General features: G+C 52.9%; 1 protein-coding gene across 1 annotated transcript; it reads left to right on the forward strand.

Moving 5' to 3' along the window:
- Positions 1–1,232: 1,232 nt before the first annotated feature.
- GTF2IRD1 (GTF2I repeat domain containing 1) lies at positions 1,233–46,441 on the forward strand (the record flags this gene model as incomplete). Its single annotated transcript, XM_082008514.1, has 27 exons — positions 1,233–1,355; positions 3,319–3,460; positions 6,388–6,534; positions 10,283–10,466; positions 11,534–11,844; positions 12,289–12,378; positions 13,312–13,395; positions 14,377–14,560; positions 15,829–15,854; positions 18,324–18,444; positions 22,840–22,877; positions 23,975–24,055; positions 25,772–25,861; positions 26,422–26,481; positions 26,943–27,008; positions 28,235–28,418; positions 29,592–29,650; positions 29,834–29,899; positions 30,709–30,792; positions 31,798–31,981; positions 32,701–32,729; positions 38,253–38,300; positions 41,619–41,696; positions 43,633–43,825; positions 44,324–44,361; positions 45,263–45,399; positions 46,186–46,441. The coding sequence occupies 27 exons, from the start codon at positions 1,233–1,235 to the stop codon at positions 46,258–46,260; spliced, it is 2,922 nt and encodes a 973-aa protein (XP_081864640.1). The 3' UTR covers positions 46,261–46,441.
- Between the last annotated feature and the right edge of the window lie 8,578 nt (positions 46,442–55,019).

The following is a 55,019-nucleotide window of genomic DNA, read 5'->3' on the forward strand; positions in this document are numbered from 1 at the left end:
CCGAGCGGCGGCGGTTATCAGCTGAGCCGCAAATCGAGTTATGCGCAGGCAGCTTCATTCATATGCCCCGGCTCCTGCCCGTCTTGCCTCGTTAGAAATTCTCCGGCCTCTTTTATCCGCTTGCGGCTTCGAGCACATGATTTACGATCCGGTTTGAGTGGCTCCCAAGCATTGCCGGCTAATTTGCCACCCTTTATTCACAGGATTAAAGCTGGGCAATGTGACGCTGCGGATGGAGGGGCGATAGTTGGGAGGGACCGTGCTGGGTGCTGGAGGGGTGATGCTGTATTGGGTGTGGGTGCCCCACTGTGGGAGTGGGGTGACATATGGAGGGCCAGCCCCTGCCTCAGTTCCCCCCGCAGCATCGGCATTGCCATGGGTCATGGCGAGACGGGTGCCTTGGGGCGCAGAGACCCGGCGCAGCTGCTGCACGTGGGGCCAGGCCCCAGCATTTTTACCCCTCTTCCCCTCTTTTGGAGCTCCCGGGGCAGAGCCCCTTCTTGGCCGTGGGGTCCCAGCGTGCCACCCAGTCCTGCTCCTGCCGGCACGGTCCCCCAGGCGCTGCAGGGTGGGATGGTTGGATGACTGAGACCCTCGCCCTGAGCTGCCTCCCTTCCTGAGGGTGAAGGCAGAGCACCCCATGGCTTTGGCTGGTCTTGAGGACACCTTTGGGTGCCAGGCCCTCCTCTTGCCCAGGGTATAGGGAATGAGGCTGGGGACAGTTGGCACGATGTCCTGGCAGGGACGCGTGCGTCACCCCCTGCTCACTGCTGCCCGCAGACCTCGGGCACAGAACCGCTCCGCATCTGCTTCAGCGCCGCGTCCTCTGGCTCGGCATGGCCGCAGCCTGCTCGTCCGGGGTGTCCCACCACGCGGTCAGCCCGGCGTGCCCCGTGCGGTGCTGGCGTCTCCCCCAGGGGAGTCCCGAGGGCGGAGGTTACCTGGCTGCTGTTGGGACGCACAGCATCGGCCCCGGGGTTTGGTTATGGCTCAGCAGCATCTGCAATTATCTGCTTTTAGCAGGGGAGACATGGGGAACACGGGGCTCAGGCTGTCCCTGGCCTCTCCCTGTGCCTCGGTTTGCCCTGTGTATCCACGCCGGCGTTGCGCCGTAGCCCATGGCACACGCTGGTGTGTGTGGGATGCTCATGGCTGTGCTGGGATGCCCAGCGCTGGCTCTCCGTCAGTAGCAGCAATGCATATACCATTTTCTTTTCTGTTTCCAGGTGAATATGGCCCTGGCAGGGAAGCCTTTAGATGTGACACTCAGCACCTCCAGAGCTGACCAGTGGAATATGGTTTTTCCCAAGAAAGATGAAATCATCACCAGCTTAGTGTCTGCCTTAGACTCCATGGTAAGAGACCGGTGGTGTCCCCGTCCCCTTCCCTCGTTTCACCTCCCTTTAACGGGGCTGGTGGGGAGCAGGGCTAAAGCAAGAGGGCTGTCGAGCTCGTCCCGCTCCTCTCCGCTGCCGGAAAGCCCAGGGAGCTGCGGGAGCTGGGAAATAAAAATCCTTTCCCGCCCTGACAGCCGTAAGGATCATAAAGTCAGCCCAAGTTAATCTCAGATGTGTGTTGTTTTCCCATTAATATTTATGTTGGTATCAACTGAATGTAGGGTGGTTGGGGTTTTTTTTTCTTGATGTTTTACCAATGTTACCGTGAGCTTTTACACAACAGGAGAACAATGGCTTTTATCTCCAAGAACAAAGAAAATAACTTTCATATCTTTTGACGTAGAATTCCTGGTGGAAACCTTGCCTAAGTCATCCGTGCTTACATAAACAAGATAACTGTCTGGATTAAGTCTCGTGGACCAGAGCTAATCTTATTTTTAACTGTGAATGTGATCAAGAAGGGAAAGCGGGTGTGTGTAGTAACAAATGTCTAATGCAATGCGACGTGCTAAATAGCCCTCCCTTCTTAAAACCAAGTTGTATTTAATGTATTTACCTTGGATGCGTCTTCTTCCCTACTCAGGTAGGGTTTTTTTTTTCAGTAATAATAATTTCCTTCTCTTTGACCATCACCACCCCACTAAGGAGCAGGTTCCCCAGAGCTGACGCACCCCAAGCAGCTTTGATGATTTATATACGTGCCATCCCGTACAGCAAAGCGTTATCACAGTTTGGCTTCTTAATGAATATACATTATTCTGCAATCCTCATTAGGCTCTTACACCAGGGCCAGGGGGCCAGGCTGCTCCTGAAATTCAGCCTTTATCCCAGCGCTTCACCAGTGCCAGGCTCTGCGCCCACCGAAGCCTGGCTGCCTGCAAATAAACCACGGGGCCACGTGCACGTTGCCAAGTGGGCTTCGGGTTTGGATTTGCTCTGCCTCCAAATCTCACTTCCATTTGCTACTGGGTTTTTGAAAGGAGGTTTCTTAAAAATATCTATTTTGGGGGATGTGATTCAATACTTCTTTCCTGAAGAAGGTGAGCAGGAGGTAAAATGACCCAATACAGAGACTGGTTTAAGCCCACACAAATCAAGCTGGCTGTAAATGCATGCAGGGAGCTGAAGGTAGCTCCCGGGGGTTTGGTCCACGGGCAGCTTCTGTCCTGCTCCCTCCCTGGCTGCCAGCATCCTCTGCAGTGCTGGGGACAGGCGACGTGTCTAACCGGGGCAGCTGATGGGAAAATCCCCCGTTTTACCCATTTAAACCGTAACCTGGGGATAACGTCTTCATAGCGTCGGTGCTGTAGCTATGGGAATGTGACTCAGGTTGCCGGCACAACTATTATAATATAAAAAATAATAATAAAAACGCATATACATATGTATTATGTAGAGCAGGAAGCGCACGTTACATAAAATGGATTAATGGAGGAAGTCTTTTCCATCTCTTTAATGTTTTGCATAACTGTACAAGAAGAATCGTTCGACTAATCCAGACTTTGACCATATTAGTGTTCTGCAGCTGAAATAAGATTCCCGTGCTCCTTATTTCATTAGAGCTGGTGGAAAAATACAAATTGTTGGTGGTGTGGTTTTGGTTGTTTTTACAAGAATGTTTTCTTTTAAAGAAATACTGTAAAATGTTTACTTTTAGGATAGGAAAAAGTGAAATGAAATGATGGGTAAATAGTTCTTGTTTTCCAGCAAAGCATAGCTCAGCCAGGTACCTTTCTGGAGCTGTAAAGTCACCAAAGTGTTCAGGGTATGTCATTAAACCCATGAAATTCTGACCCAAACCAGAACATTGCTTTTGGTGGGAGACTCTTTTGATGGGAACTAAAAAATCCCACTGGAAAATGGCAGGAGGTGCTGAGCGGGGATGCTCCTGCAGCCGCTCTGACCCGGTGCCTCCCCGCAGTGCTCGGCGCTCTCCAAGCTGAACGCGGAGGTGGCCTGCATCGCCGTCCACGAGGAGAGTGCCTTCGTGGTGGGCACCGAGAAGGGACGGGTCTTCCTCAGCGCCCGCAAGGAGCTGCAAGCTGACTTCCAGAAGTTTTGCAGTGAGTATCCCTGCCGGCACGGTCTTCCCCTGCGCCGAGCTTGGTTGTGCCAGCTGGGACCCTCACTGCGCACGGAGGGGCTGTGATTTGGAGGGCACTGCCGTGTGGTCCGCCCGTGGGACTGAGCGGTGTTTAAAGCCATGGAGAAAGCCGGTAGGAACTGTGGCTGGGTGCAGCCAGAGCCTCTCCTTTCCCGTGGAGGGCACCGCGCACCCCAGCTCTCCTCTCCGAAAGCATCCCTGGGGTGGCGTGGGGCTCTGCTCCCTGGCGCTGTCAGCCTGTGGCAACAGTGCCAGTGTGCTGGATTGGCTTTTGAGGACTTAGCAGAAGTAGTTTGTGCTTGTGATCCCCCAGGGGCAGCGAGGATTTCCTGGGCCAAGGCTTTTTTCCTGATTTTGGAAAAACGGGTAGATTTGGGAGCTGCAGTGTTGGTTGTGGAGTTGCTTATTTTTTTGCGGGGTTAACAGTGGTGAAAAGATGCCTTGAGCAGGAGCTGTGGTCCCTCCGGTCTCAGATCAGAGTTACCAGGTATCACAGGGATGTGTGTCACCGGCGGCAGCCCTGCATGCAGTGAGGCCAGCACCCAGCCCTCCACACCAGCTCTGTGCCCCTGCCAGCTCCCCAAAAACAGCCTGGGAGCTGAGGAGAAGGCGGGAGCCGTGCTGTGAATGGGGACCCGTGTTTCTTGGGTGGCCTCACCCCCGGCACGCCAACCGCTGCTTTCCCCACTCTGTGCTCGAGCTGGGACAGGATCTGGCTTTGGTGGTACTGGGGACCTCAGACGTGGGGGGACCCCAGACCCAGATCTGCTCGCACACGCTGCGCAAGGCAGGGTGTCGGTGGAGGAAATGACCCGGCTGTGTGTGCACACACACGGTGCTGACAGAAACCATGTTGGTGCTTAATCCGTTGGAGAGATTGCTCCGGAAGGGTTCACCCTAGTGAAAACATCGGCACTGTAAAGCTGCCAGGGTCGCTGTCTGCTCGGGTTGTTCGCTGCACGTGTGCGGGGTGAGCCGGCACGGCTTTGCAGGAGCCGCTCCCTGCCAAGGCTCTGCTCTGCCCCTCCGTCCTGCCTGCTGTGGGCAGCTGCCTGTGCCCTCCGCAACGCCACTCGCACCCAGGAGAGCCGCCGTTACTTATCCTCCGCTTTGGCGCGTTGCGTTCTGCAGGAGGCATTTTGGGGACGTCTCGTGTGTTCACGGGTGACTGCCTTACCTTCCCGTCACCCATGAGAGGCCGGGAGGCACCGAGCGGTGAACGGCAGCGGGGTGGCCAACGGGAGGGAGCTCCCTGTTATATATTAAGCCAGCTGTGTCCCTCTAGAGCTCACAGTATTGATGAGCACCTGCAAATCCCACTTTTAGAAATATATCTACATATATCCTGGCCAGTGACCTGCTGCTGTTGCCTGACATGAGATCCTGATTCCCCTCTCCTTTGGTTTCACTTACACCTTTGTGAAAAGGAAATGGTCATGTCTGGTAGAAAAGCACAAGATTTTGATGATGAGGTTCGGGTGTAGCGGCTGATGCTGGAGACAGGGTGAAACGTGATAACTCTATCTTGAATTATAAATGGCCCAGGCTCAACTCTGCTCCATAAAGCTCTTACAAGTGGCACACAGTAGAAAGCATCCCTGGAAGTGCCTCTGATTTATGGTCTAGCTGCTCCCTTAGAAAGGATCTGAAATAATCTAAAGCAGACATCGCTGGGAGATGTAAGAAGCCTCTTATCTCTCTGGGCGCGCAGACCTCACTTGGAGGCCTTCCTTTATCTGAACCTCTGGCTCAGCCTTTCCTGGCGCATGGGGAGACTTGACAGTGATCAGGATTGATGTCAACGGAGGAGAGTTAGCGCCCGGCTGGTCGGGAGAGTCAGTCATAGGAGGGTGTGGATGTGGGTGCATTTCGCCATCTTGGTAAAACACCCCAAAAAAGTTTTCCAGGGCCGGTTTCCCCTCACCGTGGGAGGGATGCGGAGCTTGCCGGGGGTTGCGCCGTGTTGGGTGGCTGTCCCCTTTCTTATGTCTCATTCTGTGGGTACCCCGGGTGGCTCTTGCTCCCATCCCGATGGTGTCCCAGCCACGGGCTGTTTCCATGAGAGGGATCCATGAGCTCCTCCTTGAGTGCCCAGGCAGCATCCAGGGCTGATCACCAGCAGGAGCCTGTCGAGGATGATGAAGGAATTAGTCCTTTGCCACCGAAAATCCCTTGCGAATGGCTTTGGGTAGAGCAGCAATAATGTACTTGTAGTGTTTAATTTTCTGTGCATTTAGAGATGCGAGGAAGTCGTTGCCGAAGATATGCTTTATTTGAGGTTTAATGGGGAAATTAGCAGGAAATAGCTGGTATTACTGAGCTACGTGACGCTGAAGGGTAAAAAAGCCTCCAAGAAAGGAGGATTTTCTTTTCCTGTGAGATTGAAGGCTAAGCAGATTGAAACCAGAGAAAAGAAATGCGCTGCCCAATTAATCACAACAGTTTCAGTGCAGCTGAGTGGGTAAAACCAGGGAAGGGGGGGGCACGCACAGGATGAGCATGTCCCTGGCTGGCGGGGACCGACCCTGCTCCCGGCAGCACTGCTGGCACCGCTGCCCGTGCCGGCACCTTCCCCTGCACGCTGGTGGCTGCTAGGCGCCGTGGCCCCATCTGAGCCGGGGTCTGGGGTGGGTCGGAGATGCGGGGCACCCGCCCACCCAACTAGAGGACCTTGCTGATGCCGTGGGGGTGGCGAGGAGCCTGGCGCCCACAGGACCCCATCTTGCATGGGGTTTGGTGGGCAGGATGCGTTCAGCCCTGGCTGAAGTTGGTGTAACCTGGCTGGCGGGTTCGATCGCGTTGCAGCCACTCAAAAGCGCACGTGGCATTGCCTGTGAACCCTCTTCTCACCACAGCGTCTCCTGTTTTCTCCTCTCCACCCGCCAGGAGTACAGCAGAGGAAGGAGCAGGACGCAGAGGTGCAGAAGAAGACAAAGGAGTGCGGGCGAAGCGTGCTCAGGGTCTCCCCGGACCAGGGATCAGACGTGTACCTCCTCAGGAAGATGGTAGAGGAAGTGTTTGATGTGCTTTATAGTAAGAACCTTCACGCTTCCATTTGGGGATTTGGATTGCCCCCGGGGCTCGCTGAGCTGCCCGGCGCCACTGCCAGGTGCAGCTTTCAGCCCCAACCTGCCCCTCCGGCAAAGGAGCAGAGGCCTGGCAGGGGCGGTGTGGCGAGACGTGCTCCTGCGTAGCGTTAGTGTTGCATTGAGATGGGGTCTTCTTCTGCTGCTTCTTCACTGTCCAGTGCCCCAGACTGGGCAAAAAACCCCCCATGCTGGAGGGAGCATCTTCTGCCCCCCCAGCCAGGGGAAGCCTTTGCCTTGTCCTGAGTATGATTTTTCAAGTGCACCTTTCTCCCTGGTGCCGTGTCTCCACCACCTCTATTGCAAGCTCTCTGTCGGGGCTCTGCAGCGACTCCCTCACTCCTTTCCCTAGCAAGTCTATTTAAAAGGAAAAAAGATGATTTTTCTAGCAGGCGGCCCTGCAGCTCCGGCTCCGAGAGACGAGCTGGTGCCGTTCCAGCACATGCATCATCCCCGGCAATAAAGCTTCTGCAATTAAAATGTAGATGACCATATGGCTGTTGATACGTAACCCAGTGGGGTGCAGAGCTCCCTCTGGGCCCAATCTGCAGAGGCTCGAGCGGTGGCAGCGCCTGCTTCTCGCTCGGGAGCCCCCACGCAGCAGCTGGAGGTGGCAGCCGTGCTCCCGGCTCGTCCTCCGGCAGCACCTCCGGGGCCATGCTTGCCTGGGTAGGAAAATCGAGGTTGGGCTGGGAAAACAGGGTGGTGAGCCCCAGTATTCCCCTGTGCTGCTCAGCGGGTTGCATTAGCCCAACCTGATGCTTTGGAGGAGTTCAGGCCGTGTGGCTGGACCAGCTGCAGAACCGGGTGGTTTTGCTTTCCTGGGTGCAGCTCCTGGTCGCCATTTGGGATTTGCGGTGTGCTACCGAGCCCTGCCAGGGCCGTGCGGGTCTCCCTGAGCCTGGAGCACAGGCATTGTCCCTGTTCATGTGCTGGGTTTGGGAACAGGCTCTCCCACGACAGCGGGAGGGGGATAACGGGTGCTCCCACCTACTGCCCTGGGCTCATGCGCAGGATTTACTACTGCCAGCTGTCATGCGGTGCTTGCCTCGCCAGCGCCTGCCGCAGGCTTCACAGGCAGAAAGGGGAGATGGCAGCCCTTCCCCTGGGGATGGAGAGTTGCTGAGGTTTTCTGAAACCACTTAAAGGACTTGGAGGCAATATTCCCATTAACGGGGGTAATCAAATCCTCTTGCTGCCTCCAGAAGGCTCAGCCCAAGCAGGAAGGAAGGGGCAATGCAGAAGAGGTGAGGGAGCCGGGTGGGGAGGGCGTTTCGGTGCTTGTTGGGTTCCTGCTCTGAGCTGCAGGGCTTGTTGCTCTGCTTCTGGGAGTGTGCCAGGCTTTACAGACCTGTTGGGAATATGGGAATTATTCATATATGACATACCATATATACATAATTGCATAAAAAAGCATGACCAGCGTGCGTTTGCATAGGGTGTACGGACCAGGTGGCCCAACCGTCGGGATGAGTTTGTGATGCTCTTTGCCTTGTCAAGGTGCGTGGACGTGCGCGGGGACAGGCTGGCCAGGACCCCAGCCCGGGGTGGTCAGCATTGTCGTGGCAGGAGGTGGTTGGGCATCCCTGGGCCGGTGGTTTTGGCCCTGGCTTTGGGTGTAGTTCTGGCAGTGGGTGTAATTCTGCCTTGCTGCTGATTCAGTAGGATCAGCTGTTTCCATCCTTGAGCCGCTCTGTGGCAAAACCCGCCGGCTGGACGCTCCCCTCCCGGCATGCCCACTGGAAGAGCCTCTCCTGGTTGAGTGGGGAGAAGTACCGCAGGAGATAGTAGGTGCCCCAGGGTGATTCTGTTTCCAACACCTGTCAGAAATTAACAGTTATCTTTCTTATAGGTATTTTTTTTTTAATCCTTTCAGTTGCCTCCTATCAACAGGGATTGGAAACAAAAAAATCTTAGAAAATGTTCAGTCAAAAAAGATCGCGTATTCCCTCCAGAGCTGGGTAATCTCCACACCAACAGGATGACTGATTACTGCCAGCTTCTATTAAATAGGCATTAATGATGATTATTGTCTCTCTTTAACTAAACAGTGAACCTCTGCACGGCAGCGCAAGGCTTGGTGAAGGTCACTTTGACAGTAACGCGTTCCCCATAAAAATATGTTCGGGGAGTTGTTGAGTGTCGGGTTGATAAGGAGCCACCATGGGCATCGGGAGCTTCTCCCCATCACAAAGAGAGATGATGGAGGGAGGTGGAAAGCTGCTAGAGCTGGTGCATCAGGGCAGGGAAGCCATCAGTACCCTCTGGGCTTGCAGAAAGTGTACTCATGGTGTTGTGGTGCAGAGGTTTGGTTTAAAAACTTCTGTTATTGGCTTAATGAAAACATTATCCATCCAGACTATAAGGAACCTTGATGGCTCATGCAAGTTGCGCATCGTTAGTTATTACGCATTGCTTCAAAGAACATGTTGAAGAAATCACTTTTAATAAGGACTTGCTGACAGCCCCACAAGATTTCCAGGGTTTCTGTAAGATCTTTTGGTGTGTTTTTTTCAAGGAAGAGAAAAAAAGAAAAGTTTTTAAAGAAAATCAACAATATAAAATTCCACCACAACTATTTAAAGGTCCCATAATCTCCTCTGCCTGCCTCTCAGCCTGGAGATGAAGGTGCAGACACCTTGCCATGCAGCCAGATGTTCTGCATCTGGACACTGCTTTGCCAGACAGGTCGCATTCCTGCACGGCTGTTTCTTCTGGTTCGTGCTTTCAGCGCCAGGTTTATTGGTCGTAGTGACTTGCATTGGTTTCCAAAATAATTTTTCCACAGAGAGCGGCTCAAGGGTTTGGTCATTCCTCGAAACCCTTCAGAAGGAGCATTTTCCAATGGTATCTTGCCTGGAGAGCACTGTCAGCATCCACGGTTTGGGCATGTGGGCTCTTTAGGTGGTTTAGAAAATGTCTGTATAGCTGCGTTGCTCCGCTGGTCATCTTGTTCCGCTGGGGAAGGGAAAGCAGTTTGCTCCCAAGTCCTCAGGGAGATTTTGGTTTCAGAGGTACAGTGGAGCCAGCCCTGTGTGGTGAGGGCATGGGGGGACTCTGTGCCCATCCTCAGGGGGAGCGGGTGAGATTTCTGGGTCGCTGGAGGCAATGGTGCAGTCAAATGTATCGATGTCCGTGCTGCCTGCGAATGGTGGGATGGGGGGAGACTGTTGGGGTTGTTTTTTTTTCTTGTCTTTCAAAGTACATCGAGGCTGCCTGACAGCACCAGCAATCAAAGTACTTTCCATTCTTCCAGGAGGTAAAATAAGAAAACTGACTGAAAATAAGGTTCCCAGAATATCTCAGTAAACATGAGATAAAAATCAACGTGAGCCCTTCAGCCTCCTTTGTCAGCTCTTGGCTCCCTCCCGGCTTGCCGGTGGCCTCATCCCTTGATGGCATGCGTCCAGGCACTCCTTGGGGGTGGGCTTGTGCCAAGTGACCCCAACCGAGGATTTTACTGTGCAAACCGAAAGATGAGACATCTGCTTATTGGCTTTTGTGAGCTTTTTATTAATTAGCACTTAGAAAAAGCTTGCAGGTCCTTGTGTGCTAAGTGTGCAGGTAGGAAGCGGTTTTCTTCTCATAACGTTTCCATCGGGATGTCTTGCTCTTGCATCTGCTCCTCCAGCCTGGCTCGGCTGCGGGCAGGGGCATGGGGTGGCCGTCGGTGTGTAACTCTGCCCCCTCCCCAGGTGAAGCCGTGGGGAAGAGCAGCGTGGTCCCTTTGCCGTACGAGAGGTTCCTGAAAGAGCCAGGCTCGCTGGCGGTGGCCGGCTTGCCTGAGGGGATCAGCTTTAAGAAACCCATGGAGTATGACGTGAAGTCCCTGATGGCCATCTTAGAGCACAGCCACAGCATCCGCTTCAGGCTAAAAAGGTAATCTGGGGGATCCTGAAGGGATGGGAGGGCAGTCAGCCCTCAGGATGGTGGCTCCTGTAATGCCGGTGGATGACGGAGATTTTGCACAGAGCAGGCAGGGGGGTCCCTCCCGTGTCCCAGCTTCTCCCCCAGACCCAGAAACCTGGGTCCAGCCATGCCAAACCCAGCCTTGCCTGGAGGTTCATCTGTATGGGGAGGCTTGAGACTGTTTCAGACTCGTTCCTGTAATAAGTGCGTGTAAACGTGCACATTAACTGCATCGCTTTACATGTCTCTGCCAAAATTTCCGCTGCAGTTAGCTAAGTGCTTTTCTGTCTCCAGAGGGATTTCCAGTGTAAATGCCACAAGCTTGAGGTTTTTTAATGCCAGACGAGGAGAGAGGCGGGGGACTGTAGCGGGGCAAACTCCCCATTTTGGCCATGTTTTCACAAGGGGCTTAGCGGTTTTGGGTGCATTTCTTCTGTGTGTGCCTGGCTGGCAGCACCTTGGATCCATTCAGAGAAATGCTGAACGCTACCAAATACCTCCTGTGAAGGCTCGGCACTTCTGGAAAATCAGGCTGAGATAGCTAAAAGTAGGGCAAGCAGAATTTGAGCTGTCTGTGAGCTCACGACCGTCTGTCTCATGTGAAGCACGGGGGCTTCCTCAGTCTGAAGCCCATCGTTGGGCTGACTGAGGTCCCCGATGAATGTGACACGGGTCCTGCGGGCTGGGACAGGCAGTGGCGTCCAGACACACAAGTTGTTTTACTCCTTAAACATGCTGGGCCACGGAGCTGAGTGGCTTTGCCCTAGCTAATATAAACTCTGTGAACTACCATGAGAGCAACCTGCTCCACTTAAAGAAGACAAAAATGGTCCAAGTGCCTGAAGAAGCTGGAAGAGGTTGGGTGGTGGCTGTAAACTTTCTGAGAGGAAGAGCCCGGCAGCCGGCCGTGCAGCGTGTCCCACCCTCCTGGGCATCACTCTCCTTCCCTCTCCACATCCTTGCTTGCCCCGGCTCAGCAGTGCCACAGACCCAAAGGAACCTGGTTTTTCCTCCTCTTCTCCCTTCCTTCCCCTCAGGCCGGCGGATGAGCCCAGCCGAGAGCCAAACCCCAGTGTCGAGTTGACTTGTACCTCCCTCGCCTCCAAGGGTGGCCGAGACTCTGGTGCCAACGGCCCCATGGCCAAACCCGCCGGCCAGGACGCCGCCTCCGCCGTCGCCGTCACCAACTTCTTGTACGGCGTCTCGCTGCCGACCCAGATCACCGTTGACCTAAAGCAAGAGGTGTCCTCCGGCCTGCCCGGGCCGAACGCGGCCGGCGAGGCGCTGCTGCCCAGGCCCGCGGGAGAGCTGAAGGTGCCTTCCTCACAGGAGTACAGCGACTGCTGTGGTAATAGCCTGGAGTTTGCTCTCAGACGAGGGCCTGGTGCGAAGCCCACCCCCCCGGCGCTGACAGGGGACAGGCCCGGGTGTTTTGGTGGTCCTTGGATGAAAATCGGTGCAAAGCGTGGCCTCTACAGAGATGAGCGGACCACCCCCCGCCATGTTGCGTCGCCCCGGCCCTTCCCTGGGTGTCTCCAAGGTGCCGACAGGGCGCACCTCCATTTTTGCCCTGAAACGCCGGGTGCTGTGCCGTGAGGCTGGAGGGGCAGCCGCGGGGCCTCGGTCTGGCCAGGACCCCGCTGGGTTGTCACAGGCCGGGGTGCACGGAGGAGAGCCGGTGGGGTCGGGTCAGCGTCACCGGCGCGGGACAGCACCCGGGGGCCTGTTCAGGTGCCCGGAGCATCGGTCAGGCTCTCATCAGCCCTTTCTCCTTGTCTCCCCTCTTGTCCAGGACAGAAATCGTCGGTCTCCGGAGGTCCCCTCATCCAGAATGTGCACTCATCCAAGCGCATCCTCTTCTCCATTGTCCATGACAAGACAGGTCCGTGTCCCACTCTGCCATCGGAGGCGACCGGCAGCCACCTCTTAGGGAAAGGTTTCCGCTAGCCCCGTCTCTCCTCGGTGCTCTCCCAGCCATCTCCATGCTCCGCAGGGACCCAGCAGCGCTGGAGATGCTGCAGTGGGGGATTTTTTCCTTTTACTTGCTGGAACGTCTCAGCATCACAGCCAAGACCTTCATCCCCACCTGGGTCTGTCCCTGCCATCTCCACGGTGCTTGGTCCTCAGGTGCTGCCGGCCAGCTGGGAAATCCCATCCCCGCTCCGTGCCCAGGGAACCAAGGCACGGCTTTGGGTGAGGCTGTTTGCCCGAGCTGCAAACAGCAAATACCTGCCGAAAGCTTGGCGTTGTTTCAGACTAACTGAAACCCACTAACCCCGGCGTGATTCTGCAGCAGTGCCCGGGGGGATCAGCAATGGGGAGGAGACTTTGCCATTTCCCCACCTCCACCCAAGGGAAACGCAGCCTAAAAATGCTGATGTGTTTACATCAAAACCCTCGCCTGTGTGCGTTAAAAAAAAGGATAAAAACATGGGTGGGAAAGTTAGAAAAGAGAAGGAAATGAAAAGGCTCCTCTGTGAAATGGCTGTGCCTTTCAAAGGTTCGTTTCAGGTTGAGTTTGCTCTGTCCCGGAGGGCCTTTCATTTCAGGGTTGAGAAGTTTTATGGGGTCATTTCTTAGGAATCTGCTTTGCACATGCACGGCTGCAGAGGAGGTTGCTTGGGGCTGGGGCTGGGGCTGGGGAAGCCCAGACCTTATCTGCCAGCATGGCAGAATCTGCTCAGGAAGAGGGAAATCATTATTTTTAAAGAAGCAAAATCTTGTTCCTGCTTCCCAGCGCTTTGCACGAGAAAAGTGCATCTGCTGTGTATGAACCATATGGAAGTTCCTTATTTCTTATATTTTGTTTTGATAGATAAGTGGGACAGTTTTATAAAAGAAACTGAAGATATCAACACCCTTAGGGAGTGCGTGCAAATTCTGTTTAACAGCAGATATGGTGAGTAGGAGTTAATATCCCATTATGCATCTGCAGCGCTTGTGGTTTGCATATCATTATATAGCAATCATTTTTGTTCCCTAACACAGCAGCAGAAGCCATATGCTAGAGCTCCTTTCTCTTCCTAACACATTTAGCCCAGCAGCTCCCAGACTCTGGGTGTCTGCTGAAGGTTATGTCAATATTTCCATTTGGAGTCCCCCCCGTCACCGTCGAGGAATTTAGAACGGGGCTGTAAAACGTCCCCGGTTTGAAGCGTGGCACGCTGGGTCAGAGGGCCTGGGCACCACCGGCGCTTGCGGGAGAGGGGGAGCTATGACGTGTGGCCGTTTTAAATTAATGGGGCAGGGGGAAAAAAGAAGTTTGTCCTTATTGCAGCTGCTTTTTTCCACCTGCACAGCTTGTGGGCGTCGTTGGCGCTTCCCTTGCCATGGGCAGTGCTTTTGGGTTAGTTCCTGGCTGTTTGGGCAGCTGTAAGCTCAGGAATTTACTCGGGAATGGGCTGATGGGCTGGAGATTGTCGCCTGTACCATCCTCATCAGGCTGTGTAATTCATGAGTTATAGATGGGCTAGAAATATGTGCTATATAAAGCGTGAGTTATATATGGGCTATAGATGAGCTCTCTAACTTATAAACTGTATATGTGCTATGCAACTCGTGAGTTATATAGCTCAGCAACCTGCTGCGGTCTCGGGGAGGTTGGGGACGGCACATGGGCCCGTTTGAGCCTGGTTTGAGAACACCGGGTGCGTTTGAGGGTTTTGGAGGACACTGTTAGCTGTGTTTGCTGCTGCATTGTCTCCCCGTTGTCCCATCTCCCATGGGCAAGCTGCTCCCGGGGCTCACCTTCTGGGACAAGCAAAGGAGAAGAGGGCAGGAGGCACTGGCTCTGCTTGAGTTCAAGCCTTTACACCTTCATTTTATCATCTGCAAATGGAAAAGCGTGTGTTTAAATGGAAACCATGCATTCACCTTTCAGCCGAAGCCTTGGGGTTAGACCACATGGTCCCCGTCCCGTACCGGAAGATTGCCTGTGACCCCGAGGCGGTGGAAATCATCGGCATTCCAGACAAAATACCCTTCAAAAGACCTTGCACCTATGGCGTCCCCAAACTCAAGCGGATACTGGAGGAGAGGCACAACATCCATTTTGTCATCAAAAGGTGGGTGGTGAGGAAGGCAAGGGAGAGTGCATGGACTCGATGGGGCTCGGGATTATAGGCTGTGTTCCCTCCGTGCTCACGGGGTTTATTTTGACACACAAAAGTCATTTTGCCCTTTTTTATGGAAAAGGGCTAAACAGCTCTTTTTTTCCCCAAAAACCTCTGTTTTCCATCACTCCCTTTTTGCGAGGATGTGGCAGGGCTGGCCATACCACGGTCACCCCCGAGCCCCGTCACCCTGTTGTACGTCCGTGCGGGCATGGCCAGTACCACCTTAAGCATTTTGGGCGGTAGTGGGACCCTTTGATCGATTGCAGCACGACTCTCTCCAATGGCATTTGGCAGATGCAAGCGGTGCCTCTGGGTGGGAGGAGGAACATCCATATTCATGCCACGTGGGGATTCCCCTCCACCTTGTTTTTCGGTGATCACTTATGGACATCCTATATATACGATGATGAGGACGCATTGCCTATGGGCAGGGCGTTGTGCCTTGGTGTCTGCGTTTACAGTGGAGTAGGAGGAGTGGATGCTTTCCCGGTTATCTCTGCGCTGTGCAACCCCTCTTTGCTTCTCTGTCAGGAAAATCTCCTTTATGATGTATTTATTTATTCAGTCCCTGCCTGTGCAGCACTTGTGTTGTTCCCCTGCTAAAGGTGTGAAACTACGGCGCAGAAAAACCCCAGCTAAGGGTCCCAAGGGGGCTAAAATCACTGACATCAACAGGACTCAGGCATCCTAAAAGGAGTTAGCTTTCCAGATGTCAACCAGTGGAGGAGCTGCTTTGTCCTGCATTGCTTGGGCTGCGCCGGGCTGGATCAGGCCCCAGGCCATGCCCCTGCACACACTTTGCTCCCATGAGCAAAGCTGTGGGTGGCACCAAAAGATGATATTCAGGAGGCAGGTGACATCTGGTCGATGGTCAACACTGTGAAGTGAAGATCCAGCAACAGTTACTTCAGTCCCATCATCCCTTTTGGTAAAGCCAGCCTGTAGCAGCCTCATTTAATAAGTTAATTAAATGAAGAGAATGACTTATAAGCAGATTTAAAGGTGCTTTAGTTAAAAAGCATATGCTGTAAGATTGCTTGGTTGCACAACAGGCTAAAAGGCTTTTTTTTTTTAGATGAAAAATTCATTCCCTTTTTTTAGGGAATGAATAAAATTACTATTTTGACTTGGTTTAAAGCTCTTCATTAATAAAACCTAAAACTCAGTCATTAGAAGCACCTATTTCTAATCCCTTTTTTCCTTTCCTTTCCTCCTAGGATGTTTGATGAGAGAATTTTTACAGGTACGTTCTCCACGTCTTTTGACCTATTACCCACAAAACTGAAAGATTATTCAGAGAAGCAAAATTGAAATAATGTCACTTGTAAGCAGCAAAAGTGCCGAACACGTGCAATTATGCTTAGTGAGGAGCAGCCTTGTCTGTGCTGAGATTGCCTTTGCCTGGGATCGGTGCAAGCACTGTGTGCCCCTTAAATAGTGTTTTGAAGGTTTAAGCAACAAATCCCCGGTGCGTGAGGCTGGTCTGGCTCCCTGTGCTGGGCTGAGCTGCAGCTACAGGCAGCACACGACATGTTTCTGTGCTTTCAGGAGGAAGAAAAATCACTGCTGGGTTCCTCAGTGGTAAATTATTCTTTTCTTGGCTGGGAAGTGCTAGCATCATCCAGCTGCTGACTGTTTTAAAAAGTAAAACAACAAAAATGCATTTTTTCAGTGACAAAACCCTGAGAGGGGCTTTCTTTGGCTTTCTTTGCCTCATGTTTTTACTCCTTTTTGTTTGAGCTGGAGAAGCCAGGCTAAATGCTTTTTGGCAAACAAAAGGAGATAGGTATTGGGGCGGCCTGACCCAACCCTCACTCCAGCACCTGCCCCATCCCACCGCCCAAACTATGGCACTGCACCCCAATTTATCACCACCCAGCCCTGCTCCCGGATCGCCTGGGCTTGGCTCACAAGTAAAGACCTGTTGTTTTTTTTTTTTCCCCAAGCTGCCAACGCCACATGCTGGCAGTTTTCCAGACACCTCCTGCGACATCTCCACCGGCCAAATTAACACCTGTGACCCCGTGACAGCCCCGGCCCCAAGGGTGCTCCCTGGGGACAAAGACACCCAAAGGGGACCTCCAGCAGAGCCCAGAGGGGGTCCCACCTCAATGCGGGAGGGGGGCGGGTTCCTTTGTCTCCAGCCCTATAAATGACTTTTTTTCTCAAGAAAAGGGTTTTTAAAGCTCTAATCCACCCCAAGGGATGGAGCACTGATCTATGTCCTGGGATGCAAAATCCATCACGGTTGTGTGGTATCTGGGGGGAGGCATCGCATATATCTGCACGTCAGCTCAAGAGCTGCTGCTGGAAAGCACCGTGCTACGAGCTCAGGGGTTACACGGCAGGGAGGTACAAGTGGAAATTAGGAGATGAGGAAGCAAACCCAGCAGGACTGGAGCGCATGGCAGTTCCCCCTCCCCTGCCTGGTCCCTCCAGGCCTACCAGAAGCAAAACACATTAAACCTGGCTTTTTGTGATTCATGTCAGCACATCTGACTGTGCAAAAAAAAAAGCATCTGCTGAGTCAGGAGGTGCCATTTTTGCTAAGACACTATTTTCTGAGCAGAGCTGTATTTTAAATTGCCGACTGCAAAATATCCCAAAGCTTCCCTGTACAGTTTTGCTCACCCTTTAATTAAAATACCCACCACTGCTAGGAAACCTATTTTTGCTACTCCCCTGGGTAGCAGCTTCAGGCAGGCTTTGCTGCTGCAAGAACAAGATTTGGTCCATAGAAAGCACAAATCAAAAGGAGCCTTTTGGACTGTTGGCAGATAAATAGTGTCTTTAAGGCCCTATATTGCTGCTGGTCCCATTGCCAGTGCCCTGCCCTTCCCTGCAGGCCGGAGCCGAAAGGAAAAAGGCTTCATGTTCCCACGGATGGGATGTGTTTTGGAGGGTGGGGATGTCGCGATGGTGCTTTGAGACCAGCGCAGTGCCTTTGGCACCTATTTAACGAGACACCTCTGTGGTTTCTGCAGCCTCGTGGTGTAATTTCATTCCCTCCTTCGGCTGTTCACTCACCTTCCCTGCCCGATTTTCATTTCCTACCCTGCCTTCAGATCACTCTTTTCATCTTCAAGGTCATTGCTGAGGCTTCGTTTCAGCTCCTTTCAGGTTGCTGAGGAACAGGGAAGGGAGAGAGGAGGTTTTTCATAGTGACAGGATGCTTTTGTCCCTCTCCGTGTTGCTGCAGCAGAGATTTCTCCTGCTGCATGTGGGGCTTGGAGCTGCAGGTCGGGGCTGCCAGTGTCACCGCTGCTCTGGGCTTTGCCAAGCTCCTGTCCAGCGCAGCACATCCCCTCCCTTGGGATGGGGCTCTCCCCACTTTGGGGCTTGCTCCTGCAGCACTGGTCCATGGCCCTGGCCCTGCCTGGGTTTCCCGACCCCAGTCCCCACCTCTTGGCACCCTGTCCCGGCAGCCAGCACCTTTCCGGAGGTGCTCCATCCCCAGCAGGGCTCCCCAGGACACAGTTACACAGAGGTTTAAGTAAGTGTCTTGCTATTATTTTCACATGTAAACCCAATTAAATCTGCACCCTTCTCTTTGTAAGCAGTTGACTCTTGAAAATCTGTCCCCCACCCTGACCTCTGCTCTGGGACTAGGAGGGGAACAAGTGGAGGTGGAAAAGCTGCATCGTTGGCATCTCTGGTTGCTAATTCTAGTTCTGCTTTTCCTTCCGAAATCACCCTGCGCACCCGGCACCAGGAAGCAAATTTACCAAAGATCCAACCAAGCTGGAGCCCTCCAGCCCCCCCGGGGAGATCTCCCCCGAGCCGCACCGCGGGGCCGTGCTGGACCTGGCAGGGGCCTCTCAGGCCAACAGCAGGTAAATGGCACTCCCGTCCCTCGGCCACCGCCAAGTGACATCCCTCGGAGAGTAATTTCGGGGGCGTTTATGTGCACAGCAGGTTATTGCTGTGCTGCCGGCTTGCGCGCCAGCCGGGAGGGTGCGACGGGCGCGATTCAGTAAGCTGCAGTGCTGGGGAGGTGGGGTGGGTAACGTGGTTGGAAGGCGAGTGGTTGTAAGGGCTTTGCTTTCCCGCTTCCCTAAAAACCCACTGCGATCGCACAGCTAGCCGGCACGGGACGAGGCCGAGCACCCCTGTCCTTCTGTGAGCCAAAATAACGAAGTTATTAACGAAGTTTGGGATCATTGGTTTTGTACAAAACTGATGAAATCGGGGCTGTGCCCGGACAGGCCGGGATTATCTGTAGGAGCGATCTCTGGTGGTAAAGCATGGCCTAAGGATTCACCCTCAGCCGGCACCGTAACACAACATCCTGCTAATTAAGAGTTACTTGTTTATAAAACTCGCAGGGAGACTAATAGCGGATTAACAGATATTTTAATAAAGGTGGGTTACAGAGTTCAGCAGGGCAGGAAGGTTTTTATGAGAGTACCTGTTTCTGGTACAACCATGCCACGAGCTAGGCTGGTCTGTAACATGCTGGCAGGACCTATGGAGTGTATAGCGCTGCTTTCCAACCCATGCTGGGAGATCCAGAAGGTATTTTGCTCTGTGTAGCCCCAGTTTCCTTCATTTTTGCTTCAGCTGGTCAGAAGCAAGGTAACGTTTAGCCCCAACATTTACCTTTAAAATCACTTTAAGTAAGAGAAGCAGGGCAGCAGCTCCTAGCAGTATAACTGGTGCTGACGGGCGAGGCTGCGCTGCAGGGAAAGGAGCCTTTTCCCAGCCTTGCCCCGCACAGGCAGCTCGGTCACGGATGGGTTTACAAACAGCAAAGTGAATTCTGCTGCGATGTCCGTCCACTCCCCCATGCTGGAGGCCGCGGCTGCAGGGAGGCTCAGCAGCAGGGACGTAGGAGTGAGTGTCCCTCAGCCTCTCCGGCACAAAGTCCCGCTGCCTGGTGCTGACACCTCCAACCACCGAGGCTGCGGACCGTGCTGCGGGGCCGGTAACTTCCGCAAGCTGGGATGGGAGATGGGGTAACTTGCCCATCTTCTCCATGACATGTGTTGAGTTCCCCTCCGTCCTTGGCTCTTTGTTGACATGAACCTGCGGCAGATTGGAGTCTCCTGGTTCTCCTCAGTGCTCTTTCAGGTTTGTCCCCTTGGATGCGGCTGCCCTGTACCTCTAAAGCCGTGTGTGCCCTGGGCAGGGGAACCTGCTGCGTCGGCAGCATTAGAGCAGGCAGTGAGTGAGCCTGGCAGTGCACCAAGCACTGAAATCTCGCAGATTCAGGGGGCAGAGACCTCTCGAGCTGCCCAGTCTGTAGGGCTGGCATTTGTCACCCAGCCCTCTGGGTATCTCCGGCTTCAAAGGAGGGTTTGGGGGTGGTTTTACCCCACAGGTTTGGGATGGCTCTTGCAAAACCTTACTACCCCAGTGCTGTGGGACACCACCGTGTCTTCTCCTGGGCTTTGTTTTGCTAACTGGAAGAAGCAAATTCTTCTCATCCTCTCCTCTGCCAGGGATGGGGTGCTGGCAACACCCATGGGTGTCACTCGTGCCCCATGCTATGCTACGGTGGTGTTTCCTGTACTTTGCAGAGGCTGGCCCCACTTCCTTGTACCATTGGCTGCGAGAGCAGTACAAGCCGTGCCACGCTGGAGCTCTGGTGCAAGGCAGAGTCAACCACAGGCATGGGAAGGGGGGTTTAGATGAGTGGGTGGTTGGCTTGGCTTGCCTGGACCAGGTCTTGGGGGGTGATGTTGGTTTGCTCTGTGCATTGATCTTGTACATGGGTTGAAATGGTCGGGGCTCAGCGTGCAGGTGTCACCCCCGGAGGACAGCACCCCCAAATGTTGTGCTGGTGAAGCAGAGCCATGGCAGCATGGGCGCTCACCCGCTCTGCTGGAGGGAGGCTGGTGGCGGCTGCCTTTGGGCGTCCGTGTCGGAGCGGGGCTGGCTGAGTCACTCCAGCACCTTTCAGCAGCAGCGAGCTCAGTGCGCCGGGTGAGTCAGTCCTCTCCAACCATTTAAAACTGGTTGGAGGAATCGTGCCCCACACGTGCCTGTGTCTCCCCCCGATGATGAAGGGACTCCGGATGAGAGCCTTGGCCGGAGACATCTGCAGTGGGAACTCGGCTGGGCTGGGTCCAGGTCTGAGGTGCTTCACTGGTGTTACGGGGAATTAAACTTGAATCTCCAGGATCTCCAGCTAGGGCTTAGCCGCAAAACCATTTCTCAGCCAGCTCGCCATTGCTCTCTGCACCTTACTGAATCGCTCTGTGTCTGGAGGTGTTTAGACTTGGGGAGCGACAGAGCATCCATTGCATACTGGATGCCCAGGGAAACAGTGATGCTTGAAATACTGCTGGCCTCTAAGCATGCTGCGGGGCTGAAACCTGGCCTGAGGCTTCTCGTTTTCCCATTCATTTGTTAACATTTGCAATTAGGACACTTTTAATTTTTGATGCAGAACATCCCGCTGTGTAGTTATATTGGTGTGACTGGAAACGAGGAGGTGGAAGGATGGGATATTAGGGATGTCGAGCTGGTTTCTCCAAAGCAATAGGTAGCAAACCAGCCCCTGCACGTCTGCAGGAGCATGCCAGTGGGGTGGGAGCTGAGGTTTGCCGCTGCTCTGAGGGCAGCCAGAGGCTCGTGGTCCCGATACGGCCCTTGCTGATGCTGCACCATCCCCGTCTCACCTGCTGCACTCCCACTGTGGGCCAGGTAGGGGTTGCATGGTGTCTTTAGAATACCCTATGGGGGAAAAATCGTTTTCATAGGGGTGGTTTGTACCCAGCTGGATTCGGGTCACCCTCTCCGTCGTGGTGCTGTGATGTGGGCCGGGCTGGGCTGGGCTGACCACCTTCCACTGGTGTGAATCTGGCACAACTTAAAGGGCATCCTGGGGTCCCTTTCAAATTTATCCTAGCTATGTGTGTATATATGTCTTGTTCCTAATTTACCTTGTGCGTGTGCATACTGAATCGGGCCACGGACCCCGAGGTTCATGTGCACCTCTGGTTACAAAGGGAATCACGAGCTGCAGTGGTGGTGCACAGCTTGCTTTACCTGCCACAGGGGTAAACTTAAATCTCACAAAATCTCCCAGTGCATTGATAACACCTGTCTGCAGGAAAAAATACATGGATATTCAAATCCCACTTTGCTCCTCCTGCAAATGAGGAACCTCTGCTCCCTGGTAGGAGCAGAGCATTTCCATAGCTGTGGTCCACCCAGGGCAGAGTCCGGTTCCAGTAAAGGGGCAGTGCCAGATGCTCCAGTGAGAAGGGCCAGATACTGTGGGGGTAACGCACTCCCCAGGCAATCTCCCCTCCCAAATTTCCCTTGGGAAATGCTGACTTTGACCTGAAGTGGGAGAGTTGAAAACCCTTCCCAAGGCTCCTAAGTAATATATACAGTACTTTCTAGACTAGAGATCCTTTTTGCCCGTACCACATTTAGGAAGAACATTTCAAGAGCACTCCTGGCTTCCTTTGCATTGCCTGTAGTTTGTTCGGCTGACGCTGCTGAGTGGATTTAGGTGAGCGAGAAGTGCTTTTGAACATCTTCCCTGAGCCAACAGGGATGTGGTGCTGGCTCAGAGGGCTTTCCTTCCTTCTGGAGGACCAGCGTTGTGGATGAGTGCATTTTCCAGTGCCGTTCCTCAAATCATTTACTGCCAAAGCTCTGTGGTTGTTCTTGTTTAAGAAAGAGAGAGACGGAAAGCAAACGCATCCTGAGAATGCAAAGTAATCTCATTTGGATGCTGAACACCTTGTGTAAATTCCTGAGCATGAGAAGTTAACTGTAAATGCGCCCAGTTTTCAGGGGAGAAAAGCTTTGGGCAGAATAAATATTTACCAAATCAATTGACTTTTTTCCTTTCTCCCTATTTGCATTAGCTCCATGAGTAACCACATTGTAATGATGCTTTACGCACTGGTCTGTGCCACAAAGGCCTGGAGTCGACCAGCTTTCGGGCTTAAAACCCTTGCTTTCAGGAGCTCTCTGCTGCGGTTACATCCATCGGTGTCTAGGGGCAGGGCTGATAGCGGGGGAGAGTTTGGGAGCAGGGCTCCGTTGCAGAGAAACCACAGACCGTGGCTTTCCCTTGCAGCCACCGATGTCACGCTGCTGCTGGGACCATGGGTGCAGCGTCCCCGGGGACCCCTCCCTTGCCTGGCATCGCAGGGGGCTGCGGTGTTTTTCCTCCTGCCAGGATCAGCCCTACACACACCGCTGGGTTTTAAGCCTTCCCTTTGGTTTCTCCATGACCACCTCTCTTGTCTACCTTTCCCTTCCAGGTCCGAGAAGTGTAGTGTTTCTGAAAGCTGTGAACCAGGTGAGGAATAATTTTTTTTCTCTTGCAAAATAGTGATATTGGAGGGAGCACTAGAGAAAGCTGCCTGCAAAGTAACGGACACGTGGCACCAGTTACCTGTTTGCCCCACAGGGCAGTTCTCTCAGAATTTTATCCCTGTTTGATAGATACAGAGTTGAAGGGTCTTACTCTGTGACCCTCCAGTTGGGTTCCAAAACTGCATAAATTGAATAACAAGACTTAAGCACATGCTTAAATGCAATGCTAAGGGAAGTTTTCACTCTCAGACTTCTCCTTAAAAGCTGCCACGGTCAGGTCACCAAGAAATCATCAGTGTCAGTGCTCTGAGCACCGCAAATGAGAAGGAAATTATTTTACTCAGGTTTAGGTGCTTGGACCCATTGAATCACCACTGAATCGGTGAAGCCACACCAAGCCTCGCTGTCCTGCCTGCCCAAGCTGCAAGCTGTGACTCAGCCCCTTGCAGTGAGTCTGTCCTACCCTGAATGAGGAAATTTATCTGGAGATAAGAGGCAGCTGGGCTGCGCATCACATGCAGCATCCTCCTGGGGCAGCCTCTGTGGGCTGGCCAGGCTGGCGCAGGCTCCCTGCCCCACGGCTGTTCAAACCACACGGAATTTTGCCAGGGCTCAGCTGGTTGTGCCCTGGTGTGATGCGGCTGTGGTCAGCCCTCCCAGAGCACGGCTCTGCAGAAGGACTTGTCCCAAACATGAGTTTGGGAGCATTAAAAATGTATGGAGTGCCCACTGGAGATGGCTCCTCCTGCCTTCCCACCAAGGCTTGTTGGCAACCCAGTCCGTTTTAAGTGAAGAGAGCCAGGAACAAGTGCATAACGAGGGCCGGTGGCTGGTTCAAGGGCACGGGCAGCTCCTGCCAGCCGAGCTGTTTGCAGAGACCATGCCTGTGGACATCCTTTGGGTACTTCCATCCCATGGGCTTGATGCTGCTGGACCACTTGGCCAAAGCCTCGTTGCTGCGGGATGCTCAGCTGGCACTGAAGTCGCGGCTGGCCATGGTTTCCCTGCCTGCGCTGGTGGGCAGACACAGCATTGCTGGTTCCTGCTGGCGATTTGCCTTTCGTTGCCTTTCCCTGGTAGGTACCTCAGGAGACCTGGGTGGGATCAGGCAGATCAAAATTGAGCCGGACGAGCTGGACATCATCCAGATCACCATGCCAGGTAGGCCCTGGGGTACCGGCTACGTGCAGTGGCCTCTGCGCAGGCAAGGCTGCCGCATCATGTCTCGGCATTTTGCTTCAAGAAGAGGCGTTTGCAGGGTATCTCCCAGCACAGAAGGTCTCCCCGTGCCCATACAATGGTCTTCCTTCGCTGAAAGTCATTTTAAGGGGCATATCGGGAATGAGCTGGTTTCCTGGGAGCAGTGGAGAGTTTTTTAGGGCTCTTTGTTGTTTCTCTCTCTCCTTTGTTGCTTTTCTATCTTTCCTTTTCCCTGGAGAAAGCAAGCCTGGTTTGCAGCTTCTTCACCCACGGGCTTGGAGGATCCCAGGTATCGAATGCAGGATGCTTTTGATGAGGTCCTTAATTTAGAAAAAAATCCTGGTTATGAAGTTTTCATAAGAACAGGTTTAATATTAAGCACATACTGAAAATGTGTTTGAATTGGTGGCACTGATTCATTTCCCCATGTTTCTGCCCGGAGGGGTCGGTGGCAATGGGTGGTGATGGAGATGAGCGGTTGGGTGCTTGAGGGGCAGCTGGGAGACTTGTTTTCCACTTACCTGACCTGGACAGGGCAGCAAATGGTAGGATGATCCTCAGAGTTTAATGAGTGGATAGTTAGCACTTCGCATTTTCAGTGTGCTTTACAAACATTAATTAATAATCTCACCAGAATGAGGGCAGCAACAGGACTCCCAACGTGCCCGAGGGCGAGCGATGCTGGCGACAGCAGTGACACCAGACCCTGCCGCACTGGTGCGATCTCTGTTGTACCCAAATTGTAGCAGTCCCCTTAATACAGTGATATTTGGGGAGTCACTCCAGGATTATCGTAGAATGGACTTAACATAGGAACAAGGTATAGTGGTAGATCAAACATTTTAATTTTCAACTTGGCAGCTAATGGAAGAGAAGAAAGCTAATACATCGGGAGCTGGCGGTGCGTGTGAGGAGGAGGAGGTGGTGTTATCGCTTCCCCGGTGCCGGGTAGATCATACTTCAACTCCAGAGTCCACCTTTTCTTACCTTATTTGAAGATTGAGTTCAATCGGAGGGAGTACAGCTGAGGGCAGGGAGGAGGATTTATAGAAAAGAGGTGCTCACCTACAGGGAGAAATGGATGAAATTAGGATTATTCATCCTGTGAGGTGATGCTTAAGAAGTGACCTGATTGCAGTATTTAAACTAGCTGAAGGTTTATTTAAAGCTAAATTTGGATAGTTCTTTGAGGGTGTTGGAGAGCCCAGCGTTCGGGGAGACAGGTTTAAATGAAGAGGGCATATAGGTTACATAAGGGAAGCCCAAGGAGGTGTGATTTTATGGAGGAAGGCAGCATTAATGGAATGGTTTTCCCACAGTGGAGTAGCTAAGTCAAGCAGCATTAACTTTTTAAGCCAAAATTGAGTGTCTAGATGGAATTAAGCCAAGTAAATAGTTTTGAACTATTTTTGCTCTTCACCTTCCATGGAGGTTAGGAAGAAACTTTGGCTCCTTTCCCTCTGGCTGAGAGGTCATATGGATTTCAGGGATGAGCTTCGGATGGTCCCGGGAAGGAAGAAGGCTCCTGATGTGGCCATGGTGTGGGGGGCTCCTGGGACTGGGGGGAGCCCTTTACTCAGCCTTTCCTGATGAGCCAGGACCCTCTTGAACCCTGTTTTGGGGATGGTGACCCCCCCAGCATTGAAACAAAAGCTGCCCATGGGGTTTTGTCCACAGACCGATCGCCCGGTTCGGATGAGATGCACGACCCGGTGCCCACGCACATGGCCTCGGAGGAGTCAAACTACGTCCTAGAAACAGTAGCAGGTACCAGAGTTGAAGCATCTGGGAGACTGTGTGGGGGCACAGGAGCTTGTGTGTGTGTGAGAAATGAGTAAATACCGTTTATGAGCCGAGGTGTTAGAGTCAGGACCTGCTTCCAGAGTCATGGCCTCAATCAGGCCAGCTGGGAGGTCTGATAGACAAACTGGTGGCTTTTCTGGCACCGCCACTCCTTCCCAGTCTCTCTCCAGCCCCAGCTCACTGCAAGCTCCGGCTCCTCTGCCCTGCTCGCGACTGGGATTTACCTGGGGGAGTTGTGCCGGTGCTGCGGCTGCCCTCGCTCATGCCAAGTGCTGGGTCTCGCTTCTCCCAGGAAGCCCACGCCGAAGGGCGGGCAGAGCTCGTGGATGTAGGCGATGGGTTTATTCTGCTCATGCAGCTCCTGGCGTGATGCTGCCAGCCCGAGCCTGCGCGGGAGGTGTGTGCTCAGAGCTCAGTGAGGGGAGGGGTGGTTGGGTGACTGCAAGGGACCTGGAGACCTCCCACTCGTATCTGGTCTGGTTTTACTGACACTGGCCACCATGAACCCTCCTCTTCCTCAGCAGGGACAGAGAAGGGGTCCAGCGAGGAGTCGCGACACGAGGAAAAGCAGATGGATGGATCAGGTGAGTGTGCGATGAACCCCGAGCATCGGCTGATCATTGCAAGTTTTTGGAAGGATGGATGAACACAGATATATTTTGGGTTGGGTTTCCTGGGCTTCCTACCTTATCAGCAAAGCATTCAGCCCCCAAAAAGCTCAACATGGAAGGACACTGCCATGTTCTCAGGCTCTGTCCTCCCCTCTCTTGCCTCGATTTACTTTTTTCCCTATCTTTTTCCTCCTTGCTGCTAGCACCGCTCTGTGGCAGGTGCGTCGCTGCCCTGCCTCGCTCAGGGGTGAGCTTGGAGGCAGCTGCCGGAGGACCGGCACCGATGTGGGAGGCGTGAAGACCACGCAGCCGGCTCTGCCGGAGGTCAGGGGCTGCTCGCCTGCACTGTGTGTTTCTTGCCCCAGAGGCAACTGATTCCTCAGAGCATTTCTCTCTTTTTTTTCTTTTTTTTTTTTTTTTTTTTTTTTTTGCAGATGGTGTAGGGGACGTTTTAAGCCATTTGAGGAAACAAGTTGAAATTTTGTTCAACACAAGATACGGTAAGACGGTCATTAACACATGTTCATCATGCCAAGTGCCGGCCTCTGCTGTGGGGAGCTCCTAATTGCTCAGAAATGTCACCTGCCATTTCCAAACCAGCGGCTGAGTAAAGGTGCAATTTAATTTGTTCATTTGCTGTCTGCTGGGCTTACAAATGCATTTGAAATCTCCCCGGGCCTTGTTATTGCAGCTCTTCCCCTTGGTTTTCTCGACGCCTTTTTGCTTGCTGCAGCCCAGGAATTGCTGCCGTGACCTTCAGCCTTCCTCCTGCAGAGGGAAGGACCAAAGTGTTTCCCCCCATCACTTGTTTGAAATATCACAGAGGGTTTTCCACCCAAGGTGGTCATGGTGTGTCCTGGGAAGGCTGGCAGGACCCCGGTGCTGGGGGCTGGCACTCGGCATGCTGCTCACCCCTTTTTAGAAAGGTTATTTAACCGGAAAAAAATACATGTGAGCTCACATGTGCATTTTGAGAGCTGGCAGGAAGTTTTTGCCACTAGCAGGACCAGGAGACACAGCTCTGCCTGGTGGTCCTCAAAAGCTGGGGACAGAGCTGAGCTGCGGCCCCTGGGCTGCCAGAGCGCATCGTGACCAGGGGAAAAGAGAAGGGCCGGGATGCTCCTGGGCAGTGTTGGGTGCTAGGGATGCAGCTGGAACGGTGCCGGAGCGATGGCCCTGGCTGCACCCCATGCTTTAGTAACAGACTGGGAGTCCTCACCCACACTCATGGGATTTTGTCCTGGCTTTTCACCTCTGGCTGAACAGCGCTGCTTGGTGCTAGCTCTTTGGTTGCTTATCGGCAATATTTGGGGGAGCAAAGGGAGCCCACACCGTGCCACGTTGCACAGGCTGGCAGGGCACCCCCAGGCACATTCCCCATCCCCTCGTCTGTCAGAGGGAGGTCCATGGAGGTCTGGACATGGGGTCCCATTGCCAGAGAGGTGCTTGCAACCTTTACAGGAAGCCCCTTCGATGTGTGCCACTGCAAGGCAGGCTGTGTTAATGCAGCAAAGGCAAAAGCCAGCTCCCGGCAGCTGGCTGGCTCTGTCCCTCGGCTTGTGTCTGCCAGCACCTGGGACATCCCCACCGGGGACATCCCCACCAGGCACAGAGTGACAACAACCTCTCCAAAAACCTCTCTAGTCCCCCACTGACATACCGTGTCGCTGCTGCTTTGACCCGATGAGGAGATCCAGTGAACTAACGAGATTTGGTCCCTACACAGCGAAAGCCATAGGAATATCGGAGCCGGTCAAAGTTCCTTACTCCAAGTTCCTGATGTATCCTGAGGACCTGTTTGTTGTGGGCTTGCCGGAGGGCATCCTGCTGCGGCGCCCCAACTGCTTCGGGATTGCGAAGCTGAAGAAGATCCTGCAAGCAAGCAACAACATCCAGTTTGTCATTAAAAGGTAAGGTGGAGTGGTCGTCGCCTGGGGAAGATGTTCCTGCTCGGAGCTCCTGCTGCTGTGCAGTGTCCTGGGGAACATCCATCACTTGGTCACCTTCAATAAATTTGCTTTATTAGAAGCAACCAAGGGTTGTTGCCTTGTTGGAGCCATCCCTGAGAGGCAGCGGTGGTGTTGTCATCGTTCCCTTGATGTTTTTTTGCTTTTTAACACACTTTTGCAAAGGTCTGGCCACAGCAGCAGGGAGCACCCAAGGGTGGGTGAGAGGAGCCAGAGCCTTTAACCTTCAGGCGTGGGGCAAGGAATGGGCCTGGAAGCCCTGGTGTGTTTTGTTATGGGAAGTGGCTCCAGCCGAGGTCCAGATGTGCACATCTGTGCTTCAGCAGGATGCTGTGGGCATCAGGGAAGATGCTGCTGTTGCACTGGGGAGCAGGGGCTGTCACAGGAGCCGGGGGGGCTGTGAGAAGCCACGACTGATGTAACACAACAGCATTGCCCTGAAAGGGAACAGATCCAGCAGAGATGGATTTAAAAATATTTTTAGCTAGTTTGGGGAGTTTCTTGCCCAAATGCTGACTCAGCCTCCCTTGCACAGGAGAGAGCTGATGCAGCCAACGTGGCGGGCGGCTGAAACGGAGAATAAATGTTGGGAGCGCGGAGATTTTGTGGCATCAGACCAGCAGCCTCCAGGACAGCCCGACCACGTTTTGGGGGTTCTGTCCCTATTCCAGACCCCTTGCTCTGTAGCGCAGCTTCAGCGCAGCTCGTAATGAGCCCTGCTATCGTCTCACTGTGTGGTTTTAGCACTAGATACCCAAGTGGCAATTTTGGGGGCCAGTTGTATGTTGAAAGGAGCTGTGCATGGCTTCTCCCATCCCCAAGAAACATGCAGGACCGTTTGTCCTAATAGTCTGTAACTGCTGATTTAAGCTGCTCAGCCAGCGCCAGCTTAATGTCATCCCGAGGAGCATCACATCAGCTCACTAAAGAGTCTGTCGGCATGAAAATTACTTCTGAAGTTCCCCCGCTGCTTTGCGGGAGCTTTAAAATTGCGTTAGTCAGACCCGGTGCGTGGGTTGCGGCTGTGGGAGCACTGTCCTGGGGGATGCGGGAGCAGCGGGGTGCCGCTGGCCGGGGAGCTCACTCGCGTGCCCTCTGCTTCTCGCTGTTTTCCAGACCGGAGCTGCTGGCGGAGGGTGTCAAGGAGCCAGCGTCGGACAGCCCGGCAGCCAAAGGTAGGCTGCGAGACGCCCGGCAGCCGGGCCGTTAAGGACTAGGTAGGAGAGGAGTGAGAGCGTTTTCCTACAGTGCATCTCTTGTCTTCCCTCCCCACCTCATTTTTTGGCTGGAACCCCCCTCCTGTGCATCCCTGTCGGCGGCATTGCGAATCCTAATTCCTCTTATGTCCCCTGTCTCAGCCGCCAGCGAGAGGGACCCAAGCGAGGCGCTGCTGGAGGACGCTGTGAAGAGACAGGGCTTTCAAGGTGAGGGCCTGGAGGCATCTGGGGGAGGTTTGAGGCAGAGTCCCTGGCCCGTTGCGGGGGCTGCGCAGGGCAAACGGATGTGGGAAGGGAGCGGCCGTGGGGCGTCGGGGCTCAGTGGGTTGGCAGAGGAGCGTGGCAAGGCGAGGGTGGGAGGGAGGAGAGGAGGAGATGGGGTGAGAGGATGGGAAGGACAGGCAACCGGAAGATAAGACGTGCAGCTGGGGCGGGGAGTCCCCAAGGAAGAGGCTTGACGTGCTCTGGATGGTGCCCTAATTAACCGGCTTTGCTTATCTTGCCATCTGACCTTGCAAGATGCATATTTAAGTCTTCCAAGCCTTGGAGTTTGCCTTTTTCTTTCGGGCTTTTTCCACCCGACAGCTGGCATGCTGGCTCTGTCGGGGGAAGAAGGAATGCTGAGAAGTCCATGGGCGGTGGGCGGCAAGTGCTGCCCTGCTCGAGCATCCCTTTCCTTGGGCCATGGGAGCCTGCGAGGGTTTGCAGAGAGGGACGGAAGTTTTTCAAAGGCTTTGGTTTTTCAGAGGCTTTGGAGTGCATTTTATTTTAACACTGGTAATTATCACAACTGAATCTTCGATTTCACACAGCTTTTATTCTTAGCAAACAGGCAGGGGGAAAAAAACCCATATTTCTGTTTAGATTATTTTTAAGGACTTTGAATGGCCCACTCCAGAGATTAGCTAATTGCAAGATAAGAACTTTCCTATAATTAGAAAATGGCATTACTTAAAAGTCACAGAGTGCCTTTTAATTTACCAGCAGAAGTCCATAATTGTTTCTTTATTTTACAGAAAATTATGATGCCAGGCTTTCCAGAATAGACATCGCTAACACGCTGCGGGAACAAGTCCAGGACCTGTTCAATAAGAAATACGGTGAGAAACCAGGGTGGGAGTCGGTTTTATTCCCCCTAATCCCTCATGAATTTTTTTGTTCCCTATCCCTCCCCTCTCCTCCCGATTCCTCCTTGCCAGGAACTCTCTCTCGCCTCCCCCTTGACCTGGCGGGGCCAGGGAGGGAACGGTGGGGCTGGGAACTGGTGCTCTTTGCTGCAAGGCGCTTGCTGTGTAGGCAGCTCCCATGCGGCACGGGGGAGCCCATGATGGGGAGCGTGCCGCAGCCCTTCTCGCTGCCTGCCCTCCCTGGCCACGTTTTGTTTTTTCTGTTAATCCCTCCTCCGTGAAGAACAACGATGGTAAATTCATTAGTTGGAAATTGGAGAGCTGAGGGAGCACGGGGGGTGGCGGGAGGGTGGGAAGGGAATAAGGAGAGGCTGTAGCGAGCGCTTGCAGGAGTGTTGGGGGACAAGTAGATGCCACTCCTCCTGTCCCCAGGGCACCTACCCAGGCTCTGCAGGGCACTCCCATGGCCTGCCTGCCCCAGCCTCTGTTCTTTATCAAGCAAGGCAGGGAAATGCTGTTCTCCCCATTTTCTAGGCAGGGGGAAGACTTGTGTGGGTTCCCAGGTACTCGCAAGAGCAATTACTTGCAAGTAAATGTGTAGCCTCGGCCCTGCAGCCAGACCTCAGAGAGGGAACATGCCTATGGAGTGATGTCCAAATAATGTCCCAAAGCAAAGAGCAGCGGCTTTCTGTCCCTCCCACTGCACTGCATGAGCATCGTCGTACAGGATGGTGCCTCTCCTCGTCCCCGCCAGCTCCACTGTGCGCTCGCAGCTGCCTTGGGAGCCCTCCGCTCCCGTCGTGGAGGCGGCCTGAAAATGTCAGTCCTCGATGTAACGCTTGACATGGTGTCTCAGGAAGCCCGCTCATGCCGCGCTGTGCTTTGGCGGGGCCGGGCATGGAGCCAGAGCCGCCGTAGAAAAGGCATCCCTGGCATCCCACTTGCTTACCGCTTGCTTACCACTCGCTTCTCTCCCAGGTGAGGCCTTGGGGATTAAATACCCTGTGCAAGTGCCATACAAGCGGATCAAGAGCAATCCGGGGTCAGTGATAATAGAGGGGCTGCCCCCCGGGATCCCCTTCAGGAAGCCGTGCACCTTTGGCTCGCAGAACCTGGAGAGGATATTGGCTGTCGCCGATAAAATCAAGTTCACCGTGACGAGGTACGTGGCCAGAGGTATCAGTAACCCTTCCGAGCGGGAGGGGAGAGGAGGGAGCCAACCTAAATGCACCCCCAGCTCTGCCAGCCCTATCGAGGCAGGGCTGTAAATACTATAAATGCCTCCAGCCCCCGAGACAGCTATTAAGTTGGCAGGTAACGGTTCAACAGAAAGGAGGGGACCGTAAAATAGAGACTCTTGCTCTTTCCTCCTGTTTGCTGCCTGAGGAGGTGGTGGAGAAGGTGCTGATGGAAGAAAATGGTGCTTGGTGCGATGGCTGTGTGGGCAGAGAAATTTCAGCCGCTTTTCTAGGAGTCTTGAGATGGGAGAAATGTTGCGTGGTTTATTGCCGGTGAAGGGCAGCGCTCAGAGAGGCGCTGGGCACTGGCCATTCGCGAGGGGGTCCTGCGGGCTCTGCAGCCGATGGACACAAGCGGGAGGGGAAAGGCACTTTATCACCCTATCACTGTAAGGTGAAACCAGGAAAAACAGGCTTTAAGTGTGGCTCCACCACCCTGTCGCTGGGCCACGCTGCCTGTTGTCTTACTGACGCGATGCATGCTGCCCAAGCAGAGCTCCCGTCGGTCCCGCACGAGTCGTGGCACAGCGTGCGAAGGGCAGGCTGATCCCTAACGTGGGCCACGGGAGGATGCTCGGTCCAGGCATGTTGGCTTCCTAGTGGCGTTTCATTTTAAATGTCCTTTTTTCCTTATTTTCTACAGGCCTTTTCAAGGACTCATCCCCAAACCTGGTAAGAGATGATGCCTTTTTGCCTAAGAAATGCATTGGCCAAGCATTTAGTGGTGGTCCGAGAGTTGTAAGCTGTGGATGGTGTGCAATAATTTTATCAGCGGGAGGAGGATTGCCCCTGACCTCACTTTCTTGGGCTTCCCACTTTGTTTTATTGGTGTATGGTGCATTTGCTGAAGTTTCCCTGACCGAGACAGCTGGCCTCAGCATCACGCATCGGCACTGCTGCTGTTGCCTTGAAATTATGGCATTTTTCAAGAGCTAATCTAGAGCAGGGATCGGCGTTCTGTGTTTAAGAAGGCACACACTTTCATAAGCGTTTTCTTAAATTAAGTGTTGCAGTGAGCTGGCACGTTTGGTGGTGAGGGAGGGTCATGGGAAGGGGGTGATTAACCACAGGGTCTGCATCGGGCTGCAGCAGCACGGCAGGGAAAGCCCTCGCCGGCTTGTGGGCGTCCCACATGCGGATACACCGGGGGGGATGTGGGAGAGGGGAGGATGTGGTGTCTGGGGTGCACTCCATAATCACCGTCCCGGAGCCGTGCCCGTCCCCGTGCATCGCTGCGGTGGCTCTGTCCTTGCTTCTACGCTGCCCAGAAAAGAGAGCTGCTGTTAGAAACGCGGGTAAAGACCTGTCTCAGTTTTAAATGTCTGTAATTACAACTGTTGGAAGAGCACAGATGGGTGCAAAAAATGTTGTCGTCTTTATTGATGGCTTCCTTGGCCAGCCTCCATGGGGATGGCACAATTTAGGGAAGACAAATATGACAGAGAGGGAAACATTTATATGCCCTTACTGGGAACAGCAAAAAGGTGTTAGACACCCGAGAGGGCTCTAGCAAAAGGGGAGCTGTCTGAGAAATTCAATCCAGGGCACGGTCCGAGCGTTGACCCTCTAATTCCTTTTTTATGGCCCAGCCAAGTCGAAGGGGCAATCCCCTGAGACCTCCACAGACCCTGGATTTAGACTATTTTCTTTTGGTCCTGGGCAGTAAGGTGCTGGCTCGCATCAGCCGGACCTTAAATGAGCCTCCGGTGACATGCATGAACTTTGGTTTTCCACAGCATTACATGGCCATGATGCCAGAGTGAGCTGAGGATGTATCTGCTCCTCCAACCACATCTTGTCTTCCCCTTTCTCCGCTGTAATCGGTATAATTACGTTAAGAGACGCTGATCTGACACAAATCACACCATTAACAAAGGAGCACATCAGAAGGCAAATACTTCAACCTGCCAGCTGGCTTGGAAATGCAGCTTGGTAGATAGAGATGTAGAGGGAATTGATTTTCTTTTCGCTGCACAACATTTTTTTTTTCCTCCTTCTCCAGCTGAATGCTCCCACCACAGGCTAGCCCATGCTAGCACAAACCCAAAGGCATATTTTATTCTGTGTATTGTGGTACCCAAGCGGGCTCGAAAGGCGGTTGCGGCATCCTTGCCGGGCTCGGGGCTTCACGCCCTCTCCTCCCACGGGGGTTTTAAATAAAATCAGTCACAGGTGAGGGGTTTTTCATACTTGACATCTCAATTTTTTATAGACTATTTCATATATTTGCTACATCTTCAGAGATAATTCCAGGACTTATAATTATTTCCTAGCTGTCAGACTACTGTTGGAATGTCTCCTTGAGAAACAGACTATTTGTATTTTGCCCCCCCCCCCCAAATCCCCATTGACAGCAATTAACCTCTCATCTGCTTTTCCACCCCATTACACCAAAGTGGATGGTGGCAACACAGTGGTACATCCACTGCCTTGGCTTTGATCACTTTTCATCTGCCTTAACAAAATGAATGATTTCCAACTAACCATAGATCATTAAAAATTTAAATTTAAGAGTGTTCTTTTTACCTCATTCTTATGTAGTAAAGTTCTGCCATGTAAAATGAAGAGCAGCGGCAGGAGTGCATGCTTGGCATTAAAACAAAATCAATGAAAATCACTTTTATTTCGCAGAGGAACGTTAAAATGAAAGCCATAGTTACTCCCAAGCAGGCTGGCATCGCAAAGGTGTGTAAAAGCTGGAAATCCCAGGAGATGGCTGTATAAATATAAGGGAGGTTACATTTTTTGTGGATCATTTTGGCCAAAAATTACATTAAAAATACACATTTTAAGGGGAAAAGGGAAATTTAACATAAGCTTTTTTATTATTGTTATTATTTTAGGGTGATTTTAGGTGCCTTTAGGTTAAATTATGGGGTTTAATTTGCTTTAAACCAGTTGTGCACCTCCTGCATTGCAAAGAGCATTCCGGATAACTGCAGGACTGTGGAGGTCCAGCCTCCGGATCCCTCTCTTTTGGGGACAGCCATTTTTTAAGCGTGACAGAAATGGATAAAAGGATTTCCATACAATCTGAGTTCCAAGCGGGCTTTTTCTCAAGATTATCTGTAATTTCTCTGTCGAGATGGTATCTCCCCGCTAATGGGTCGCAGTTGGGGGTGAGGCTGCTGGCGCAGAGGCGGCGGGGGGGCGTGTGCCTGCAGGGATGCTGTTTCAGAAGGTGTTTTTTGGGGAGGAAGGAGGCTGGGTTTGGGAAAAATAAAGCTGGTGGTGCTTCCCAGTGCCTGGAGGAGGTCAGGGGCTGCCACCCCCTTCTGCAGTGCGGATTTGCAGCCTTTCGAGGGTGGGACGATGGCCCCAAGGTCACCGGTGCCTCTGCCAGCACTTTACCTGCGTGGCTCCCCGGGGCTTTAACCCGGGAGCATAGCCCTCCTGGCGTCCTGAGACTTTTCTTTTGATTTCCTTTTCTTTTTTTTTCCCCCCACTGCTGGTATCTGCTCTGCGAAAAAGACCTTCAAAACCTCTTTTTCAAAGCAGAACAATCTCTCAGCATTAAAACAGAAGTGGGAGAGCAGGGGTGAAGCTCCAGCTCTATAAACACAGCACTTATCCTTTCTTTTCTTCTTTTCCTGAGGCACAGAGATATAAAACAGGCTTAATTCGAGCCTTTGGAAAAAAAAGAAATATCAAGCAGAAGTAATCTAGCACACACACACACAAAATCTTTCTGTATGTTAATTTTTATGTGCTTTGATTGAAAATGTACACCAGCTCCATCTGTCCTATTCCCCAAACTCCCTACCGCCCTGATAGATTATTTCCCATACTCCAATTAATAAAGTAGGGCAGCCAGTGTTCTTTAATTAAAAAAACCACACATCCAGGCATCCTTTTTATATATATATATTTTTTTTTTAATCACGAGAGCACAATCCTCCACAAGACTTTGATGAGATGTGCCTCGCGTTGCAAACTCCTAGCAAGAAAAACAGAAAAGAGGAAAGCGCTTGATGGGGTGATGACGGGAGCAGAGCGCATCTCGCTCCATCACAGGTTGCTTTTCGAGGTCCGTGCCCCTCTCCCTTCACCCCCCAGCCCCAACGTTTAACCCTCGCGGGAGCAGCCGGGTTATTTTTCCTTCTGATCTGCCTTCCCGTTAGCCGGGCGAATTATGTTCTAGTGTTCAGCTGGTTAGTGTTTCTAGTCTGAAGGTGAAAATTCAAGCGGGTAGTGTGAATAGCTATGGAGCTTCAAGGGCTGTTCATAAGCACCTCCGCGATTCCAATCACCTTTTTCTTTGCCTATTTTTTGTCTCCTTTTCCCTTTCCCTGCATGTGTGGCACCCTCATGCCGGCGGGAAGGCAGAGCCATCACCCAGCTCATCCCAGCCCTTGTGCTTGCTTTGCTCTTGCCTCCCTCCCGCTCCCCGCCAGCCTCATATCCTGCCATGTCCTTCTGAGACCCCAAAAGCCCCTTTTTTCAGGGTGCTCATTGCACGGCGAGATGGGTGCCGCTCCATCCCACTGTGGTCCGGCACTTAGGGGTGCTCTCCGTACCACGCGGCGCAGCGGCCGTGAGCCTGGTGGGATGCCTCCCATGGTTAAGGCTGAGCAGCACGTGTGGGTTACCGGGACAATGAATTTTAATTATCTTTCTTAATCAACATGATTTCCTAACGGCACCTTGAAATCTTCACCTCAAACGCTGCAAATGCCTTTGAGTTGCTGCCAACCAGATGAAATGCTGTGCTGCCCTTCCGAAACGGTTTCTGATTCGTATTGAAAAGGTGCTGCTGTATGCTTCCCTTCCTCGCTGCCTGCCCGCGCTCCTGCCTGCCTGCAGTCTGCCTGCGCTCCTGCCCATGCCTCTGCCTGCATTCCTCCTTGAGAGAGGCTATGCCAGAACCTCGTTCCCTCTTGGCTCGGACTCTAGCTTGGCTTTCCCAGCGCCGGCGTGGCCCATCTGCATCTCTTCCCCTTTGCATTGTGTATTTGCCTAAACATTTTGCAGGGTGGGTGCTGCCCACAGGGTGTCCACGCAGGCAGGGTGTCACCCAGCGATTCCGGGGACCAGGAGACGGGCAGCATCCGTTATTTTCCGGCTGGGTCCTGCTGCGTGGCAGCGAGCGGCCGTGCTGCAGCCACCAGCCGCTTAGGGCAGGATTTGTGCCTGCCTGCAGCCCAGGCGGTGCAGGGTCCGGCTCAGCGCCCCGGCTCAGCGTGGTCTGCACTGACGCGGCGCCTGCGGCTGCCCTGGCCAAAACCCACAATTTCGGCTCCTTTGGTGCCGCTGAACCGAAGCGCTCTCCCCGCGCAGGCGGTCGGGCCGGGGGCAGCGGCAGAGCTCTTGTCTCCCGTGTGCTGTCTCCCGCTTTCCTGAGCCTGCTTGAAACGTTTGATGCATATTTTGAGCTACTTCAGATTGCTCTATCTCTGCTCAGCAAATTCAGACACGCACCCCTGCTCTCTCCCCCCATCCCCTCCAGTTTGCTGGTGCCCAAATGCTGCAATTCGGCAGCAAGAGCCTCTCTAGTGCCGGGACCTGCAGCCCCCGTCCCCGCCGCCGGCTCTCCCCAAGCTGCTGGCTTCAGTGTCGTGAGCCACTTCATTCCTCCTTTAGCCCATCATGCAGTTCCTGGCCCTAGCCCCGTCGCTGCTGCTTTTCCCCAGGAAATTCATTCCTTTTTGATATTGCTCATCACTTCAGAGTCAGTGGTGAGCGCCAGCCTCTCCTTAGGGATCCCTTTTTCTCCCATTCCCCCGCCGTCGCTGCAGAACTGACACAGTTTCCCTGTTTGCTTTTCATCTGCTTTAACCTCAGATTTTTTTTCCTTCTCTGGTGCAGCCGCGCAGCACAACCGCTGCTGCTTTGGCACATGCCATAAATGCTGCAATTCGGCCGCGCGTCCCTGGGCACATCTGGTCCTCAAGATGCTCAGGAGTGCAGCGTAGCTCGGGGGATGCTCGCGGGCTCAAGCACATCCCAAAACAGGTCCCTGGTGCGCGGTGGAGAGCCCAGCCTGCCCACCCAGCTCACTGGGTGGTTATTTAGCTACTGAAAGCATCTCTGTGCCAAGGGGCCTTGGGACCGGAGGAATTTTAAGCTGCTAGGCACGGTGTCATCCTGGGTTTTGCTTTTGTTTGTGACCAAGAAACCAAGCTGCAGCACTCATGGCTCTCTTTTTCTTTCTCTCTCTCTCTTTTTTTTTTTGTCTTCTTTTAACTTGCGCTGTAGCCCCTAGACGGATAACATCATTGGAAAAAGCCTACGCTGCCTTGAATGGTACGTAGCTCAGTTGATGCATCGTAGATGGTAGCAGACAAGAAATGCACTTGCGTTTTAATATAAGAATGAAAATGTCTTAAACCCCCAAATTTCAGGTATTTTTTTTCCTCTCTGCTCTATTTCCCTGTGATACCAAGAACTGAATGATGCAGGATGTGTTTAACAGTATTTTATTGTTGTTATTAATCCTCTCTGCATTTCTAAATGCTGTTGTGGCAATCCCTGGGCATCGGTTCTGCTCCAGACAAACCGACCGGCCACATTATCCTCAGCTCATCCATGCGTCCAAGCAATTAATTTGTTAAAAAATCCACTTGCCATTCACAAGGAGCTCTTGCACAGATTTGGGTTGGAGTTTTTTGCTTTGCTTTAACACATACTCGGGGCCAGAGCTGGTGTGCAGTGGTGTAGGCTCTGCGGATTTAACATATATACTAATTTACAGGAGTAACGAAGAGCTCGCCTGCCTGTCTCTGCAGCAGGGCACAGCGTAAGTCCAGCAGATCCAGCCTTAGTCCCATCAGCTGGGACTCCGGCCCCGTGTCTAGACGCTAATTGCCTGCTCCTGCTTTGAAAACATGCGTATGTTGAGCTAATTCAAACTGTGCTTAAACCTGACTTACTGTGGAACAGCCTCAGTAAAAAGTCAGCGCGTTTATTCCGCATTTACACAGCGGTGTCACTGAATTGCAGCCATTGAAGCTGGAAGGGGCGAAGAGGCGGGTATTTATCCTCTTAAGATTGAGGGCCAGATCCTGACCGCTGCAAGCAGCCTTCCCCAGCGGAGTGTTTCTTTGACACGACTGGGATGGCCTGAAGGAGGGACGTGAGCCGCTTTCCCGGTGGGATGTGTTGGGCAGTGGCCGTTTCCCTGATGAAATGGGCTTCGCGCCGGGCGTTTGGGTCACGGGAGGTTGTTACTCTGAGCGCGGCGGCCGGGGGGAGGACGCGCGGCGCCTGGAGCAGCACCCCGGGATGCTGGCGGCGGCACGGGGAGGAGGAAGGCTCCGCCGGGTACCCTGCCCGGCCGTGCCGTGGCGGCGCCGCTGAGATCTGGGCTCTGCACGTGGCATCGCAAATCCCGACAGAACCATTATTTATCTGTGGGATACCCTGGCTTTGGTTTTGTTGCGGTTTTTTGAAGTCACTAGAAGAATAGGCGCTGTTTTGGATCCTCTTGTCCAACAGCAAACGCCTAAATCCCGTTTTTAATAACTATTAAATACAACTTGGCATTTCTAAAAGAAACGTCGAGCTCTGACAAGTCCTATTGGAAAGGAGCAAATGGTGCTTTAAAAATATGACCCGTTGTACGCAAGTGCCTGTGGGGAGAGCGGGGCTCTTCAGGCAAGCAGGATTGGGAAAAAAAAGTTAATCCACTGGCTACTTTTTGTAACTAAAGAAAATATAAAATTGATAGCACAGAGCTGAAGGCAGCAGCATGCATAAACCTGCTTTATGGGAAGGACTCGGCACATTCCAGGGGTGCCGGCGGCTTCCTTGGGTCGATTATTTCCCAAACCCAAACGTCTAAATTCAAAGGTAGATGGAGATCCCTCTTGCCCGGAGCCGCCTGGGGACGGAGGGGCAGGTCCCCGCGAAGCGGTGCTGCCAGCCGGAGCCTCCTCTCTGGCTTCTCTGTTATGCATGCTCAGTTCCAGGTTTTTCATGGCATTCGTGTCCTTGGATGAGAATTTGGGTGTCCTGCCCACCGCAAGGCGGAACCCCCCCTCGGGATCTTGTTTCTTGCACTCAGGTCGCTCGGGGCATGAGCGGAAAGGAAAGAGCTGCTGCGTTTTTCAGTCCCAGAGAATTAAACAAGTGAGAACACTTAATTTTGGTGTTTCTTTGTCTGCTACCATCTACACATCCGTGCGGGTGTGTCTACACAGCCCAGAAACTGAGCATCAATGACAAGGAAGTCACAGAGGGAGCCTGCAGGGTTTGCCCCCCCCTGGCCTGGGGGGGGCATCGGGAGTGGCACCGCAAGGCAAGGTCTTGGTTCTTGAAATCAGAGCTCCTTGGAGACATTTATTTGATTTTCTTCTATTTTATTTATTTTTTGCTCCATCCCTTTCAAGCTGCTTTATTGCCATTTCTGGATTTGAAGCACAACTTGGCCCTGAGGTTCCTTCGCAGAAATTTCTCCCTTTTTTTTTTTCCCTAGTTATATCCAGTCAAAACTATTGTTTTCCAGGTGGAGAAGAGGTTTTTGAGGCCATACCCTGCAGTAGCAGAGTGGAGTGATTTAAGGGTGCCAGCTTCTCCCCAGGACCCTCCGCAGCAGGGTGGCCAAGGCGTGTGATTTCTGTTGGGGGTGCCGAGCGCTGGGCTCAGGGCTCCGTGCAGCGAGGCATGGACTTGCGTCAGGCTTCCAGCTTGCATTTAAAACGAAATTGCAAGCCGTGTGTTTGCTTAAAACCAAAATCAAAATCATGTGATTGCTCAAAATGAAATGAAATAGCTGCAGACCCGGGGCAGAGGATGCTCGGGTCCCTCCTGCCCAGGTTTGCAGGGCTCACCTTGATGCTGTAAATAACCATGCTGGATTTCCACCCCGCGGCGTGCCGGCCTGGGTGAAAACGCCTGCTTTGGGTGCGGTGAGGCTCACGGCGGCGATGCCGCCTCTGCGGGAGGAGAGCTCACCGCGCCGGCGCTGCGCAGGGCTGGAGGGGTGACCCTGGCGAGAGGCTGTTAAGGTTCATTCAGCTGCTGCTCTGTACCTGCGGGGTGACAAAGCATCAGAGGGGGCTGGTAGTGACCCCAGGTGTTTTTCCTGGAGCCCCCCAGGATGCTGAATAGCTGGGGGAAAAACCTACTGACACAGGCACGTCGTTGGAAGTGAGAGAACGGAGGAGAAACTGTTCGGCACGATGAGGATAATTAAAAAAGCTAGTAAAGCCAAGCTGATTATATGGCATATTATAAAACAATACTGTACTTAGGAGCCCAGCTATAAAAGTGCTATCTCATTCCTTGATATCACTTGTGGGAGCATTCGTGGCACTGAGGGCCTGAGTCTCCATTGCTTTGCATATTTTGCAGTCATTTACAGCACCGCAAAGCGGATGTAAAACGCTCTGAGCCGTGGCAGCGCCTGGCAGATGCAGATTTGGCAGCATTTTATAGCTACTTTGCACGGCTCTAAAAGGCGACGCAAGGTGCAGGCGCAGAGCGGCCGCCTCCGAGGTGTCCCCACGCCGCGCTGGCGCAGAGGGACAGAGACACGGTTGTGCCTTGTGAGAGTGGGATGGGTTTTCCAGGGGCTCGGAAAGAAACGGGGTATTTTATTCCCTGTCCATTTTTGCTTTGCAGATGAGGACGATGCCAACAGGCTCGGAGAGAAGGTGATTCTCCGAGAGCAAGTGAAAGAGCTTTTCAATGAAAAATACGGTGAGTCTCCCCTCTGCACGCGTTGCCAGGCCGGTTTGTTTTTGCTGACGGCAGCCGTAGTTAAAATTAATTCGACTGAAGGCCTCTATTTATAGGCCGAGCGCGCGGCAGCCTGCTGCAGCACAGGTTTCGTCCCACTGCTTCACGTTACAGCCTGTCCCCGGGGACGTTCCGCTGTCTCGCTCCCGGCAGGTGGGACTGTGACCTTCTTGCTGACAGCTCCTCCTTGGTGAGGGGAGGGAGGATGGGAAAAAAACACAGTCGAGGAGCAGGATTTGTTCAGTCTGGCTTCAGCCTTTGATGTGTTTTTAACGTGTCCTGAGCTGGCGTGAGCCACGGTGCGTGTGCTGAGCGTGCCTGCCCTGCGCCAGCCTGCTGGCAGGCAGCCCCTGCCTGCTCTGCCTGCTGGGCTGGGAGCAAGGCTGGAGCCGCAGCCCAACGTGAGGCACGGCTGGGGAAGAGCTCGCTGGAGCTGCGGCGGAAAAGGAGGTCAGGAGACTGAAGAAGGTCTGAAAACGCTGTTTGCAGGCTCCCTGTGCTGCCTAGCAAACCCGACCTTCCACCCGCCGCTGGGAGAAGGCGCAGTAGGAAGAGCCGGGTGGAGGGAGCGTAGGAGCCAGCCACAGGACGCACGGCCCCGAGTGGTGTCACCGTCTCAGCCTGGTGGGTACGGGCTGCTGCTGCTCATGGCTGTCCCCTTGCAGGCACTGGGGCACAGCTTGCATAAGTGCTGGGCAGTTATTTCTCAACCTGTGAGTCCCCAGGGCTGCGCGGCCGGGCCACAGCGGCTTGGTGGCACCCACCATTTGGTGCGGTGTCTCGCCTCCCCAGAATCATTGCCGGAAAGAGAAGGAAAATAGCTGAAAGGATAGTAAAGCGGTGGGGAACGTCATTCCTCTCCTTTCTCAAGTGTCTCCTCATCAAGGTTGCTCACCCTTCCTGCAAACCCTGTTTATTTTGGGGCGCTGCTCGCAGCAGCGACAGCACCCACACAGGCTGTGTGCCGCTTTGGGGGCGGATGTGCCTCGTCGAAGGTGCCAGCATACGGGCACAGCTCCCCGGGGAGGCTGGTGCCCATGCTCTGAGCATCCCCAGCACTCGCCTCATGTTGGGGCTGAGCCCACAGCAGGTCCCTGCATTTCCATGGTCCTGGCACGGTTTACGGAGCACGAGATGCCGGGTGGGCTGCAGGGACGAACCCGCTGCAGAGAGCCAGCGATGCGGCTGCGGGGCAGTGCACACCTCCAGGTTTGGGGCTTGCAGAGACACGAGGCTCTTGCAGTCAGGACCAGTGCATGGAGGGGGGATGTTCACTGCTCCCCACTGTGCAGGAACTAAAGGGTACCCAGAGAGATGGGCAGTGCGTTTAAATCGTGCAGAACGAAGTACTTATAATGCAGCAAGGAATTAAATTGTGCTATTTCACTGCCATAGGATATTGTGGAGGCCAAAGGGATAAAGTGATTCAAAGAATGGGCAGGAGAAATGTGATGTGATGATGAGTGATGGATGTGATCTCCACCCCAGTGACCCCCAAACCTGCTGACAGCCAGAGGCAAGAGGAGATGAGCAAATTTCTCCTATTTGCCTTCTCTCCTGGGCTATCTCCCACGCTGCTGCTGCTGGCCCAGCCACGGGCAGGCGCAAGCGTGGCGATGGGCGTGCTTTGCACAGAGCAGAGGTGGGTGTGCAAGTGCTGGTGCTGTAAAACTGTACAACTGTTTTTACAGTCTCCTAAATGGAGACTAACAGAGCAGGCAATAAATTGGGCAGGCAGACATGGAACAGCTGGGCGGGACGTGGCTGCAGCAAAGGTCGGGCATCACGGCAGCCGTGGCTGCCCAAAGTCCTCCCTGGGCTCTTGGTCCTTCGGTTCATTGGATCTGGAGCCCTGTGGGGTAAAGCCAGTGTGTTGTCCTCTGCTCTGCTGTTACAGGAGAGGCTCTGGGCTTGAACCGGCCCGTCATGGTGCCCTATAAACTCATCAGGGACAGTCCTGACGCCGTGGAGGTTACTGGGTTGCCAGATGATATCCCTTTCAGAAACCCCAATACCTACGATATCCATCGGCTGGAGAAGATCCTGAAGGCACGGGAGAGCATCCGGATGGTGGTTATAAACCAGCTCCAGTAAGTTCCCCCAGCTCTGCCACCAGGGAAGGTTTCTGTTCGTTAAGCGTTGCCCTTGCTTCTCCAGCCACAAGTGCAGTAAGTCACCGCGGGGCCAACGGAGCAGGGCCACCGGAGCGGGGCCACGCCACCACGTACCCATGGAGGACCTGCTCTGTCCCCAGCTTCCACTCTCCTGTGCCACAGGGACATGCTCGGCCATGGGTGGGCAAAGAATTAGCGGGAATGGTTTATCCCCTCTTGAGCAGTTTGAGATGATGATGCTGGGAAGGCGCAGGCATGGGGGCAGATAACAGGATGGCTCAGAAACCAAGCTGAGTTATTTTGGGTTGCTTTCCTCTGGGGAGCGGTGGGGAGGCTCCGTGTCCCATCTCTGCGCAGGGGGGTGTCGGAGGAGGCAGCTCGGGATCGGGGTCTGGGCTGTGTCCCAGCACAAGCAGGCACGCAGGGGAGAAACGACGGCGCCCGCCGGCTCTCACCCCCTTGTCTCTTACACAGGCCGTTTGCCGAAATCTGCACTGAGGCCAAACAAACAGGTAAGCGGAGGGCTAAGAAATAACCGTGGCTTTCCCTGCTGTGTGGCAGAAAGAATATAGAGGCAAAACGGATGGGCATCATGGGGAGGCATTCGAGCCTCCCGCGTCCCCAGGGGAGGCTGGGGAGAAGATCCTACCTGGAAAAAGAAAAGTCAGGCTCAGCATCTGTTCAGGAGCAAACCATCTTCTTAGATGATTGCACTTCTGTGGGCTGGGGAGAGACTGGGCTGTTAGACTCAAACTTTCAGCATGTTCTGGAGGATTTGATTATCCCTTTCCTATTAGCAATTTACTCACCATGAGCAATTTATTCACTGGTTAAAGACCTTAATTTGAGCCATCATTTAGCAATTGAGCTTCTAAGGAAACAAGGTTTCTGTGATCACTGGGAATGCGTTTCTTTCTCTGTTCCATCCTCCCCAATAACTCTCAGCCAGTTTTAATCAAATGTGTCAGAATTAGCAGCCCCAGAGATAATTAGGAACCTATTAGTTTTATGAAAAGAGGTGGCTAGGTAGAGAAGGGAGATCTGGCAAGCGAGAGCCTGCCTGTAACCTGATGTAAAAAGAGATGCAGAAGAAATTTTATATATGCAGATATATGTGGGCATATCGTCATCACAGCTGGCACCTTCGTGGCCCCAAAGCATCCAGCACGGACACAAGTCTGTAAGATATCAGGATCTGTAAGTGCTGGAGTTTGGGATTTGCTTATTTTGGGAATTTTCTTCACCGGTGCCTGAAGAAAGTTGGCAGCTCCATGCCAGGTCGTGGAGGCCAAGCCTGTGGCACCGATGGTGATGCTCAGCGGGAGGCACGATGGGTCCCCGCGTTCAGGGGCTGCTCGCCCACCCACTGTGCTCGCAGGGCTCGGACACCTCATGCCTTCCCTCTCCCTGCAGAGAAAGACACCAGCGTTCCCAAACGGAAGCGGAAGAGGATCTCTGAAGGGAACTCGATATCCTCTTCTTCCTCATCTTCCTCTTCCTCCTCTTCCAATATGGAGTCTACATCATCAACAAATCAGATCTCACTTGTGGTAAAGCCTTCCAAATATTAGGGGGGTTGCTGCCTACCTATCTTTCTGCTTCAGGATGCTGCTCTCTGCTCTCCTCGACCCGTCACCACCTCCCTCTGCCTGACAAACACTATAAAGGGTGACGTAAAATGGCACAAGTGGGTTTGGCGAAGGAGGGGACGCACCTTTGGGGCTCCCTTGTCCTGCCGGCTTTGTCTGGGGGATATCAGCGAAGCAAAGCACGCGCTGCCCCTCGGGGCTCTCCCGCATCAATCCTCCCAAGTGCCTCGGGGGGATGCTCCGCGTTAGCGGGAGCTGCGCATGAGACAGGCTCGAGCAAACCCCCCGACCCCACCGGGTTGAAACGCCGGCACTGGTGGTGTCGCCTCGGCCCCGGGGCACCTCTTGGCGGTTCCCCCGTGGTCCGAGCTGCGCCGGGCGCGCTGCTCCAGCTCCGTCCCGGGAGCGATGCAGAGCTCCGGCGTGCCGCGAAACTGCAAAAATAGGAAATGAAATCGGGGAGATGCATCCAGCTGCTCTCCCTCAGGGCTTGGCTTCGGTTGTGGATGATACCAAATGCTTTTAAGAAATAATAAATTAAAAAATAAGGCACAAGAGAAATATAAACTTTGAAGGTTGTTTTTGTCAGGTTTGCTGGTGGTATTTTGGTTTGGGGTTGGTTCTTTTCTCTTATTTGGAAAGTGGGAGCAACAGCCCGTGTCGGAACGTGTCAGAGACTTGATGTATGCATGGTTTTGTGTTGTGTCCTAACAAGAAACTTTTGCCTTTTCTCTCCCTCTCTTTCAGCAATGGCCCATGAACATGTACATGTTAGACTATGGTGGTCTAAACGTCCAGATCCCAGGACCTCTTAACTATTAGACCTCAATACCGAATAAGAACCTCAAATGAAAGAATAAATAAATAAATGTAATTTATGTAAAAAGTGTATATTCCAATATGTATCAATGCCTTTTAGTTTTTCCAATGATTTTTACACTATATTCCTGCCATCAAGGCCTTTTTAAATAAAAATAAAAAGTGTTGCCTTGCTCTTAAAAGTACTTATTTTATTACGTAGATTATTGATAAATAGCATTTATAGGTACGAGTAAGTGCAGGAGGGCACTCCTGGACAGACCTTGTCACGCTTCAGCTGCTCAATAAAATCCTTAGTGTCACCAGTGCGTGAAACCAAGAGGTTGGACACGTTTTAATGCTTCATTTGCCAATGATGTCTTCAATTTAGATCAAAGGCGTAAAAATTTACCTGCAGAGCTGCCGGAGGAGTGGTACCAAACCGCAGTGGTGACAGACGAGGGAACCAGCCCTTATGAGTATCAGAGACCTGCGCCCGCAAATCCTCGTTGCTCCGGAGCTGACGTGGGTTTGGATGAAGCGGGAAGGGGGTTTCATGCCTCCCAAGGAGCGAGATCCCCCCCAATCCCTCTGGTGTCTGGCCTCCTGCTGCCCCAGACTTCGAAGCAATTTCAGTTGCGTGTGTTTAACCGGCTTCTGAACCAGGAAAAGATTTTCATCCGGTGAAGTTTTTCACTATTCATGATTTTCTAAGAGGCTTTGATACCTTATGGGGAGGAAGCTCTCGCAGTAAATACAGGCTGATCCTGCTGATGCTCCACAGGTTCCGTAACGCTGGACCAGGAGCTGCGAGGGTCATTGCTGGGAGCATCCAGGGGCGTCCCCGGGCTCCTCCGTGCCGCTCCGCCCCATCTAAGAAGAAACCCAGTAAACCCAGGGCTGTTATTTGAGATTCCTGCAATTTTAATTCCATTCCACTCGCAGAGTTTGGCAGCAGAAGCTAATGATGCCGACCACCGCACGTATTTCACTTGTGCTTTGCGTCCGCGGAGAGCCCTGCACGGGCGAGACGCGGCAGGAGCGAATGCCGGCGCGAGGGCAGCGTAAGGAGCCAACGAGAAGAAACATCCCGCTTTGTGTGTAGGTAAATGCAGCCCAGCACGAGCCCCCAGGGAAGTGAGATGCCCTGGGGCCTGTGGCTTCGGTGTCGTTCCAAGCAGCGACGCGCAGCGTCACTGTGGGTGAGCATTGCCTGGGCGTCCCTCGCAGCCTTTTCACGGAGCAAACCTGCCCAGAAGGCAGCGGCCGTGGTCCGCTGGAGGGTGGGCGGTAGCAGACACAGGATCAAAGTTGCCCATGACAGCTTTTCCGAGTGTAATGCGCGGCTTTTTTTGTTTTAGGGGATTTCGGTCCGCTCGAATCCTGATCTTTTCAGGCCACCGGCGGGTTTTGATGGTGGGTAGAGGTGTTTCGATGCAGCTGCAGTTTTATTTCCTGGCTCTGGACTTGTATTTGCTGTGGAGTTAGATGCAAATGATCACATGAGATTATAAAAGCCCAAACAAATGTAGGAGATGGCACAAAGGCGGCTGCCGAAAGGAGGGCAAAGATCTGTATCAGTGATCCCAATTAGAAAGACAGTTTGACATCTGAGCGGTTGGCATCAAAATCCTGTGTCTTTCATGTTTCTGCCTGATGCTCAAACCTGTGGCATCTCCAATTAGGAGACAAAGAAACACGATTCAGAAGCAAAAAGACAATTTTCCCTTCCAAAATGTCTGAAAGGGTCTTTATTCACAGATCAAACCCCACCGAGTAGGTGTCTCCTAAGAGGGCACTCTCATTATATTTTGACTTTTCTTTTTTTTTGCTGTTAAAAAAACCCAAAAAAGGTCTGATGCCGTAGCACCGAAGGCAGCGGCGCGGTTCGGTAATGAGTGGAGATGTTTGAGGCTGCCCCAGGCCCGCTGCCGGTCCCGGCGTCCCACGAACACGCCGGCAGCAGCAGCGGGGGGGCTGCTGGCAGGCTGTGGGGCTGGAGCACCGCGCCCTGCACGGGGCCCTCGTTGCGGCTGCCGAAAGGCAGGGCTGGACGCGGGCAGCGGAGTTCCATCAGGGCACGGGAGCTGCGCTGGGGGCTAACGCGGCCGTTCAGAAAGCCAAACGCAGTCATAAGGGCTGTAGGTGCGGGGGGAAATGGAGGCTGAGCAAGGAGGCAGCGGAGGGCTGCTTCCCCGCTCTGCCTCGTCCTTCTTCCCCGGTCGGCGTCGCCGGCTCGCAGCCTGGTTAGCCAGATGGGGCAGGGGAAGGCTGGTTGTGCCGCTACGGCACGGGCTGAGCCAAAGCTCTGGGCTCAGGTTTTCTTCCCTACGTTTCTGTATCAGCTGGAGCTTGGCGCGCCCCGAGCCCCGCTCACCGAAGGGCAGCTCGTGCCCGGCCCCGTCTGCTCGGCCGGGAAGCTCCGCGGCTGCCTGGCACCTCCAGCGTCGCCAGGTTGGGTTTTGAGGCTGCTGGGTTCTGGTAACAGATATATTTTTGGGAGTGAATAGCAGTAATTCCTGCTGTAATTTCGGGGAGTTTCAGGGCCGCAATGTCCACTGTTCATTTTCTGCGGCCGGGATGGGAAACTCCTGCCCTCGGTGCCTGTGTTTGCTTGTGACCCCAGAGCACGGACCCTTCCTACTTTGGGAAAAAAGACAGATATCGCTTTATTACTGTTTTCCCTCAGCGGTAATTCTCGCAGCTTCCCCTAATCTTGATCCCGCAGTTGCAGGGTATTTTTATATGCGGGTTTTGTGTATAAGGTGATTATCTGCTGGATGGGATCCGCTCCATTACAATTCGAAGAGTGAAGATGCGAATCTTAACACTTGAGCCACGTTTCTCATTTATTACTTTTCAAAGACTTTGGTGGGTTTGGTTTTTTTTGGTTGTTTATGTGTTTACAAATCCAATAACAATCCTCATTACGAGTTGCAAAACATGAAGACATTTTGATCCCAGGCAGATGGCAGCTAAATGAAGTTTAATTAAAGAATGAGAGCCTTGATTCAAATCATTTTTTAAAAATATAGTGCACCGAGATGCTAGAGAACAGCATAAACAGCATCTGGGCTTTTATTCAGAAGCCCAAATGCATTTGCGAGGAAACACTTTGCAAACCCTTTCGGAGCAATCACGGGTTGTGGGCTGCAGCTCAACGGGCCGGCGCGGCTGCAGAAACCTCCTTCCCCTGATGCTACGGCAAGGCTAGAAAGCTAAAAATGCAGCCAAGTGCGAGGCCTTGCTTCCTTCTTTGGGTGGTTTTTTATTTTTATTTTTGAAGCACTCAGCTGATGCCAAAAACTCGATTTGAAATACGATCAAGTTTGAGGCTGTTCTCCAGCGGCCGTTACAGCCCACCCCTCCCCGCAGTAACTAGCCCCTTCCAGCAGCGTGCGAAGCAGTATGGCTGGCATATATGTTCCATGTAGTCCTTCGCAGCCTACGCAGCATACAGCAGGTTGCTTATCGAAGGCTGAAGCTAACGAACTGGAGGCTGAGGTGTCGTGGGAGGCTCCGTCCCTGTGGTGCCGAGGCTTGACTCCCCAGGAGCTCCCGGTTGGCTCCGGCTGTGGCTCAGCGCTTTCCTGCAGGTCACAGTGGCCGTGCCGGGGTCTAAAGCTGGCTGCGTGCCGGTGCGCAGGAGGGTGCGAGGGAGAGGACGGCTCGGTGGGTGCTTTTCCATAGCGAAGTCTCCTGTGGTCCCCGTGAGAAGCAGGCACAGGCTTCCATGCACAGCGCACACCGGCGCCTTTCCAGGGGCGGCAGCCGCTTGACAGCGAGTGACTTTTATTTATTTCTTGTGTCTGCAAGTTGTCTGAGCTTCAGCCATGGCTTTCCTTCCCCATGTAACTTGTATATATCTAGACAGGTAGATAGATAGATAGAAAGATATAAAACTTGTATACATATATCTATCTCTCCCCTATAACTCGTATATAACATGCGCATTGCCATCTCTTGGATTATTTTCTCCAGTTAATGGCTCAGACACCGTTCATCTTAAACTGGTAATCCTATTTATAAGGATTACCTAATCCAGAGAAAGAAACCCCACCGACGCGCCTGCGCCACTGGGTGGGAGAGCTGGTGGGCAGCGGTGACGCCGGAGGCTCCGGGGTCAGTCGGGGGGATGGAGCTGCGGTGCTGTAATTCAGGAGGACACTGCCAGTGGAGCCTTTTGTTAAATGAATGTATTAAACAGCTGTCTCGGACTCAGATTAACAGGTCCATGGGGTATAAAGGCAGATTGATGTAGCTGAACTGAACTGGCACGCTCTCGTGCTAAGATTAACGTCTTCTGAGGAGTGGGGTTTTTTGAAGGGTGATGTTTAAGTGGAATGAATCTCTGTGAGCCATCATTAAAGTTATTTATTAATTTTTTTCCCCAATAAGATTACGAAATGAGCACTCCTAAAAGGGACAGGCCAAATGCCCAGCAAGACCATTCGTCTTCACAGTCCTCGTGGCAGGGGCTGGGATTTCATCGCTGCCTGCGGGATTTGGAGACGCAGGGCTGCGGCACACCCGCTGCCACCGGCGGGTGTGGAGAGGAGGCAGCTCTGCTGCTTCGCCCTGTTCTGCTAATGGCAAATGATGGCAGAGAAGACTGATGGACATCTCCCCTGGTAGCAGCTGTGTGGTCACAGGAGGGTAATGAGGCTACTCATTAACCTGCACATTAATACGTCTCTGAGAAGGGCCTGGGCAGGAGCTTTTTAAGGGAAAAGGGAGGAGGGGAAGAGTGCTGGGAATGGTTCATCAAGGGTCAGGGAGGCATCTGTGTGACCCTGTGCTAAAGGATGCCATGGAAAGTTTGTGTGGGCTCAAGGGGAGGCTGGAGAAGTAGCTTGGAAGCAAGATCCATTGAGGGCTACCAACCCAGCAAACCCCCACCAGGTGTGGGAACCTCCCGAAAATAGCTGGGGTCTGGGTGAGTACTTGGGAAGGCGTTGCCCGTGCTTGTCCTGTTCCTTCTTGGGACACTTCTGCACAACCACAGTAGTCACCTGTGCTGTCACCCAGCCCTGCGCCTGAGCAGGCACGGCCGTGCCTGTGTAACCCAGGGCTTGCTCTGGGGTAGTGCTCTGGGTAGGGAGGCATGTTTCGTGGAGGCTTCCTGCTCTTCTTCTTGGTCCTCTGGGCACATCGCTCTACAAGTATGTGCAGACCTGCCCAGCAGTTCTGTTGGTGGGGTCTGGAAGGGGTTTGGAAGAGCTGGGAGGCTCACAGGTGGCCTGTGCTGGGGAAAGCAATGAGGACTCCTTCGGTTGTGCCTCTCGGCTCTGGTTTGGCGTTGGTCCTGCTGAACACAAGGTGAGATGCCTGAGCTGGTTTGGACCCAGTGGGCTTGTTCTCTTGGGTCTTGTGTTGTGTGAACACCAAGAAATTGCTTCTGGCACCTGCACAGGGGCGAGCCCAGGTGCAATCCAGCATCACCCACCAGCAAGATGCTGCTGCGCCTGGAGCGTGGCCCATCCCGGGAAAGGCCCTAGAAGTGGCTGCAGTCAAGTGGCCTGGGATGATGATCTTTCCTCCTGCCCTGCTTCAAAGCTTTCCCCAAAACACTTTCCCAGTTTCTCTGACTGAATCGACACAACTGATTTCCAAACAGAGAGGAGAACGAAGAAAACAGCCACCACCACCACATGCAGCACCATCGCTGCTTTGCCATGTGGTGGCACAGGATTTCTTCTCTGTTGTAAAGATACTGCATTGGCTTGACAGCTTGGAAACCTCCAGCCTTAGGATAGACCCTGGCAGTGCTGGTATCAGTCTGTGGAGAGCTGACTGCAGGCTCAAGGTCTTGTAAAGGATTATAAAATCCTCGAGAAAGATCTGCATCTGACTTCTCTACGGGAGCGAGCTTCCTCGCAGTCGCTCTACTGATATTAATGGCTCATTTTAAGCTGCTGGTTATGTTGCTGATGTCTGCGTCGGTAAATCTGTCTTCTGTTGCAACCGGGACAAAAAAAGACCCTCTTCTTCACGCCCAAATGTCGATAGACCTGAGTGCAGAATAATTGGAGATAAGGGTGCAATAGGCTGATTATGTTTAGAAGCACTAATAGATCTGCAGGCATATACTTGATAGTGACAGCCGACTGTGTTCAGCCAAAACTAAATAAGATGCCCCGGTGCTTCCCTCGGGAAGCCTCTGCGGAGGACGGCACTGGTGTGCAGGAAAGCTCCCGTGCAGAACGCTCACCTGCTGCCAGGCACCTCCCTGGGAACATCCCTCCTCCGGGAAGGATGCTGACGGGTGCAGACAAACACGCTCTCCCTCGGTGAGGAATGCTGAACGGTGAGTTGCACAAAAAGTACCCAGCTCTGCAGCCGAGGGCTTTGGTTTTGACTTCTTGCCACCAAGATGAACAGAGCAGATCGGTCCCACGTCCCAGGCTCCCTGCTAGGAACGCCGGGCTGTTCCTTGCTGCTCAGTTTTCAACTCCTTCACTGCCACTTTCAGGTGGCTTTTGGCCCCTTGGGCGAAGCTGTGCTGTGCCCCGAGGAGGCGAGTAGGTCCAGGGGACAGGCAGGTTTAGAGCAGCCCCACTGAAGAGCTCAGAACCCTAGAAGATGATCCCCACCACAGCCAGGCTGCTGCCACCTCCTCGCTGCCACGGTCCCCGGCCGGCCCCCGCCCAGCTCGCGTAGGCAGGAGTGCATCGCGGAAGGGATGGACAGTGTCTGGAAAGATCAGACTGGAACCGTAAACTGAATGCAGGCAGGTCCCTAAATTGTTTCTTGGTTTTGTTGGGATTTTTTTGACTTTTGTAGAAACAGATCTTTTACAGTTTAGCTGCTAATGAAACCATTCTGTAATGTAAAGGAAAAACGCTCCTAAACTCCTTCCGTCAGCTGAGTAGAAAGGTCTGTCTTCTTTAATTGCAAACAAGAATCCCTTTTCAGCCTTCAGTGTTGTGGGTATTTGGATCAAATATGTAGCTGCCCAAATTGCTGATCTGTTTGTCAACGGCTTGATCTAGGCTCCGTAATTATGCTGGCACAGATTTCTTGGGCGAGGGAGGGAGAAAAACCCAACTCAAACCCCCCAAAAATCCTGAAAACCCTCTCTCGGGTGATAAAGCATCGCTGGCAAACTCCCGGTCTCATTTCCTCTTAATAGAAAAAAAAATAATTTGAGTTTATTTGAGGGATTGGCTGAACGTACGAGGCGCAAGCGCTGCCGGCTTCTGCGTTACTCGGAGATCTTTGTTACGTAGCTGAATTAATTCGCAGCACGCCCACACTAGATCTGAACTATCGCGCTTCGTGGTTGCTCAGTTTGTCCTTTCCACTGCCTGGGACGAGGCTGGCGCTGGGCTGGAGCGGCCCCAGGGGCGCGTGGCGGGATGCTGGCACGTCTCCCACTCTGCCATCTTGTGCACAACCGTCTCGGCTTTCATTTTAGAAACACTCGGTCCCTGGCTGGTACGGCTGGCAGGCAAATTTGGGAAGCATGAGCTGATGCAGCAACGTCTGTACAAGCCTGCGAATGTGGTGACCATTTCAGACAGGAATAATTACTCAGCAGCCGCGGATACTTTTAGCGTCCCCATTATGTGCTCATCGAAGCATCTTGCTGCATGGATTTGCTGGGTATTTTCAAAGTGGCGACTTCTTTTGTGCTAGAAGTAGATGCGTTTATTGCCGACCTATTGCTGGCGCCTGCGATTTTGGAGAGCGTGTCAAGTTGGGTTTTTTTATTCCTGATCTTTGGAAAAATGCACATTGACTGTCACTGTAACCCTCTGTCACAAAAGGTGAATTATTTTTAAACACTTCCTTCTTCTTTTGAAGAGTTACAGTACAGAAGGCAGCGCAGAATTCCTGCTGGCTCTATAGACTATATTGTCATTAAAATGATGGTAATTAATAGAAGCTTCTTGATTTAAGATCATCACATGGGGGGTACGTGGAGGGGAGAGCCAAGACATTCTAGTACATCCTTCCTTGCTAAACTTCCCAGAACATCCTTAACTGAGGGCAGAGGAGTAAATGATAGGAAAAAGCAGTGCCTAGCCAAATATTTGTACCACCCGTGTGTTCGCCAGCTTTACTACAGGCACCACGTTCAAAGGAAAAATACAGGATGTTCTTATTTAGTATTTAACAGAGAAAAAGCTTAGTGGAAGAAAACTGCAGAGGAATCTAGACAACTGGAGCAAAGGAAAATTGGTAAAGGAGCATGAAATAAGCTTATCTGGAGCTGTGCGCTGGAAAACTGTGGATCACTATAGTCTTGTTCTGGTCCGTCATCGCTACCGTGCTCTGACACAAAGAGCACGTTGCTGCTCCTGGGCTCTGGTGGAGCTGTACCGGTTTGGGAGGTGCAATTAAAAAAAGAATTTGGGAGAAGGAATGAGATTACATCTACGTATAAAAGAACCGGTGCGCAGCGGGGAACTATGAACCCTGTGCTCTGAGGGTCTGCTAGATGTGCACGTAGCTTCCAGACTCTGCACTCTGACTTTGGCACAAAATATAAACGACAATATAAATCTGCATTGGGTTTTTTCTGAGAGGTTGAGGCTTCCTCCCTCCTCTCCCTCTGCACTTCCCCTCTATTCAGAGGTTATATACATGAATCCTGGAACTAAACCACTTTGAGAAAGAAATGGCAAAACACCAAGTAAAGGCTGGCAAACTGAGGCACGTGTCCCATGCTGGACAAAAGATAAGGCAATACTGGGGTGGAAGAATTGGGATTGGATCCAAAGCCGCCATCTGTGAAGTTTTTACGGGGGTTTTGAAGTTTTCCTGCCTGGAAAAGCAGG

This window comes from Phaethon aethereus, assembly GCF_964289735.1.
Source record: "Phaethon aethereus genome assembly, chromosome: 19".
Classification (NCBI taxonomy): Eukaryota; Metazoa; Chordata; class Aves; order Phaethontiformes; family Phaethontidae; genus Phaethon; species Phaethon aethereus.